This window comes from Aethalodelphis obliquidens, unplaced genomic scaffold (genome assembly GCF_003676395.1).
Source record: "Aethalodelphis obliquidens isolate GAN/ISIS:26980383/991018 unplaced genomic scaffold, ASM367639v1 scaffold150, whole genome shotgun sequence".
NCBI classification, from domain to species: Eukaryota; Metazoa; Chordata; class Mammalia; order Artiodactyla; family Delphinidae; genus Aethalodelphis; species Aethalodelphis obliquidens.
Genome location: NW_020838094.1, coordinates 138,394 through 191,871, shown reverse-complemented (window position 1 = coordinate 191,871; position 53,478 = coordinate 138,394). Strand labels below are relative to the sequence as shown.

Sequence of the window (53,478 nt, the reverse complement as noted above, 5' to 3'; positions counted from 1 at the left end):
CTCGTATTATAAGGCTCAGAATTGATACTCAGTATTTTTAGTGATCACATGGTTTAGGGTTCTCAGATTTGGACTCAGACTTGCATTTCAAGCATTGCAATGTGGGCCTGTTAAATGATTTCCTTGCAACCAGGAAAAATTGTTTATCTGAATCTAAAGTCCAATTAAAGAAATGTGATAGTGGTGATAGTGGTTGATGAAGCCGACTAGCATAGCAGCTAGGGCAATTATAGACAAGTTACATTTAACCTCTCTGTGCCTCAGTGTCTTCCTCTGAAACTGAGTTTCTTCATCAATGGGGATAGATACTGGTACCAATCTGACAGAGTTATTGTAAGAAATGAAGGAGTTCACAAATTTCCTAAAGACTTAATGTTTGGCTTGTCGTTACTAAATGCTGGTAATTATTAGTAAAACAATATCCCTCTATTATTTATTATATCAAAATAATAATGATAAGAGCCTGTTATTTTAGTAGTTCGATTTTTTGGTCATATAGTTTAGACTAACTCATATTGTTTAAATGTGAAACCAAGAAGAAGAACAGTTTTGTTTTGTTTTTCTTAACCTGGTCAAGGAACCCAAATCACCTAATTCAGAAATGTTTCTAACTTGGCATCTGCTTTTAATCTGTCACAGCCAGAGAAAGTTTAATGTCTCAGAAAGTGACAGCCTTGTATTTGTGTAGCATAAAAAAGAAGATACATGCTAGATAACATATATACCCCTTATCATAGTCATGCCACATGTAATGCAACACTATTCCTGCTGGGTTCAAGCATTGTGATCCAGAGCCTGCCATTGCCTATTATCAGGAGCAGGAAAGCGTAAGAACCGTATGTGTTTGCCCTTAAGTTGGTCTACAACACAGATACTGTCAATCAGCCTCTGATAGTACCCTCCTCGTGGACAACCTTCTGTGCCCTTTTGAGCAGGCTCAGATGGAGTCTACCATCAGTGTGGTAGGACTTCACTTCGCTTCAAGTGTGTCCAAGTTGAAGGGTGGAATTAACAAATACTAACCAAATTTGTGGCTGTCCAAACTAGGAAAATAGTTAAAGAATCAGGACATGAAGAATCAGGCAAATACTCATTTGGTGTCAACCCAATAAAAAAGCTTCATGGTGAGAAAAAAGTTGCCAAAGATGAAAGCCCAGAATAGTGCTACCTTAGCCTAACCACAGTGTCAAAGCAGATGACACACATACACACAAACACAAAAGGAAGCCCTCTTCACACTAATGCCCCCAAATCCTTTATGGGGCTTCAGATTGAGCAGATTAGGTAGATTGATGGTTGTCATTTACGGACTGGGTCCACCTAACAAGACTGGTTACTAACAGAATATCTCTGTTTTGTCATTTAATAGACATCCCAAACTTAATATACCTTGCAATCAAATACACACATAGTCGCTCATGCTTTTCCTGTAGACTTTACAAAACAGAAAAGCGCAGCTCCATTCTTCCTGGTGCTCAGTTACAAAATGTGATTCATCTTTGACGTTTTTCTTTCTCTCTCCTTTCACATCCAATACACAAGCAAAATGTGTCAGCCCTATCTTTGAGATAGAACCAGAATTTGACAGTTTCTCGATTTTTCCACTGTTACCACTCAGGATTAAGATTTCGTTGTCTGTCATCTTAATTATTATCCCTCTGAACTGTGTCCTTAACATAGTGGCCGGAGAACACTTTGAGAATCTAAGTCAGAAGAATTATGTGACTTCAGTGTCTTCCCCTTCATCATAGTTGAAGCTGAAGTTCTTAAAATGCTGGAAAGTTGCCACATGATTACCCTCCACATTATATATTTGATCTCATGTCCTCCACCTCTACTCCTTGCTCACTCTTTTGCAAATACCTTATACTCTTTAGTCCTTGATGTTCAACAAGTATAGTAGGAAGACATTTTCACTTGCTGTTCCCTTTACCTGAATTGCTGTTGTCTTTACTATCTACAGTACTCATCCACTCACTTTTTTAGGTCTTTTCTCAAATATCACCGTCTCCATTATGAGGCCTTGCTTGCATTCCCTGTAATAACCTACAGCCCCGCTAATACACCCTACCTCCTTAGAAGCCTCCCTTCTGCTGTAGAATCTGTTGAATGAATGAATGGAGTGAGCTATATCTAATTTCCATAAAATTAAACATCAACCGTGAACACTTGTTGAGAGACAGATTCAGGGTATAAAGAATAAAAGAAGTGTAAATTCAGGCCTTAGCATTCACCATCCATCCCCTCAGGGTTCTGCTATGGTGTATCTTTGAATAAAGAGCACAATTTGATAAGACTAATTAATAGCTTAAATTCGTTAGAATCCCAAACCTTTTATAGTAGAAATGTGATAAAAATGGTGTCAGAGATTCTCAACAAAATGTTAGTGAATTGAAGCCACAAAAGTATAAAAACAATTATATACCATGACCAAATGGGATTTGTGTCAGGTACGTAAGGCTGGTTCAACATTTGAAAATTAATAAATATAATCCAACCAAGACAAAGGAAAAAAACATATAAATACATGCAGAAGAAGCATTTGACAAAATCCAGCATGCACTCATGAGAAAAACTCTCAGTAAACTAGGAATAGAGAGGACTTCCTTAACTTGATAAATACGATCTACAAAAAAACCAATAGCTAACATCATACTTCCTGGAGAGAAACTCAATGCTTTCCCACTAAGATTAAGCACAAGGCAAGGATATCCTCCTTTATTATAACTTTTCAATATTGTGCTGCAAGTCCTTGCTAATGCAATAAGGCAAGAAAAGGAAATAAAAGGTGTACATATTGCGAACGAAGACATAAACCTGTCTTTGTTCACAGGTGACATGGTCATCTATGTAGAAAATCTTAAAGAGTTGACCCAAAACTCCTGTAACTAATAAGTGATTATAGCAAGGTTGCAGGATCCAAGGTTAATATACAAAAGGCAATTGCTTTCCTATATACCAATAATGAACAAGTGGAATAGGTTTAAAACAAACCGACACTATTTACATTAGCATTGCCAAAAATGTAATACTTCTGTATAAATCTAATAAAATATGTACAACCTCTATAGGAGGAAAACTACAAAACCATGATGAATGAGGTCAAAGAATAAATAAATGGAGAGTTATTGCATGTTCATGAATAGGAAGACTCAGTATTATCAAAATGTCAGTTCTTTCTGACTTAATCTATAGAAATTCAGTGCAATCCCAATAAAAATCCCAGCAAGTTATTTTATGGATATTGGCAAACTGATTCTAAAGTCCATATGAAGAGGCAAGAGACCCAGAATAGCTATCACCTCATTGAAGGACACAGTTGAAGGAATGACACTACTCAACTTGAAGACTTACTATGAAGGTGCAGTAATCAAGACAGGGTGGTATTGGTGAAACAACAAATAGATCAGTGGAACAGAATAAAGAGCCCCAAAATAGACCCACATAAATACAATCAACTGATCTTTGGCAAAAGAACAAAGACAATACAATGGAGCAAAGATAGTCTTTTCATCAAATAGTGCTGAAACAACTGGATGTCCATAGTTAAAAAAAAAAAAATCGAGACACAGACTTTATATCCTTCATAAAAATTAACTCAAAATGAACCACAGACCTAAATGTAAAACACAAAACTGTAAAACTCCCAGAAGATAGCATAGGAGAAAACCTAGATGACCTTGGGTATGGCAATGACTTTTAAAATATAACACCAAAGGCACATTCCATGAAAGAATTGATAAGCTAGACTTCATTAAAATAGAAAATTTCTGCTCTCTGAAAATCACTATCAAGATAATGAAAAGACAAGCCACAGAGTGGGAGAAAGCATTTGTGAAAGACGCATCTTGTTAGGGTAAAGTGGCAACTTGCAAGCTTCTTACATGTGCAACTGGTGTAATTTATTTTGGTATGTAGTGTGAGGTACAGACTTTAGTTTTAAATGGGTGTGTAGTTTTCTAGGCATCAATTTTAAAGATTATAACTTGACTTTATCACAATCAAACTTCCCAGACATACTAAGAACTATTTGTGGATATTCTTTTCTGTTTAATTTGTATATGTGTTCATTCATGTAGTAGTGCTACAATGTTTGAATTGTAGTGGCTTTATAGTTAAGTTATATAGCTACCTGCTAATTAACAGATACTCAACTTCTAATAAAATTTAGGACTTGTACCTGAATGCCTCCAGACTATGTTCTTCATTCAGACTCTTTACTATTCACTCAATATAAATTCAGAGCTGATACACATTAAAACTGAACTAAAGAGGCTAACATTTTTTAGTTTTCATCTATATTCCTAGATTCAAAATATGAGAAAGTAATACAATGCAACATTTTTTAAAACCTCTAATGACTCACATTTTCTATCTCTAATTAAAACAGAATACCCTGTGGAATATCTTTGCATCATTTACCCGGTTTCATTAATTCTGGCTGCTGAAGTTAATTTAAATTCACTCTGGTAAAATGAGAGCTCAGTATAAGGTTTTAGCATCTCAGTGAGACTTACAAATAATCATCTGCTAGGTGGTAAACAGTAAACAGTCTTGTTTATTGCAAATAATCTTAGCCAATAAATGTTATTTATGCTCCATTTAAGAATAAAGATGTTAATCAGAGATCACAGAACGATCTTTTTGTTAAAGCTAAAAGCAATTCTGCTTTGATTAGTTGCAAATGCAAATATTACCCAACTTCTTTCTCCTTCTTTGATAGTTGTATAGAAATAAAACTAAATATAAGAATGTAAGCCAAACCCACTACAAATGAAACTGCACTACAGGCCCAGTATCTTCAGTGATTTCCAGAATGATTTCTATGCTCAAACCTTCATTCTATCCTCTCTTCCTAAACAGAATTGTTTTGTTTTGTTTTGTTTTTGAGTAACTTTTATTACACGAGAGATTCATATTCTTTATAGAGAAATCATGTAATCGAATAATCCAAAAATAGATTAAAAAAATAAAAATTAGCCATAATTCCACCTCTCAGATATATTATCACTGTATCTATTTTATAGTATAGCTTTCTTATATACATTTTTTAACATCTTTATTGCTGTATAATTGCTTTACAATGTTGTGTTAGTCTCTGCTGTATAACAGTGCATCGGCTATACGTATGTATATATCCCCATATCCCCTCCTTTTTGCGTCTCCCTCCCACCCTCCCTATCCCACGCCTCTAGGTGATCACAAAGCCCACAGCTGATCTCCCTGTGCTATTTGGCTGCTTCCCACTAGCTATCTATTTTACATTTGGTAGTGTCTATGTGTCCATGCCACTCTCTCACTTCGTCCCAGATTACCCTTCCCCCTCCCCATGTCCCTAAACAGAATTTTAAGAAGATAGCCAAGATAAAATGAGAAACTGATTTAGACTTTGGTACCAGGTTTACAGCTTCAATGATTTAGGAAAATCCCTTGACAGCTATACTGAGCCTCAGTTTTCACATTTGTAAAAGGGTGAGGATTAAAAAAAACTGATACTTCTGGAAATGCCTGTCATTCTGATTGGATATTTTTAAAATGTTGACTGAAATTTAAATGTATAAATTATAAAAAGATGACAAAAAGAACTATTATCATTTTATTACCCAGATAAACCCTGGTGGCCCACTGATAGGAGACAGGGCTTCTCTAAGTAGTTTTCTTCATCCTGATTTCTGGACACTCCCTTCTTTAATCTGCTTTTGGAGGCACTGGGTGACATTTTGGCAAGTTTTATTCAATTTCTTTATGCCTTGATTTTAGGAAAGAAGAATAGTAGCTGTGCTGAGCTCTGCCAGGTTAGATAGAATTTTGGAGTATTCTCGTTCTCTCTCTTGTAGACAGCCACTGTCATTTGGTAAGCCATAAGCCTTCCTTTGCTTTGACTGTGGTTAGTGTGTTTGCTGGATTTCTAAAATACATTTTTAGTGTTTACTTGTTTAGATTGAAAAGATTGGGCTATATTTTTAAAAGTTTATCCCTCCATTTTGGAAGGCCTTTTAAGTTGTGATATTACATGCAAGAGAGCTAACGGAATTCTGGACTCCATATTTTCGTTTTTACCTTTTTTTTTTTTTCTCAGACTTTGAACCAACAATGGCTAAGAATGAGAGGAACTCAGACCCGAATATTTTTTCCCTTGTCAAGCACAGAGAATATGGGAAAAAATGAAATTGGGAAATTGTTTTGCTCTTCTTCCTTTCCTCCTTTTTGGTCAGTTACCTTAGTCGTCCACCTCACTTTGTATTTCTAGCCTGGCTTCAGAAAGACCTGAATTTGATGAACTACACATTGTTGGAGTAGTAGATTGCTAGAAGGAACCAATATCCAGACGACCTTAGATGGTGGCTTCATGGATTATATTCAAGGATGGTCCAGCCTATTTCCTCACTTCCATTGTGAAAGGAGTTCCCTATTCCTAAGATAATGGACCTATGTGCCACTGACACAGAAGATGGAGATTTATCCCAGTGCCTTTATATATGTATAGATATTAAAATTATGTATATATATGTGTTTATATATAGATAATGCCTAATGGAAATATCTCAGATGTTCTATTTTGTTTTTTCTTTAATTTTACTTATAAAAATTGTGACGATTTTTTAACTCAAAAGAGGAGAACCTTAAAAATTAATTAAAAACACATTCTCAGTAGTCTAAGGTTCAGAGTGACTTGGCAGAGAAAATTGCTGAATGGTTAGATAACAGTGCTGGTAGGCTTGGCTGTTGTAACACTTTACATTTGAGTTTCTCTTCCTTGAAATTACAAGAACTATATGGCTCAAGAGAAAGATTGATAATTAGGAATATTCTGCTTGCTTTTAATATAGCCTATTGAAGAACATTTTGATTATTTGGAGATCATAGGAAGGAACCTTTATGATCTAACTTTTGAACAAGTAGTGTTGCAACACAAAGCTATGACTTAAAATTAAAAAGGAAATTTGAAATGACCTATTACTTTTGGCATCTCAAGCCAGATATCTGTCAGAAAAATGAGTCACTTTTCAGTCAAATGGGTGGTCAGCAATATAATTTTTCATTGGGAAGCTGAAAGACACCATCGCCAAACAGAGCATCTGCAGTGTTCACATCTATATTTGAGCATCTTTTGTTTTCCCAAGGGGTGCAGATGAGAAGAAGGCAGGCAGAGAAATGCACTTGCATAAAGCTTTCCAAGATGGATAGAACAGAGAGCATTCCCAGAGGCAGGTCAAGTTCAACACGAGAACAGTTCTCTCAGTGCTTTCACAACTAGTTAAAATACAAGACCAGTAGTAACCCAGCTCTCAAATCAGTGCTGAAATCAAGCAGAAGGTTGTTAATATTGATACGGTTAACATACATCAAGTAGGATTACAGAATTTTCTGAATCCAAAAGTTCTTCATAGTGTTGACATTTCCTTACTGAATTCCTAGGATTGTTTGGTTTCAAAGGCTGTTGTGCTCAAGACGCATTTGTTTTTAAATAATCCTTCATAAAAAGTTCAGCTTTCAGTCTAATATGATTGAAACCCAGCTTGAGTGTGTTTTATAATGCACTGAAATGGAAAGACTATGGGCATTGAATTATTCAAAACATGGTAGGCGAAGGAGTGATATGTGGGGAAGAGGTGATCAAAGAAATCAGTGAGACTTGATATGTCTTGTTATCGCATTTTATTTACCTTTTAGAACTCTTCCCAATATTAGAGGAAAGAAATCAGTATCAATTTTCACCTGTTACGTTCCACACTTCAATTATTAATGAATGTCAAATTCGACCACAGTTTTCTGTACCACCTGCTCTGCAATAATATTTCTGAGCCTTTATGAAAAATGTAAAATTGTCATTGAATTTCCAAACATGATTTCTCCAGTGGCTAATTCAGTTTGTTTTATTAATAAGCAAGTTCTGAGGAGTAATACTAATTTAATATGCCTGCATGTAAGGTTAAACTATAAATTATTCCTGCCGAAGGTGATGAGATCTGACTGCGATGTGGTGGTAGGGCACTCACCTTCCTGAACAAACCCTGCGAGCGTACAGTTCTTGGGAGAAACCAGTACTTCATATAGTAGCAAATCTGATATTATTTTGCATGTCTCCTGTAGCAGTGGAATGCACACACACACAAACATGATCATGGGTGAAAAAACACACATGCGCACCTTAGGTGCTTACATTAATTTCTGAATATAGTTCTCCAGAAAGAAAAAGCTTTACTGATGATTTGTATTTTTATAGTTTTTTATTTTATGCATACTAAAACACTTCATGAAATCACTTACTGTTTTGTTGTCCATGGAATCCTTTCAATTTTGAGATGCTAAATACAATAATGATTATAGTCCTTGGCCATGAAAGACTAAGTTACAGAGAACCTGGTGACTGGAGGTCAGAGCTGCCACGGAATTATTCTCTGCTCCAGAGACCATTAGAATATCACTGTGTACCCACTTAAGGATAGAATGCTGCTATTGAGAAACTAGCTCTCTTTTATTTCTACTAAAAGGAGAGAACAGTAGGGGAACTTGCCTGAGTGTATAAGACTTTCTCTGTTTTGTACAATAAGCCAAAAACAATACATGACATAGCCTCAGGTCTTTTGTCTTTTGTACCCAGCTCCTTCCTGTATTACTCCTGATCAATTACACTTAAATCCACAAGAGTTGCTTGAACATTTTGACAGTTATGTTCCCCATACCCTGAAGCATTTTTAAAGGGTTACTGAGATAAAGCTATTTCAAAAAATACTCCCTCCAAATTTTTTCCGGGTGGCATCAGTGAAAAAGTGACTTAGAGGAAAAAAACTCCACCTTGAGTTCCTGGCCAACCACTCCAAGGCCAGGCAAGCATAAACCTTCATAGCAAAACCTAAGTTTGTTCCCAGTTGAGAATTTGGTTTCTATGGTCTTATTTAGAAAGTATATGGAGACTTTAATTCCCTATAAGCCCTTCCCAAAGAGTGAATACAGTTCATCATTAGTAAGAGATGATGAAAATTACAATTTTGTTGAATAGGTGGAATATATATTATATATAATATATATATTTATTTTTAATATATATATAAAGTTACTATTCAGAGTCCTAAAACATGGATTTTTCTTACTTACCAAGAATGAACAGTAACTTGATCTCTAAACACAATAAAGCACCTGGCCATAGCAGAATCATAACAAATATTTGCTATCAGAATGAATTCACTGTTCAGGTGTAAAGAGGGAATAGCTTCAGTTTGCCTCTTTCTTGCACCCCATTATTGAATCCTGGACAGAGGAGATTTTCTTGATTTTAATCTAAAGGAGAAATGTTCACTTTTGTTAAGATGGAAATTGACAACCTCAGTAGGTAGAGGCACTGTTTTTATTTGGCTGAATTCATGTTTCCAGTGATAATTCAAGGTATAATAGGGTTTTCTCTGCCACTCCAAAATCTGAAAATGATAAGCATCTCACCAGAGTTTCAGGATGGCCCATTACCTATGCTGTGGAAAGGATATTCAAAATACCATGTTTCATCAATGTCTTCTCAGATTTATTAATCAATGGACAACTACTGAGTTAAGACAGTGTTTTATCCTTGCTTCAAAAAAATAAAAACAAAAAACCCCCACAAACACAAAAAAACTGTTAACGATGAAAACTTATTATGCCAGGACTTAGTATGGCCTGACTTGGAAATTTAGTTTCAGAGGCTTTTGTGAATATACCAAGGAAAGAGGACCTAGGTGTATCTTATTCTCACAGGCTGCCAGTAAATATTTGCTTCACAGAGAAAAAATTAATATATAGTATAGGAGAGAGCCTGACAGATGCTTAACATTATTGAGTGACAGCAATGCCCAAACTCATCTGTGATCAAACACTATGAAAGTATCCTCCTAAGGATAAATTTATTACAAATAAGTGAAAATTCAATTATGGAGATACTTTGTTTCAGCTCTGATATGCAAAACGCTTGGAAGTTGTCACTGTATCTTGTCCTTAAAGATAATGCGGTACAAAATGAAAATCAATGACTTTTCTCAGACGTGATTAATAAAACATGTAACTATGAAAGAATTTTAAAACTGTAATTATGTATGTGTATATATGTGTCTCTGAAAAATCTGGGTCAAAGAAAACTGAGGCTATCAGTATAAACTCATTTAACTTCTATCTCTTCTTATGTTTATTTCCTCCCAAACTTACCAGTATCCATCCAACTCGAAGGATACAAGTGATTTTTATATACTGTGCAAGGTTTTTTTCTTATTCATATGTCCATGTTTCCCCAATTCTCTAAATTATTATCTACATCTTCAGGATCTCCTTTATCGGTTCCTTCATTTCAACATATAAAATATAAGTCCTTCTCATTCTAAAAAATTCTTTTTTGCTAATTATGTTCTCTTTTCATCCAAACTCCTTGAGAGTAGCCTATTCCCACTGTCTTCACTAGCCCCGCCTGGCCCCCACAGGCAGCCCTACACCCTCAATTTATTGCCATCTGGCTTTTTGTCCACCACTTCACTGAACTGCTCTAAGGTCACTGGGGACCTAACTGCCCAAATCCAATGGACACTCACATTCTCTGAAGGATGGCACTGTCATCTACTTCCTCCTTCTTGAAACTTTATCACCTCACTCCTTCCCAGAATTCTTTCTCTGCTTATTACTTAAACGTTGTCAGTACTCACAATTCTCTGAAATCTCATCCATGTTCATGATTTTAATGACTGCTGATATGTGCTGATGACATTCAAATTTTTATCTTTCCATGTCTTCACGTGCATGTCCAGTTATCTACCAGTCTGTCTCCTGAATTCTACAGGTGCTTTACAATTCAACATGTCCAGAACTAAAGTCTTTTTCCCAATTCAGTTCTTTATCCCCTATTTCCAAACTCAATGATACCACCACCCAACCTTAGTCACACAGATGGGGGTTCAGCCTCCGCCTCCTACTTCTTCCTTACTTCCCAAGATCAAGTCTTGCTTGTAATTTCCTAAATACAATTAGAACTTATTTCCTCCCTTCGTCTATACCTTATTTCAGACCCCTTTCTTCTTGCTATTACCTGGTCTAGAAGTTACCAAATTGCTGTTTGGTGGAACCAGTTGTTAGACACTTCTGTTAAAAAAGGACACTAGAGTCAAATAGCTTTGAGGATGGCTGTGTACCATGCGCCTGCTGTGACAATCCAGAATGAACACTAGCTTGCAGCAGCCCCGAGGAGATGTACAGTAAAGAAACCTGATTAACTTTACTTAAGCCAGGTTCTCCCTTCTGCCGGCCTATAAACTTTTCAGTAGGGACAGGAGAGGAGGTGGCAGCGTGAAAGTCCCACTTGAAAATAAAAAACACTGCTCCTCAGAAGAGTGGGGCGTAATTGTCTCCAGGCTTCTTCAAATTCCTCATCCATACTGACGTCAGTGGTCTAAAATACCACCTGAACTTGTCCTTTCCATTCTTAGCTGTTTTCTGAGGAAACCAGCTCCACACACATGGGTGGTTAAGACCCGCTCTCCTCCTCCTCGCGGTCTCCTTTAGGGGCACTTGCCACTGCCTGGTGACACTGCACTGATCCTGCAGAGCCTGTGCCTGTGGCTCCGTAACACAGCCCTCGCACACTCATGGCTCTGGACTTCCGCTATCCTCTCTGCCTTGAGTGTCCTTTCCCTTCACCGGCTGACTCACCAGTTTTTCACGAGTCCTTTAAGACTTAGCTTAGCGACTGCCTCTTTCGATAACTTTTCTTTGCCTCACAGCTCCCCCTCTTCTTCCACAAACACTGACCAAACGCCCTGAATATGCCCATCACAGCATGTCATGTGCAGGATGAGACATCTGCTGTGTGTCTTCCCCTCTCACTCCACTGCTAAAGGGCCAACGCTACATCTTGCTCATTGTTTCACTCCTCTAACACCTAATCCATGACGAATGAACTAACTAGTACTGTAGTAGCCCTCTTAGTAACAATCAGGCAGGAACTTCTAGAAGAAATCTGACACTCCAGCTGTTCTCTGCTCTCACCTTTCAGTCTGAATGAACTAAAGACTCATCCGTACATGTTTTACCAGGGAGACATAATTTAATCCAGAGATGTGTCATCACATACTCTTACATACTCTGCCGTTTAAAAATTCTGTTCACAATGGGGGAAGGAGACAGGTGTGCTTTCTGACAGCCCCACTGTTTTGCACTTCTAGTGCTCACTGCCTTCTCTCTCAGTCCCTTCCTTAAACCCTTCTTCTCTTCTTAACAAGGAAACAGGATAACAAAGTAATTAAGAGCTTGGGTTCTGCCTATCTGTGAAACAGAAACATAACCAAGGACAGAGAGAATAGACTGGTGGTTACCAAGAGGGAGGGAGTGGGAGAGGATTGGATTGGGAGTTTGGGATTAGCAGATGCAAACTGGTGTATATACAGGATGGATAAACAAAAAGGTCCTACATGGGACTTCTCTGGTGGCGCAGTGGTTAAGAATACGCCTGCCAATGCAGGGACACGGGTTCGAGCCCTGGTCCGGGAAGATCCCACATGCCAGAGAGCAACTAAACCCGATGCCACAACTACTTAAGTCCATGCACCTAGAGCCCGTGCTCTGCAACAAGAAAAGCCACCACAGTGAGAAGCCTGCGCACCGCAACTAGAGAAAGCCTGCGTGCAGCAACGAAGGCCCAACGCAGCCAAAAATTAATAATTTATTTTTAAAAAAGTGGATGTATTTTAAAAAAACCAAAAAGGTCCTACTGTAGAGCACAGGGAACTATGTATCCTGTGATAAACCGTAATGGAAAAGAATATGAAAAAGAGTGTATATAAATGTGTAACTGAGTCACTTTCCTATACAGCAGTAATGAACACAACACTGTAATTCAACTATACGTCAATAAAAAAATAAAATTTTAAAAATTGCCATAAAAATAGTCACATAAGGGGGACTTCCCTGGTGGTCCAGTGGTTAAGACTTCACCTTCCAATGGAGGGGGTGAGGGTTCGATCCCTGGTGGGGGAGCTAAGATCCCACATGCCTTGCGGCCAAAAAACCAAAATATAAAACAGAAGCAATACTGTAACAAATGCAATAAACACTTTAAAAATGGTCGACATCAAAAAACATCTTTAAAGAAAAAATTCACATAAATCAGAAACAAATGAAACATAATAAAGTCCATACATTAAAAAAAAAAAAGAGCATGTGTTCGGGTCACATCGCAGCTTCCCACTTACTTACAGCTGTGTAATTCTGGGCAACTCACATAATATCTCTTCAGACTCCTCATCTATAAACGGGGATGGTAACAGTTCCTTACCTCAGAGCGTTGCTGTAATCCATAAACACGGTTAAGTGCCTTGGTAAATGTTTGAGGCTCTCTGGTTATTGTGAATTAAAATACCTCAATGGCTTCTGGCCATGTGATTTATAATAGTTTGACATTTAACCAAATGGTAAAACTATTCCATTTATTATTCCCATCTCTTTTTAACCCTTACCCTGCTTTGTTGTTTATGTTTTCTCCCAACACAGAGTGCTAGTTCCAGGAGAGTAAAGGCTTTATTTTGTTCACTGCTGAAAGCAATAGCACCCAGAAAAGTACTGTACATATGAAGCCCTCAGTAAACACTAGCTGAATGAATGGTGCAAAGTGTCACAAGGAAAGTACACCAAAACTTCCATTATAATTAAAAAGTATAGATAAATCTTTCTCTAATGGCTTCCAGTCAAGTAACTGAAACCACCATATGCTATAATAAAAACATAAGTAATTTATTAAAATTTGAAGGCAAAAACATAATTTTAAAAGATTTAGACCTATGTTAGGCGTGATAGAGTATGGATGCTTTCTTGAAATTCACAGTCACATCCAGGAGTATCACTTTCAGAATGTTCTAGTAGATTGAGTTTACTTTTAGTTGTCTTTGATGAAAGTCACTATTCTACTCTCTTTCTTAACAGAAATGTTTTTTCGAAGACTCACTTTTAATTGGTTTATTAACCAAAGAATTATTTTGCCCAATTCCTTTGCTTTTCCGCTTTACAGGTGAGTCAGAGCAGGAATGCAGGTCCTTCCCAGGTTGTTTCCTAGCAGAGTATTTTTTGGTATATTCACCTGCTTTGCTCATTTTCTCTGAAGAAGACCTGCTATTTCTAGATAATTCCTCTTCTTTTCTTTGACTTCCAGTTCCAGAAATGATGTCTGCTGAAGGGAGAACATGTTCTAGCAATGAAATCTTCAAAAGACTCCTGCCGCTGCTCTGTGACTGGGACCCCCAGGTTGTCTTTGGAAGTTTCTAAGGCCTCCTGAGTAGACACTGGGACATGGAAGGAGTCGAGAGGCAAAGGAATCCTAGCATCACCTGTAATTTTCTGAAACTGGATGGAAAAACAAAAGACAAGACAAAAATTCAGTGATGAACAAAGCCAACCATTAAAAAGTAGAGTTCAAAACTTCAGTGTTACTCTGTGATCTTATTATTAACACAGTCAATATTCAGATTTCAGAGCCAGTTTTTTTCTAATTATATCTTGCCAAGTGATCTCAGCTTAACCTAGCTATATCCAAGGGTATGTCCGCTACATTTTCAGACTTTGGTGACTGGGGTAGTTATTACCCATTTCCTTTCCCTCACTAAAAATAAAACCCTATTCTGTAAGATAATTAATTTCTCTTCTATCCTCCAGGCACATGCAAACAGTATATAGTTTGTGACCAGACTGTGTTCTCAAGCTGTCAGTTCCCAAGACCAGTCTGAGATTGGTTGATGGGGGCTCCAAGTAAGGCTAGAGGAAAAGCTGACAGGTTTTCCCCTCCCATTCCCATAACCAGGTGAGTCACTGTAATATGTTACCTATTAGCTATGTCTGGATTACTTATTTTAAAAATTATATCAGTATGTGTACCTTCATTAGTGTTCCTTCATTGTAAGCTGACTGCATACAAATAGAAACCTAAATAAAATATGAATAGAATAGACATTTATATAATTTAAAATCTGGAATATTTTCTCTAATGTTTTCTTTCTTCATTAAGGATAGTTTGCTTTAACTCATAAATTTTCGAAAGAACTTCCAGTCTCCTTATTTACAACAATACAGTATCATGAAATGGGCAAACATTTACTAATCTCAGATTTGGAAAGGATTCCAGAGTCTTCTAGCTCCTGAGCATGTGAACTATTAGAGATTGATCATTATTGTTTTCTCCCTGACTTGGTCATTTCCTTTTTGCTAATCACTCTTAGAATCATTAAGTGCTGTTCTGTCCACTTACTTGGATATTTTTCATTTGTCCTGGGGCACCCTGTTTTGATTCTGATTTTTCTTCTTCAAGTCCCTTTTCTTCTTTACATGGACTACTAACAGTAGAATTCATCTGGGGACGACCTAGTAAATGAAAATCTGACTGATCTGTACCAGCCATTGTGGCCAGCTGCCCAAGCCTGGACCAGAGGAGAAAAGGAGAAAAGACAAAGGTTATTATAATCACATAAGAGCAGTTTAGATTTCCCCAGACCTACAATCATGAAATACTTCTAAAACTCTTAAAAGCCAACATCCTACTCCAGACAAGCCTCTCTCTCCCCCAAAATCTCAGCCCTTTCCAGATTCATCCTCTAAGACACATCCCACTGTCTCACTAGGAGCTTCAACATGTACCATGCATTTCGTCCACTGCCTGTCACACCTCTATTCCCACACTTCTTTACCACCTTTCCTCCAGTTTCCAAGAATGTGTTTGTTCCTTCCTTCCCAACACCAACACCAATTCATTCACTGACAAAACACCACTCCATCAACTATCCATCTCCACTTCCCTCTTCCAGCAAAATTGCTCCCAGTTGAGAACCACTGACCTATATCTCCCCTGCAGATTAATAATAATTTTTACGTCTAAGGCAAAAATAACTTTAATTCAGACTTATCAAACAAGCAAAATAAGTGAAAGATAGGAAAATTCTTATGCATTCCCGAATATTTTCAATGAAAACTGCCTTCAATTTAGTCTTTACAAAAACCTACACCTACTAATTATCTACAGGTTACTCTTTTATAATGAGCTCCCCACTCTACCAAAGCAGGCTTCCCTATTTGCATTTCTTAACAAATTTAATTCCTCATTTTAAAAAGTCAACTATATTACCTATTATTACACTAAATATGGCCACGGAAGTGATGAAAATTGCTCCAGTTCCTCAGCAAACTACCATTATAGTCGCAAAGAGAAGAACGGCCATGAAGAGAAATGAACTAACCCAGCATCTTTAAGGACATCCAAGAAAGCCTGGAACTTCTGCAAAGAATTCTCAATGCTGCCCAAAACACCTGCATCACCCAGGATCAAGCTTGTCAATGAGTGGGCATGAAGGGTTTCAGACAAAGAGAAATTCATATTTCTTAATTGGGCATTTTCATGTTCCAGCTATAAAAGGCGGCTAAAAATGTCTGACATGATTTTTTCTCATTGTCCTCAGAAGTAGTCTTGCCTATTTCCAAGGAACAAAACTAAAACACTCAAAATGTAATTAATTTGTAATTAACCTAACTTTCCACCAGTAAAGACAGAGACCATATCACACAGTAACCAAAACCCACAGGCACCCAACAAAGTTTCCTATATAAACACTTAGGTGGTATATAAATAAACCAAAGTTATTGTTTTATTAATGATTTTTCACAAAAGATCACATTTCTAACTAGTTCAATTCATAATGGAGCCTCATTCCACATTAGAAAATTACCTGCTTTAAGTTTCTCTTAAATTAGAAAATGAAATATAGAATCTGATTTGAATAAAACATATTACAACTCTGCTGAATGTTAAGAATTAACTTTAGTGAGCAAAATATCTAATGCTTACGTTTAAAAGTCCTAAATCATACCCAACCCAATTTATTAAATGTACAATCACCAATATTTTCTTTGGCTTCTTGAAAATATTCCCCCTGTGCACTCTTCCCCTTCCGCTCATCATCTATGCACTTAAAACCCCCTGTAAGCTCAACTCTAGTATTTCTCAGAAAGGCCATTAATGTTCATGATGCCCCTTGTGCCTTACATGAGCAGGTGCTAAACATTTATTGAATGAGTGTCCGCCAATCCAATGGATGCACTTTCAAAAATTCCTCCCTACACTCACCCTGTGATAAATTATATTTAGATAGAACTTTTTAGATTATGCCCTGCTTTCATGCACATTCCCTAATGTAATTCTCATAGTATATATTTTTATCTTTCATTGCATTCTCAGAAGTTTTCCAATATCTTAAATTTATTTAAATGATTCACTTTCCTAATTCATTGCCAGGAGAGTCTCATCGTGTATTTTATGTTACTGTATATACAGTATATGCACAAAAAGTGCCTTTTTGAATCAAAGAATCATGAACAGGAAATAAGCTAATGTCATATAAAAGCACGCACGCACACACACACACACACACACACATAACAAAACCAGATTTTCACATTTTTAAAAACATGCTTTCCAGAATATAGATCATATGATCACTAAATACCAGTAAATGCAAAAGTCCATATTACACAACCAATTTGCAACATATTACAGTTTTAAAGCTTACAAATTATGTGTATATGGCTTAAAATCAAATCAAAATAAAACCAAAACACTCTCTAAAGCAGAAGAAGAAACTTGTTTACCTCACTGACTCGTTTATCAGCCTTCAGTCTTATTACTCTTTCCTCCTTTAACTGCTTTAGTCACTCCTCCAGGTTTTCCTAAACAAACAGAGTCAATATTATAACTAATTCATAGTATAATATCCCAAAGCCTTTCCAGCTATTGGTCTCATCAGGATTTAGGGGCAGAGCCAGAAGTGAACTCAGATTTTAGTCTGCTACTGGTAATATCATATCATGCTAGTGAAATGAATTATCAAAATCTATCAAATTAGCATAGGTAAGATTTATTTAAATTCCACTCTTCCCAACATAAATTTGTGGCAGCCCACCATAAAAGGCATATGCATATAACATAGTAAGTCAGAAATAAGAAGTTAAGACCAAGAAAGAAAAATTCTATTTGTGGCTCTCTTTACAGCAGGAAGTCCTATTAATGAACATGCTTAACACACCTGAATTGCCTAATTGCAGATTCAAAAGCATGTTTTTAAAAAGTAATCACTTTTAAAGCAATTCACAGTCAAGCACTGTTCCTGGAGTTCCCTGGGTATGAAATAATCTAATCATCAAAACCCTAAAAGGGGGCTTTCCTGCTGGCACAGTGGTTAAGAATCCACCTGCCAGTGCAGGGGACACGGGTTCGAGCCCTAGTCCGGGAAGAACCCACATGCCACGGAGCAGCTAAGCCCGTGCACCACGACTACTGAGCCTACGCTCTAGAACCCACGTGCCACAACTACTGAAGCCTGCACGCCTAGAGCCTGTGCTCTGCAATAAGAGATGCCACCACACTGCAACGAAGAGTAGCCCCCCGCTCGACGCAACTGGAGAAAGCCCGTGAGCAGCAACGAAGAACTAACGCAGCCAAAAATAAATAAAATAAATGTGTAAAACAAAAAACCCTACGAGGAAAGAACGATCACTAACTCCATGTTTTTGTTTTTGTTTTTTTGCGTTACGCGGGCCTCTCACTGTTGTGGCCTCTCCCATTGCGGAGCACAGGCTCTGGACAAGCAGGCTCAGCGGCCAAGGCTCTTGGGCCTAGCCGCTCCGCGGCATGTGGGATCCTCCCGGACCGGGGCGCGAACCCGTGTCCCCTGCATCGACAGGCGGACTCTCAACCACTGCACCACCAGGGAAGCCCTATTTTCCAGATGAGGGAAACAAGAGGCAGAGAAGTAGAATAAGTAGAGCAGCACAGCCAAGGTCACACCACTAAGTAGCAGAGCCACACTGTGGACTCAGGAAGCTGGGTGCCATTCCTGTTCACAGAGGTGGTAGTCTTCCCATTCACCAAGGACACTGAAATAAAGTGAACACTGATAAACTCCCTTAGGAGTTTCAGGAACTAAGACACTTCGCTCCTTGAAGTGGGGACACTGCTTGCAATAGGCAGAATTCTAACAGAGCCCCCAAGATTCCTACTTACTGAAGTACACAAACCTTCCACTTATCCAATCAAACTCTAAATCTATGTGCTGTAATGAAGGGATTTTGCAGATGGAATTAAGGTTCAAAATCAGTTGATTTTTTAAGATAGGGAGATTATTCTAGGTGGATGTGACCTACTCAGGCACCCTATGAAAAGGACCTGAACTCTTCCTGAATTGAAGTTCAAAAGGGACAAGAGGGAGACTCTCCATTGCTGGCTCTGAATAAGTCCAATGCTGCGGCAGGGAAGGCAAGCGAGAGGCCTCTAGGACCTGAGACTGTCCCCCGACTGACAGCCAGCAAGGAAATGGGGACCTCTGTCCTGCAACTGCAGAATCTGAATTATGCCAACAAGCCGAAGAAGACTGGAGGCATTCTTTCCCAGAGCCTCTGGATGCTAACACAGCCTGACTGACATCTTGATTTCAGCTCTGTGACCCACACAAACTATGGTGAACATCCAACATTTGGGGCTCAGTGTCTTACACTTAAATTTCACATGCTTTAACACTCTTGGGAGGGAACCCACATGTTCCAGTGTGTATCTGAGCAGGAAACGCAGTCACGCTGTGCCTGGACTTCTGACCTACAGAACTGTGAGCTAGTCAAATAGGTATTGTTTTCAGTCAGTAAGAGTGCAGTAAAAGAATTAATATTCTACTCAACTTCCAGGTTCGTGAACAAAATAAACGATTTTCATTGTTTTACGCCACTGTTTCAGGGTGGTCTCCTATGCAGCGATAAACAATCAGAATACCTACACTTATGAAAACAGTAAGGTATATTTATACATTTTAGCTGCTTTGAACAATCACTTAAAGAATGAGGAACTCTATTATATGCCATCATTGGGAGAGGAGCTGGTATGACTTTCTGGAGAGTAGCTTTTGGTACCTAACAACAATCCTACATCAGGGGTTTTACCCTAAGGAAATCAAAGATGTGGGCAAAGATTTATCTACCAACATGATGTCATAAGATTGTTTATACCCAAACCCTAGAAGAAAGCTAAGAGCCTCCAAATTAGGATTGGTTTAAACAAAAACAGCTCACCATATGAAGGAATGTGCTATGAAGCCACTAAGAAAATAATGACAACAGGTCTCAACTAGAGTTAATGAATGGGCTTCAGGAGTTCTACATTCAAAATATATCTCTGCGTTTTTCCTGGGAGATGGTGCATAAGCTTAATCAAATTCTCTGATGCAGAAGAGTATTTAGTGATAAGACAAAATATTTTTCATACATTTTTCAGACAAAAGAGCAGATTAGGTGTGTGTACATGCAGAGGTGGCTTTTATTTCCTTCAATGAGTTGTCCATTGTTTTCAAAAATTTACTCAATGAACATATATTTTTATATTCAGATCATGTTTAAAAAACTGACAGTCTAAGAACTTCAAATTCTTTAATGTTTCATGACTAAAGCCAGCCAAGTTTTCAATGGGGAAAAAGGGGGAAAAATTGCAAAATTCCTCTACTTTCAATATAATGGTTTAATAAATCTTCTAAAACCGATTTCAAAGAATTTCTAAACAAATAAGCAAACAAACAAAAAAACCCTCACCACAGGAAAGTAGAGTAAAACTTTCTGACTGGTTCTAAATAGCACATCAAAGTGCAATTACATGAAATAGTTTCTCCCTCTAGTGGAGGGAATTAGAACACAGTGTTAAATTTTTGTGAAAAAGTGTACCCTCCTCCCACAAAGTATTAGTAATTCATGCCCCTTACATGGAAATATGGAAGCAAAAAAGTTAGAAAGTAAAATTGCTTGATATTCTATTACTTAGGTAAGACTAATGATAAGGCTTTGGAATAATTTTCCTTCCTGTCATCTGCTCTCCCTCCCTTCTGTACACTGGCTAGGGTGATTTTTCTGGGACAAAGCTCCCATCATATTGGATATCAAATTTTAGGTTCACCTTTTCTCCATTTAACATTGAAATCAATCATTTCTCATATAATCAGGGGATTCATAACCTAGATTTTTTTATGTGGGCTACAGAATATTCCACTGAGTGGGTTTACTGGTTAACCACTTTACACATTTAAATTCTTTCCAACTTTTCAATATTATAAGACAAAATAACCGTTTTTACGCATGAAAGCTTTTTTCTGTATTGAGAATAACGTTCTTGCAAGAAATCCATAAAAATGAGTTTGAGGTCAAAGCAATGAACATTTTTAAGGCTCTGAGGTACCTATCTCCAAACTTCTTTCCAAAAGATTTCTGAGATTTTGGGGCTGCCCTGGTGGCGCAGTGGTTGAAAATCTGCCTGCCAATGCAGGGGACGCGGGTTCAAGCCCTGGTCTGGGAAGATCCCACATGCCGCGGAGCAGCTAAGCCCGTGAGCCACAACTACTGAGCCTGTGCGTCTGGAGCCTTTGCTCCGCAACAAGAGAGGCCGCGGTAGTGAAGAGCCCTACGCACTGCGATGAAGAGTGGCCCCTGCTCGCCGCAACTAGAGAAAGCCCTCAACTAGAGAAAGCCCTCGCACAGAAACGAAGACCCAACACAGCCAAAAATAAATATAAAAATAAATAAATAAAAGATTACTATTAAGAAAAAAAGATTTCTGAGATTTTATACTGCCATCAGCGATGTATCACTTGGTATATAACCTCTACTACAACTGTTGGCTTATTTCCTCATGTAGAGTGCAAGTTATTTGAAGATGGGGGTGTATTTTATTAAGTGTTTATCCCCAGCACCTGTGCCTAGCACAACGTAGGCGGTCAATAAATAATTGCTTAATAAGGAAAATCCCTGCCAATACAAGATGTATGTGTGTGAAAGACAGACTGTGTGTTTTTCTCTAACTGGATAGATGAAAACTTGTCATCTTCTTTAATGGCAATGTTTTTTCTTATAATTAGCAATTAAATTTCTCTTTTAGATTATATTGTAAAAATTCAGATTCTCTGAGGCAAATGGGCCTGGCACTACCCATTAGCTATATAACCTTGGACAAGTTCTATAACTCTAGGCCTCAACTTCCTCATCTATAAAATGGAGATAAGCTCCCGTATCACAGAGCTCTTGTGAGGATTACATGAGTTAAAACACATATAAAATTAGAAGAGTGCATGGTACGCAGCATATGTTCAATTAATGCTGAATGAATAACATGTGAATGCAAACAGTAGTGAAGGGCTTAAAATGAAATAGTCTCATCCCACTCCCACATCCAGCACTCAAGAAGCGACCGATTCTTTACTCAGGTTTTTAATTGTAAAATACGATATGCGTACTGAGAAGTGCACAGAACAAAACGGTCAGTGTGACAAAGAGAATACTTACATAACCAGTACTCGAATCTGAAAGTATTGATACTTGTCAGCATCTCAAAACCCCCCCATATCCTTTTCCCATCACAATCTCCTTCCTTCTTCCCAGTTAAACACCATCCTCATTTCTTGACAATCCTTTCCTTTAACCTGCATGCATCCCTAACAAGAGTTTAGTTTTGTCATCTAACTTTATGTAGACGATCATAGTATATGAAGTCTTTTCTATCTTATTTCTTTCACTCAACATAGGTTTAAAAAATTCATCCACATTGCAGCCTGTAGCTCTAGTTCATTCAATTTTATTGCTTGATAGTTTTCCCACTGTACGAATACACATAATTTATTTAATTTTTGACTCTTAATGGACATTTAGTTTGTTTTCAGTTTGTGCTAATGCAAATCATGGACAGGAATCCTGCTGTGCCGGCTATTCTGGTGCATTTACACAGGGCAGGGGTGAGGGCTGCTGGGTCCCAGGCTATTTATATACATTCAGTTGATGGAGAGTGCTAAATGCTTTCCAAAGTAGTTGTGTCGATTTATACTCCAGTATAAGCAGGGTAGAGGATTCCCATAGTACTCCAGGTCTACAATACCTGATACTACCACACTTTATGTATTTGTCAAACTGATTGGCATGTAGTTTCATTGGTTTTGACTCACTTTTCTCTTATTACTTAATGAAGTCGTACACTTTTCTGTGTTTACTGGCTGTTTGGATTTCCTTTTTTATGAGGTTTACGTCAACTACTGTTATTTTTAAATTATTATTATTTATTTATTTTTGGCTGAGTAGGGTCTTCATTGCTGCGTGCAGCCTTTCTCTAGTTGCGGTGAGCGGGGGCTACTCTTCATTGCAGTGGCTTCTCTTGTCATGGAGCACAGGATCTAGGCAGGCGGGCTTCAGTAGTTGTGGCACGTGGGCTCAGTAGTTGTGGCTCGCAGGCTCTAGAGCACAGGCTCTGTAGTTGTGGCGCACAGGCTTCGTTGCTCCGCGGCATTTGGGATCTTCCCGGACTAGGGCTCGAACCCATGTCCCCTGCCTTGGCAGGCAGATTATTAACCACTGAGACACCAGGGAGGTCCAACTATTGTTATTTTGAATTCTTCTCCATTTCCACGTAATACTCTTACATGATCATTTTCTGACTAAGCTGGAGGCATTATCTGTTCACTTTCTATTTTACTAAGTAAGGGTTTAGTTCCTTTACACTCTTCCTATGTCCACACTGCTCAGTAAAGTTATGTCATCATTAGTTATTCCACTGCTCATGATCTCTTTGACTTCTAGTGATATACTTAAAAACCTACATTGTTGATCAACTATAAACTCTCTCAACGTCACGCTTTGTAAAATGAGGACATTCATACCATCTTCCCTTTTTTCTACCTCCTGTCTACCTTCCAGACCTAGCTTTTACATTGTCAGAGTTGAAATTTATATTCTGTTCTATGTGCAGTTAAGTCTTCTGTTATTTGAGAGTCAGTAGGGAGTAAGGTTTAAGACAACAGGTAGAGAGCCTAAACTCAAAACCTCGATCCAACCCTAAATTAGGTACAGCCTGGGCAAGTTCCTACCCTGTCTTAGCTTCCTTTTCACAAAAGTGGGAATGATATTAGCACCAACCTCATAAGGCTATTCAGAGGATTAAATGAGTTAATATATGCAAAAACACTTAGAGCCTAATATATACTAAGTACATACTAGTACATTTCAGTACATACCAAGTTAATGCAAATACATACTAAGTATAGTTTAGGTTAGTTATTTGTTATTACATGCAAGTTGACAATAAAAGCTGCAAACCAAGACAGTATTGCCATTATTACAATGAAATTAATATTGCCCACTGCAGATGTACTGTCTCTGTGTATAGACTACACCTCGTTCCATACTGTGTCAGTGTCACTGCCCTTGTGCAGGGTGACCACATACCCCAAGCCGCCTTGGGCTGTTCCAGTTTATACCTGTTGTCCTGATGTTACAGCATTAGAGCGCCTCCTTACACTATTGAAGTGTAAGGAGTTTGGACAAGTTCTGGTTTGGACAACAAATTAGATAGGTGGTCATTACCCCCGTGTGTTGCTGAAAAGGGGGACATCTATAGTGTCAAGTTTAAGTGGATTCTTCTCTTCCTCACCAATAGTAGGTTAAAAATCAACCATAGCTTAGTTTGCTTCAGGTTTATGTCAGTATAGCCTTTTGTCCTCTGGAGTTCAAGTTCCTTCTCCTCTTCCTCTCCCTCCTCCCTTCCAACAGTGCCTAATACCTAGTAAGTATGATATGCCTCAAGGTGTTTCTAAGCTCTCAATCACACAATCAATAGAAGCCTCTCCAATCTAGACTAGCTGCTCTCTGCACTGAATCCCCTATTACCTTCCTTCTTGGTTTATTGCCTCATTTTGCTGGGTTATTTCTATAAATAGCTTAAGGTGTAGCACAGGAGGTCAAATTTTCAAATTTCTTTGTGTACAAAATATCTTCTTCAGCCTCCACTTATGACTGATAGTTTGGCTGGATACAAACACCTAGGGTGAAAATTATGTGCCTGAAAAACTTTGGAGGTATCTTTCTAATGCCTTCCAGGATCCATGGTGCTGATGACAAGTATGATAAAATCAGATTTTAACTTTTTCTTTTTAGGTGACCAGTATTTTTCTCTCTGGAATGGATGTATCCTGTCAGTATTTTATTCTATGTTAAATTATTTTTTCAGTATTTTAAAGTTTCATAATGAAGGGTGCCTAGGTGTGAGTCTATTCTTGTTCATCATGTTCAAAACTTGAGTAACTATTTTCAATCAGAGGCCTGATGTCTACTTTAAGCTGTGGGGAATTTTGTTGCCCTTTGACAGCTTCCCTCCATTTTTTTTCTGGGTCTGGAGTTTCTAATAGTTACATGTTGCATCTCCCAGATGCAACCTCTTTAACATATTGCTATCACATTTTCCACTGTGTCTTTCTTTTTTATATAATGAGAAATTTTTTAGATTCCTACTGAAGTTATTTCAGCAACCATATTTTCATTTCCAAGAGAACTCTCTTGCTTTCTGACCATTCTCTTTTTAATTAACACCCTAGCCTTATTTTATAGTTGCTAGCTCTTTTTAAATTTCCCTCAGAATACTAATTAGGGTTTTTTCTTAAATTATTTTGTTCCCTAAATTGTCCCCGGTCCTACCAGGATACGTTTTCACACTTTTTCCTCTCTCTCATGTTGTAAGCTTTACTCAACTATCAGGCAAATGACAGTTATTTTCTATTTAAGAATGAGCGCAGAAAGCTCCCTGAAGTCAACGATTGACTGGTTTTCTTATGCAGGAAGAAGCGGGGAGTAACTGTAATAGGATCTCCCCCAAACACAATTTTCTAGGGTGTTAAAAACTCACACTAGCTGCCCTAGTTCTCGCCAGTTTCACTGTTTTCAAAATGAAATCATCTCATTTCAGGAGAGTGAGGGCGGGGCTGGGAGTCCACTCCTCCAAACACAACCCTTCAATGAGCTCCCCTATTTCAGTCACACTTTTAACTAACTCCACCCTCTCTCCTACATGCGCATCTGAGCATGGGGCTACTTCTGCAGGTGGGGTCAGAATCCTCCTCAGTTGCAGGTGGTCCCTGTGCATATTCTAGGTGATGCTTTTCCTCTGTCCTACTGCCTCAGTTTCACACTCTTACACTTGTCTTCCGTCTTTCAAAACTATGTTGAAATCCCTTGATTGTTGTGGGCTTATATACTTAAACACTTTGATACCATCCTTGTAGTGTCTTGTCAAAATGGAGAAGAGCTGAAAGGGTTCTCAGTGCATTCTGAATCTGCTATTCTGTGGTCCCAGTGTGTAAACTTCTTGGTCCTCCCCAGTGTCTATCATTACTATTAGAAATACAATCTCTTGGTCTACTCATGAAGGAAATGAATACAACACATCTAAAATGACAAGGAATGCGGGTTAGATGCTCTAGGGTCTTGTCGTACTCTGCCATTTACTAATAAACCACTTACGTGCTACAAATTGTAGGTGCTCATTTATAAAATGAAAGAGGGTAACACTACATGAACTATAGATTTCTCCTACTCTAACATTTCATAATTTTCTAAGTTTTTTTCTTAAAATTTCTCTATATTATCATTAATTTTAATTAAAAAATAAAAATCTAACTTTCTCTTTTGAAAATCAAAGAGTTAATTCCCATAGTCCTACAATAATGGGATAATTAGTTCTGAAACCGGTCAAGTTTCATACGAAAAGAAAATCATATTAAATAATTTTTAAAAATTAAACATGGGACTTTGTAGCACAAAGACAAGGTCCCCCCCAAATGGTGTTCCTTTATTTACTAGAAATGTTCAGCTCTTCATTAAAGTTGAAATAAAATAAATATATTATATTTTAGGTGCAAAAATTTCTTACGAAAATCAATTTTTCTTTTCTGTCCATACAAACAAAAGTATGGAATGACAATAGAGGTCAGGTTTATTTGGTAATAGAATGTAGCTTCTTGATATTTTTTATTTTAGGAAAGGAGAATATCGACATCAAAACTTTTTTCAACTTTACTTTTATTTAAAATGAGGCCATATTTTCCTCTTGTAAAAAGAGAGTTCAACTAGAACTGTCAATTTTCTCATCTGTAAAACAAGAGCACTGAATCAGCTGACTATATTCATTCAGAACTCAATTTCTTTATCTTATGATCACTAAGGTTCTCCCTAAATCTAATATACTAAGGTTCTAAGGAAAGGAAAATATATTACTAACGACATGTTTTGATTTTTATTTCTTAGAGTTCAAATGTCCACCATTCACCTTGGTCTAAGGTTAACCATTCAAGGGGATACAATGCAGATGGGAGTAGAAAACAGAACCCTCACACAAGCTGTGCAGTGTTGCAATCAGGCTTCCGTTTGAAAAATAATCTTCTCTATAGCTTTAAAGTGATACCTTTGTACCGGCAATGCTTCTTGTTTCAAATGGATTTTCTCTGGCTCTTCCTGAACACTTTCTGAGGAATCATCGACCTCTTCAATTTCTGAGGAGGAAGGACTCTCTACTGTCACAGTCACAGGAAATTCTCATGGACCTGAGTGTCACAAGAAGAAGATAGGAAACCACAGAGTTGTTAAACTATAGTGCAAAGAAAGAAGACAAGATTGTATAAAAGACAACACAAGCCAGATACCAAATATGCAAATATTAGAGGACATTTAACAAAAGTGATCTGAGGTATCATTATTTATAAACGTCTCTCACTGCTCCTTAGTCTAAAACAGGCAATGACTAATTAAAAGTACAGTAACTTATTTTTGCTATGTTACTGTACAGACCTCTGTTGTACATGGTTAGGATTAGTAATGGGAATTGCCCATATTATTTTATTAAGTTTCTTTCACAGAAGCCAAGGGAAGATCCAAGGTAACCATTTTTTCTCAGATCAACTTTTGACTGCAAATGAAAAATTTATTTTTCGCTATCAGACAAAAACAGTCTGGAAGAAAATGTAGTTTTTCAGAGGAAAATACATCAGTAAAGGGACTGATAAAGAATCAGAAGAATAATCAGAAAGTCAACATATCTAAGCTGTGTATAAAACAGATGTTAGAATTTAAAAAAGTAAATAACATACACATACATAACTAAAACTGACCCATCAAAAATTTCATCTTCTCATCACCCTTAAGCCAAAACTAGGGTAACAGTAATACAATTCTCCTGTCAAGCTTCACTGTCACTGCAATGTTATTCAGTTGGACATTTCCAAACATTTAAAACCTGACCTGGCCACAACCCCATAAAAGTCTACAGATCATAAAGAAGTGTGCTGGGATTATGTAACTATGCAGAAGACAAGTCACTAGGACATCATTTTGACAACAAGCTGCAAACCTGCAGCATAGGAAAATCCCAACAGGAGAACAAGGCGCACATCCTTCTCTCTGGGCATGCAAGGGCAGGACTGACACCCAAGATGCTCTTCTCTCAACCTCAGCAGAGGTGCCTCTCACAGAGCAACTATGCAGTCTCCCAGAACCACTGGGAAGGAGAATCTGATACTGACAGTATTAGCTTGCCATGCGGCCAGAAGCGAGGGAATGTGTGTGGCCTGGTGAGACAGCAGAGGTTTGGGAGATGTTGCTTTATATTGGCTTTCAGATCAGGAATTTGTACATATAGCCCATAAACAACATTTCTTGAAAACATATGAACATTCTTGAGTATGACAGCTCCATGTGAGGGGTCAGAAATGGCAGTAAAGTTCATTTTACTGGCTAACAGCTGATTTGCAGACTGGAGAACAGGCTTTCTTGTTTACATACAACCACAAGGCTGCCAGTCGTGTGCCAAATCCACACAACTACACAGTTGCATTGGGAGAGCGAACAAACATGTTTTACATGGATTTATTTCAGAGAGGGAAGTGCTTCTTGTAAGGCTCTGTCAGTTTAAAAAGCAAGAAGAATGACCATCCACCTTTCCCAATTCAAGCCCTATATATCATAAATATAGCTACACACCAGCAACTGATTACATACATCACGAGCTTTGATGAATGGAAAGCCCCTAAAAAAGATATCAACAAAACGAAGCTAGATATTGATGTAAATACATCACCAGTTAAACCCAGTTAATACTATTTAGTATTATGTACAGTATCCACACAGAATTGTGTATAAAAATAAATAAGCTCAAAAGAAGGACCTGGAAGGCTCTGCTATGGAGAAAACTGAACAGAATTCAGCTGACTGGCTTGGTAATAACTCTCTGAACTGCTGAGAGGCCCCTTCAGTTCCTATGTTCAGTATGGTTGAGATTTCAGTCTCACTTCTGTAAATGGTGATATTAATCGTTCTCTAATTTACCACTCTGTGTGACGAGGATGGACCTGAGATTAAGTGTCTCAGGAAGAAGATAGAAAACCACAGAGTTGTTAAACTCAAGTGCAAAGACTGGGGATTCAACACTATACTTTATGCAACAGCAATTCACATTACCATTTGGTCAGATTCTTTCAACAAAAGAAAAGATGCACTCACATGTATTAAAAGACAAATTTAACTGCCATCTGTATCAATATGTTAATGTGCTCCAATCACATGTTTTCATGAAAGTTTAAACATAAAATCACCTTTAAGATCTAGGCCATGTGATCTGTTCCCTGCCATGTCAGATTATACCCCGTGAAGTTTACTGTCTTAAGAGTGATAGAGTTCTTTATACCTTGACAAATAACTAAAAGGAAAATAAAAACCCACACACACAATAAGATGAAGAGCCTATACATTTGTCAATCTTGATTTATTTGCTTTTCTTGAGTCAATTGGAGGTTTATAGCCACATTCTTAAAATCATTAACTGCAATCTTCCCAAACAGGTAATTGATGAACTGATGCATTCTAAAACTTGTCAGTAACGAAGTGTTATTCCAGTTTACAGCAACAGTTTAATTCTATTTCGGTACTAAAACTGAATACACTGAATACTGCAAACTTTATTCCCAACCACTCAGTAAAGTACTACATACATTTGAGACAAAGGGGAAAAAAAGAAAAACCTAAAAAGCCTAAGACTCTTCTGATTTTCATTTCCAATGATACATGCCAATCTTGATGATCAATCAGCGACTTAAATGTCAACTATAAACCCAGTATTTTATTAGCTGCTATGCAGTATACTAGAGCAATAGAAGAGAGAGGACCTCAAACCCTCTGTTCCCTCAAATTGAAAGGCAGGCTTCCTGACCCCTCCAGACCACTACTGGACACAGGGAACACACACTAATGTTTCAGGACCCCAATCAAGAGTCACCTGCTTTGTGATTACTTCCATGACACACCCTCACCAACACCATTGAATTTGCTGCTCCTACGGGACGTTACATATATTTCCTATTTTAACACATACCACAGTGCAGTATAATTATGATTGCAGATACATGTTCTAACAATTTAAAGATCATGATGACTTTTTTGCTCTTTATATCTTGCTATTTCCCTTCCCATATTTCTTGAAGAGAAACCATAAAAATATAAACAAACACAAAAAACAGAAAATATACAAAACATGTGGTTTATGGCTTAACACAGACTTAAGTAAGATTAATTCTGACAGTATCCAGCATGACAAACTTCCATGGTACAAATGAGAATGGACCAAGGTTTGAGCAGGTATAGGAGACAATCCAGGCATGAACAACACCAAGAAAAGGTAGACAGGAAGTAACGTGGTGTGTAGGAAATCACGAGACCAGTCTGATGGGAAGAGACTTAAACAAGACTGAAACTCACTTTCTAAACCTCCATCTCCAATTGGACAATTCGCAAGACACAGGTGCCCCAAAGTGGCCGATTTATTCAATCCCTTTAATGGGGAGGAACAGTTTAAAATTTTACCCCTTTAGTTTGCCCCAAAAGCAACTATCAAATGTTGGCAGGACACAATGAAGGCTTACCTTTGTTAACATAGTTACGTCTCTTTCTCTCACAACTAGCCCACTTAGTTCCAGGTTCCTTAGCGCACCTGACGCACTTACACAGCGTCTAAGAGCTTTACACAACTGGAAGGTCACATCTTTATTTCTTATTGCAGGAACACAACTTCTGGAAACTTTATTTCTGTCAGAACCTAAAGCAAAATTATTGTAAAATGAGTGATATAAACCATACATTTTATCACCGTTAAACAACTAAAAAGAAAAAAAGCGTCTGCTCTGTGCTAAGGATTAGAAACCACTCCTGCCCTTAAAGCCTCATTAAGGAGGGACATGTGTAAACTCAAAATTTCAATCACATGAGATAAAGAACCATAACCTTTATGCACAGAGGTTCCTATGGAAGCTAAAAGTTATGTCTGACGGCTTCATGATAACCCTGAAGTACAATCGAGAAAGATGAGGCTATGCAGAGTTGGAGGAGGAGGTGCATTAACTGCAGAGGGAGCACCTTTGCAAAGACACTCAAGCCTGACTCCTGCTGGGCACTGCAGGTGGGGATGACTAAAGGCCAGGGGTCCAAGTGTGAGAAGGGACAGAAAATAGAGATGTTGGTCGAATCAAGCCTGGGAGAGAGCATGGCTTGTATCCCACAGGTGATGAGGTCCGGGGCTACCACTGGCTGAGTAAGGGTGCCTCCACTGATTAGCAAAAGGCACCCCGCTGCTGAAGGACCAGTTAGATAAAGGGAGTGATCACAAAAAGCTCCCCTTCCTCAGGGCCAAAGAGCCCCAGGAGGCTTGGTAGAGCACAGTTCAGACTACACGCCTCTGGGCAGAGCACACGCTGGGCGGCTAATATGCACTAACTCTGTGTGGGCAAGCCATTAGCAGCATTATTTTAGGCGTTATCTTTTCATGTTAGAAGATCACTCAACCCCAGTAGGCAGATGAACTTAGAGGAACTGAGTCCAGGGGCCGCGAAACCACCCAGGAGCTTCTGCCATAGTCCGGGCAAAATGCAATGTGGATGAAGAAGCAAATTTAGGAGGAGGCCAAAATCTACAAGCTGGACCCACTGGATGCAAGACATGAGGAAAGTTCAGTGAAGGAACTCTGAAGAGAATGGGCTCTGCAATAAATTTTTCTTACAATCAATGTAAAATATTAGGCAAAATTAAGTACAGTGGCCTTCCAGCTCTAATTTCTTTTGATTTCTAACTTATTACTCTGGTTAAGTAAAGTCCCTTCAGAGGTGCGGAACAGTTCCTACACCTGAATGGGATGCAAAGAAAAATCTAATTTCTCTTCACCAGGGGATGAGTTGAACTGTTCTTACAGAAGAGATGACACATGGTGTGAACCCCAGATCCTAGAAAAGGGCCAGGCTCACGATAAGTATTCAACTTTTTGAAAACAAATGAACAATCATTTCCTCTCCTAGATCTTAATACCCTTTCTCTGCTGGCTACTTTCTTTCAGCTTATAAACATCCTCAATATACTCACTTTAAAAGCCCTCAGACCTATGATTCTTTGGATCTTCTTGTGGGTAACCTAAGTATCTCCCATGCCTTCAAATACCTGTCCTCCCAAAAAGCTCAGATCTGTACCTTGGGCCCAGACCTGTCTACCAGGCCCCTCTAAAGCACTGAAGATGAAGTAAGATCCTCTCCCCACCCCCAATCCCTTTCCTACTGTGCTCTGTATCTCACAAAAAGATGCAGCTGTAAACCGTCACCCACACTTGGCTGCCCTTCCTTTTCTAACTGGTCACCAGGCCCCACCCATTCTCTCTCAGATCTGCAAAATCCATTTCAACCTTTTATAACTTAAGTGGGACCCTTAGATTACAATTCACCCTGCACCCAATCAAGTGCCTTCCACATGGAGGTCTGAGTGAGTCTCTAAACCAGAAGTCCATCTCACTGTTCTTTAGGGTTTCCCACAGCCTTTAGGATAAACATCTAAACTTCTGACAGGACAAACAAGGCCCCTTTCTGTTGGGCCCCACTAGGTTTCCAGTATCAACTCTCATTTCTTTCCCAAACACTGAGTTCCAGTCCTGTATCTTAGTTTTGCCATATTTTCTTATATTTCTCCAACTTTGACACACACTGCTCCCTCCTGCCACCCCAGGAGCTTCTACATATCCTTAGAAAGGATGGCACCTCCTCCAAGAAGCCTACCCTGAACTTTCCCTTCCAAGATTCTGTGCTCTGCAAAGGGGAAACATGGTGGGGAGGGATAAGTTAGGAATTTGGGATTAACATATACACACGACTGTATATAAAATAGGTAATCAACAAGGACGTACTGCATAGCACAAGGAACTCTACTCCATATCCTGTAACAACCTGTATGGGAAAAGAATCTGAAAAAGAATGGATATATGTATAATGGAATCACTTTGCTGTACACCTGAAACTAACACAATATTGTAAATCAACTATGCTCCAATATAAAATAAAAATTAAATTAAAAAAAACAAGATTCTGTTCTCTGTAACACCAGAACTCACTTCTTCCCTAGCACTGACTACTGTGCTTGTGTTTACTTGCCGCCCAGTAGAAGGGGACATTACCTAGGGCAGAAGCATCCTCTCCAGCAGCGCTTGGTTCTGACAACTCATTCAAGTGCCAGGATACTCTACACACATAACCTGCTTAATTAATTCTAAGAACCCACAGAAAGGGTGGTTTTTAATGTCATTTTACAAGTGTGGGGATTGTAGTGCAAAAGAAACCTGCCCAGGCCACAGAGAGCATAAACTCTGGAATTCAAACCCTAAGCTGCCTTCACACCAGTGCTCTTTCCACTGTATGATAGGACTATTGAAAAAAAATTTTTTTTTCCTGAGCCCTGTTTTAATGAAAAGGAAATGAAGCTGGGATATATCAATTTCCTAATTGCTTTGGCGTGTACCAGGCAAAGTCATTCAACAGACCAGGTAATATCTGTGGAACAATGAACAATGCTCCAAACTGTGCTAAGTGTTCTACATTGTAGAGTCTATAAGCATTAACAGAGTGCGACCTTGTAACTGCCACAGAGAGTGACCTTGTAACCGCCACAGAGAGTGAGTCCTGTTAAGCCCATGCTACAGATGAGAACACTGAGACCTAGAAGCCTTAAGGCACTCAGCCAGGATCACCGAGCCGGCAGGAGTCCTAGGCCACATGCCCCGTCTAGTGCACGCACACCTGGGCACTGGGCACCGGTTCTAGTGCCCACCCTCCACTTTGTACCATCTAAAACTCTGCTTTGCAGCGCCGACACGAGAGCCCCTGGAAGTGGAAAGTACAAACCCGTATCGCCAAGCCATGGCTGGAAGAAGCTCTGGATACAGATCGGGGGCAGAGGGTGCTCAGGGGCGGCGCCCAGTCCACCCTGCGCAGGTGGTGGGTGTTGAAGTCCGGCAGGCCCTCCCACAGGGAGGCGCCCACGGCGGGCAGAGGCACCGAATCCTGCAATGCACACAGGTCCTCACAGCGCCAGAAAAATGTCGGCTGTGCTGTCGCGGCACAGCTTCACTCAGTGATGATGGGCCGAGCGTGGCCTCGGGGACGCTGGCTGCACACAGGATGCCCACACACGCCTGGAAGACCCGGCTAGCCTCCTGGCCCCTCAGGCGGCCATCTCAGTCCAGGGAGTGGTAATAAGGATCAAAGTGGTAAAGGTCTTGCATTCTTCTTCTTGCATTATTTCAAAACCGGCATCGCTGGCGTCAGGCAGTCCGGTAACTGGGTCCGGCGGACCGGTAATTGGGTTCATTTGCCTCTGCCTTATCTGGCTGCCATCTGCTTCCTGAAATGCAAACAGCTACACAGGGTGATTTGCTACAAGACAGTGCAGGGAGCTTAAGCACCAGATGCAGGATGTAATTTACACTGACAGCTAGGGAGTGATAGGAACAGGATGTAATTTAGCTTTGTGAAACTTAGGTCTAGTTACAGACAGTACAAATCAGTAACAGTTTAAATAAAACTAGGATCGATTAACCCTTTCAGGCCAGTTTATGTGTCTTCTCTAGCCTGTTCACTGTCCCCTTTACTTTCCTTATTTTCTGGAGAGGAAAAACTTCATTTCTATTTTTGCTGCAACACTATTATGCTTAGTGAAATAAGTCAAACAGAGAAAGACAAATACGGGATGTTATCACTCGCATGTGGAATCTAAAAAATAAACAATAAATGTAACAGAAAGGAAATGAACGCACAGATGTAGACATCAAAGCAGTGATTACCAGTGGGTAGAGGGAAGGGGGGAGGGGCAAGATAGGGGTAGGGGAGGGGATGAAGAGGCACAAACTACTATGCATAAAATAAATAAGCTATAAGGATAGCCAATGTTTTATAATAACTTTAAATGGAGTATAATCTATAAAAATATTGAATCACTGGGTTCTAATATATTGTTATTACAATATAATACTGTAAATCAACTATACTTCAATTTAAAAAATGATCACCACAGTACGTCTAGTTAACATCCATTACCATACATGGTAGAAATCTTTTTTTCTTGTGATGAGGACTTTTAAGATCTACTCTCTTAGCAAATTTTAAATATGCAATACGGTATTATTAACTATAGTCACATCCCCAGGACTTATTTATCACTGGCAGTTTGTACATATTGACCACCTTTACCCATTTCACCCACCCTCCACCCCCTGCCTCTATGAGCTTTTTTAAAAATTCCATATAAAGTGAGATCATACAGGATTTTTCTTTCTCTGTCTGACAGATGGGGAAGTGCCTTAAGTCCCCCACTTCGGATGACATCTCCCTGCCTCACAAGTCTCAGTCCGGCTGGGCTAGCTTTGGCAAAGGGACGGAGCTGGATCAGGAGCCGCTGCTGCCATATCTGGATCAAGTTCCAGTTTTGGTCTATCATCCAACACCTAGCCAGACTCGCCTAGCAACACAGCTGAGAGGAACAAAATAGGATAGCTCAAAAGAATAGGCCTCATACAGCATCAGCCTAAAGGAGTTTATGACCCTGGAAGAAACGGATCAGAAAAAAGAATCCGGGGGGCTTCCCTGGTGGTGCACTGGCTAAAGTCTCCGCACTCCCAATGCAGGGGGCCCGGGTTCGTTCCCTGGTCATGGAACTAGATCGCACACGCATGCTGCAACTAAGAGTTTGCATGCCATAACTAAGGAGCCCACCGCCTGCAACTAAGACCCAGCGCAACCAAAAAAAAAAAAATCAATCAATAAAATAAAACAAATATTATAAAAAAAGATCCAGGAGTGTGTGATCTGTATGGTGGACTTTGTTTATGAGAACCCAATTTGATTTCTGCTGTGTATGCAGGTCACCTGGGCTGTACAGATGACTGGCTGATGAGATCCTTCACATGCCCCTCCTGCATGGAGACAGTTGATGCAGCACTGCTTTTGTCCCAGGAGACTAACTGAGCCAGTGTCTCTCACCTGACTTCAATAGAACCATCATTTTTGGTGGTTTTGATCTTTTGTCGTTGAGCCCAAAGAGCGGGGGATTAGGAATTAAGATCATGCATGAAAGTTTCCTAAAAATTCCTGAATGGCTTCAGATGTTGGGGAAAAGTATGTGATATTTTAGAAATTCAGGGGGAAAAGTAGGATGCTATTTTTATGTAAAGCCTTCGCCCAGTGTTTAAAAATATAATTGTATTTAGATCTTGTTATTGCTCCAGTACATAGGATTTGTGTAAAGTGTTACATTAGCTATAAATGTTTCAATTGTGTGTAGAAGATTAGGAGAAAGATACTGGTTGTTTTTCCTAAGTGAGATATCTTTCTTCTTCCCCATACCCAAATTCTTTACTGAAGTTGCTGGCATTTGGGTCAAGGTTTTATTTAAAGCTACATTTTATAACACTGGCACAAAAAAGGTAGTTTTAAGCTTTTTTGCATGGTTCTTTTTTTTTTTTTTAGAATAAACATAGAGCATTTATTTTTTACTTTATAGGAACTCCACAAGTTAAGGTCCCATTGTTTTTTTGCTGTGATTGTTGTTACTACTGATGTTGCTGTTTTCTGTCTTTGCTGGTTCTTTCTAATCTACCATTTGTCGTTATTGGCATACAGTCATCTCAGGGTCACAAGATAGCTGCTGTAAAACCAAGTATCATATTCTAACAAAACAAGGAGGAAGCAGAAAAAGAGTCCCAATGGTCATTTTCCTAATGCATATTTATCTTTTTTCAGAGAAAAATATCATTCTCATAAGCACAATAACAGCCTTCCCCTAATTACTCATTTGCCAAAACAGACTGATATGACCATTCATAAGACAATTCATGGCAAAGAGGGATATGATAATGATTGCCTCAGCCTAACAAGGATTTATCCACGAAAGCTGAATGCTTCACTCCTCAAAGAAATCAACACTTTTCTACATACAAAACACAAGTCTCTTGAAGGGTTCTTCATAAGTGCATTATAGAAGAATTTAGTATGTCATAAGCACTTAAGGATTTGACATTCAACTGTAGTAGTATCCATGTTGGTTAATTTTCTTACAAGCCCCATGATGAGTTTGAGAAAAACTGAAAGAATTACAGTATCAGGTTCTATTAAATCCTTACATGTATCTTGCTTAAGTTTTGGTTCATTAATTTATATCCAACTACATAAAGCAAATTTGGAGGAAAAATAAATAAATAAATAAATAAATTAGATTTAGGTCTCCAAATATTTTCATAGGAAGATGTCCACCATATATTAAATTATAAACCAGAATGTCTAAATACTATACCATTAAATCACATGTACAGTCAGTGCTGTATATCCAACGGTTCCATATCCTGCAGACATGGAAGGCCGACAATACTACACCATTTTACATACGGGAGTTGAGCATCCGAGGATTTTGGTATCTATGGGGAGTCCTAAAACCAATCCCCTGCAGATACCAAGGGACCATTGTATATGCTTATATCTGCATTTTTTACGTCTCAAAAAATATGTGCTAAATTATTACTGGTGGTCACCTCTGAGTAGGGGGCAAAATTGCCTTCCCTTCCACTTCCTACATTTCTCTGACTGCATTTGTTGCATTCAGCTTACATTACTACTGTAAACAGAACAATTTAAACATGGTCTGCCTCTTGGGGTTGGCAACTCACCTGCAGATGTGGTAGCCAGTCCTGTTTAAACCATGGGTACAGTGGACACCAGTAAGTCTGTCTATAAAACAGGGAATATGGAATTAAGTAAGCGAAGTAGATACACTAAAAACAAGTTATACAATTTTCTGAAGAGTAGCGTTTATTAGTTACCAAAACACGACCACTAACCTGAAAAGGAAAAACTCTGAAGAAAGAGTGTTTTTGCAGGAACGTACTATCAAGAATTAACTACTATAAAGTCAAAATTCATTGTCTCTGGGAAATTTTGCATAGCCTCCAATCAGATGCAATAGCGTGGACTGGAGAATGCCCATCAGGAACTGACCTGACTATAGAAAAAGGGAGTGGAAACACAAAAACAAAAACAGGCTACCAGAAGAATAGAATTTGTTTTTGAGTGAAACAAATGGAATGCCTTCAATTTTAATGCTCAATATTAAAAAGAACAAACGGTTTCTGAAGTGCTCTTGGGGTCCCAAAGCACTTCCATTCCTTCTCTCATTCACTGCTCCTCACATACTATGGGTCTATGTGCTTGTGGACTTCCCGGGTTAACTAGTATCGTTTTTATTTCACAATGAAAAAGTAAGGCTTGAGACGTAAGCCCAAGCTGCACAGCAGGCAAACAGAAAAAAGACTAGAATCGAGTCTCAGATTTTTCCAACTATGCCACAGTAATTCGTGGTCCAGCACTTAAAAAAAATTATATGAGAAAGTAAATATAAAACATCAACATGTAGCTGATCTCTGCAAAAGGTATGTCTGTGACTAGGTGGTGTCTGGCATTCGTCATCTGCCTGGATTACTACCGCCCTATAATTCTAACAGTCTCTTCTATTTCAACTGATCCTCCACATGGAAGATGTTATCTTTCTAAAATATAAACTAGGCTGGATTGCTCTGTTGCTTGAACATCTTCACTAAGCACAGAATAGAGCCCAGGTTGTTAGCACAGCATTGAGAACTCTTTATAAACAAATATCAGTCTGTCTCTCCAACTGAATTATAAGTTCAAACTATGACTTACAAGGACCTACATCATCCACCTCCCTCCTTTGCCCTGCCAGCCTCCCCTGATCTCATTCTCTACTGCCCTGCCCTCACTCACTTTCCCCTGTCCAGCCACACTGGCTTCCTTACTATTCCTCAAACATGCCAAGCACAGTCGTGCCTCAGGGACTTTGCACCTACTATTCCTTCTGCTTCAGAACACACCCTCCCACCCCATCTCCACTCTCCCAGAACACACCCTCCCACCCCATCTCCACTCTCCCAGAACACACCCTCCCACCCCATCTCCACTCTCCCAGATAGCCAATGGCTTGTTTCTCACTTCAAGGCTCTGCTCAATCGACATCTTAATAGAGGGGACTTCCCTCATCACCTACCACATTCCCTCACCTCTTCATCTTCTTTTGTTATTCTCCAAAGCATTTACCACCACTTGACACTCCATATATTGACTTATTTATTCATCTCTCTCCCCCACTAGAATGGAAAATACGTAAGGGCAAGAACTTTGTTCTCTTCCTACTTCCTAGAACAGTGCCTTCAACTTAGAAGGTATTATACAAATATTTGCTGAAAATGAATGTATGAATTCTTTGCCCTTTCACACTACCCTCTAGTCACACCAGAGGCTGCCCCTCCAGAGCACAAGTTCAAGCCCTGTGCCTTCTGTACCTGTCCCCAATACCTGGGCTGTCCTTTCCTCATTCTGGCAAAATCCTCTTCCCCCAAGCCCAGCTCCAACGCTGTCTCCTCAGTCAGGCCTTCCTCAATTTCTCCTCTATATTCCTGCTGCACTTGATTCTTTTATCATAATTAACCCACTTATACTCACTACATGTTTCTCTTCCTAGATAACTGTAAGTTGCTACTGAACAAAGACTTCTACTCACCTCTGTATCCCCGTGCCCTAACAAGAAACCTATAAGGCTCTCGGTGTTTACTGAAACAATTTATTTTCTGAGTCTCTACCAATCCTAGGGAGTGTGTAGTATAGTCTCCTCCTCATTATCAGTGAGCCTGGCACATGTGGGAGGGCCTTACAGCAGAGGAGAGTCACCAATGGATCATAACTAAGGTCCTGAGACAGCAATGGCAGACAGCATGGTGAAGTTAGCCCACTCCATGCAGAAGACCCACAGAGGAGTCAGCATATGCAACGGACTACACTTGGTATAACATGTGAACAATCAAGGTTTACAAACGTGTTCTCATGCACTTGTAAGGATCTTCTAGCCCACGCGGAACAGACACAACACACACAAAGGAGCCTGGAGGAAGTGAGTAGGCCGGCAGCTGCGCCCTAACATCTTAAGAGGGAACATTTCTGTGACTACAGTTTAAACAAATCAGATAATTTGCCTCCTTTCTAGACACCCTGGTTATCACAGGACAGGCCAAGCCTCTCAAGTTTTAAAGCTAAAGTACACAGAAGGTCTGTGAATAGGGCTTAAGATATTTAAGAGCTAGTACCTGCATTAAGCAACCAGGTTATAGAATGAAAATTTATCTTGAAATTCCAGTCTCTCCCTCTCTCTCTCGCCTCCTATCCCCTATCTTCCCACCTCCATCTCTATTACTTCTCCCCTATTTCCTGTTTTATGTATATACGTGCATCATTTTATATATACACGGAATATTTACTGTCTGTTACGTTTATTTAATAAAGTGCACACTCCTCAGGCTAAATTTAGAAAGAGGACAAAATGAACACTTTCACATGGGCGTCAGTGGTGTTCCAAAGACAAAAGATTCCTCAGTCTTAAAACATGGCAAACACCATGTTCCTTCTGATAGTTAGATGCTAGAAAAAGGCAAGTGGATCCTTAAAATTCACACGCTATTAAGACCTACTATCAACAGAGTAGATCTTAAAGCGGAAACAAGAAAACACCAGCCTTTTAAGTTCTTCCTGTCTGAAGATAAGAATAAGAGGTGGTAGTGTTCTTCCTCACTTGCACCGAAGTGTAAAAGCAGCAAAAATATCTTCAACACATATATGATGAGGAAGCCGCTCTTCTGGTCCACTCTGTTTTGTTTTGCTTCTAGGGATCTGTCTCACTCGGAACCTTTGCTTTTTGTTTTCTCTTTTATATATGCTAAGAACCCGAGAGTCTTAACCTTTTCTTCCACCTCTCAACCAATAAATAGGACAAAAGAACATTTTGATGTTTTTATGTATTTTCCATTCAAATTTTAAAAAAAGAGATAAGTAAGCTAGCTCAGTTCATATTTCTCACAAAAATCACTTTCCAAACTAAATTGTTTGTGACCATAAACAGGAAAAACACCGTACTCTATTAGCACCATCTGACTTTTCCACCTTAATGTTACCAAACACAACTTGACACTAATGCCAGAACTATTAAAAATGTTAAAAATCCCCAAGCCCACTCAAAATGCATACCAAAGTTCAGGTAAAGGAAAAACAGAAACAAAAGCAACTCACCGTTATTTTTATGTTCTTTCAGAAACCCATTAACAGCACACTGGAATTTAAAACTAGCGTCGTCATCTGACACCTGATGCCCAATTGTACAAATTTTTAAATAAGGAATAGTTTCTGGTAAGTCCTATAAGGCAAAACCATGAAAATATGTATTATTTCCTTTGTAGCGAAAGAATAAAAAATTAATTAGAGAAGGCAGGATATAAACCAGGAGAGTACATTAAACTTAGTATGTCAGTCATTCTGATGAGAGCCATTTTTTCCAAAGCTGCTTTAACCAGTAATTATCACTTGATTTTCATTAAAACTGCAGAACGGACAGTTACCAGGCATGCAAAAGGAAAAGCAAATGTATATGAATGAATGCACATGTAACTCAAAATGATATAAACAGTTCTACCTACATTTATGTTCTATCTAACATTTCAAGGGCCATAAAGCGGCTGTGATTTAAGGAGAGTAGTAGAATAGAGTCAGAAGAACTTGGATTCGAATTAGGAAATAGAGGCAATTTCAGGCATTGTTGAGAACTGGTATTCTTGGGGTGGGAGAAAGTAGACTATCAATAGAAGACAGAAAAGGATAAGTGAAAATTCTCTAGTTCTGAATTTAAATGGAAAGTAGCAGTAGGAACATATGACATATTTTAAAAATATAAACAAACATACATATTTCCTAGCTCTGACCACTGAAAAAGTCTAGAAACAACTGATGTCATGTTAAAAGGACTCAGGAGTCACTGAGAAGCTCCAACTGGCCAAAGATAGGGCCTCAGTTAGAATAATAACTGTAACGGAGTCCACGGTGATAGGAGTAAATAAAATTTTACAAAACTGGTCACCACTGGAGGATATTTGTGAATCAACTCATTATTCTGAAAACTGTTAAATAAAAGAAGAGAATCATGCCTCTACAACTGGGCAACCAAACAGTTGATGAGGGGAATCTTCTCCTCGTACAAATATACCCAGCTAATAAGTGAAAAAAAGAACAACAGAATTCACCATTCTTTGAAGCCTCAACTGAATTAATGGATGTAGGTATGAATCATCAGTGACTGCTAATACCACAGAAAGAGACAATTATACATGTCTCCATGGAAGAACACATCATCACCTATGAAACTGTCTTGCCAAAACAAAACATGCAAGCTTCATTCTGATCAACTACCAATTTACAGGAAAAAAAAGGATTGAAGAATATGTTACCAACACATGGAATGTAATCATCGACATCTAGATGGGACAAATTACCTGGTTTCTTTAAAATCAAAATTCAAGGAGGAAAAAAAACGTGAGAGAGACATGGAGGGAGAACTTATAGATTAAACAAGACTTCAGAGACCTAACAATCCACGGCAAAGTGTGGACCTTATTTGGATCTAATTCAAAATTCTTATAAACAATTTTTTATGACGTTTAGGAGACAACTGCAAATTTGAGCACTCCCTGGGTATTTAATATTAAAAAATGATATTAAGGAATAAAAGTCCAATATTTTACATGCACGTACCAAAAACGTACAGGTGTAATTACATGTTGTCTTGGAGCTGCTTCAAGATAATATGGAATGGGGTGAAACAGGTGGGCGTATAGATAAAACATGACAGCCATCAGTTGGTAAATAAGAAAGCTGGATGAGTTCATGGGTATACAAGGAACATTCACAGTATTTTTATACTTTTGTATATGGTTAAAATTTGTGATAATTGTTTAAAAACAAGACAACACTGTAGAAAACAGTTTGGCACTTTCTCAAAGGTTAAACGTAGAGCTACCGTATGATCCAACAACTCTGCTACTACCTACGCTGCACATCTAACAGAACTGAAAGCAGGGATTTGAACAAATATCTGTACACCAATGATCATAGCAGCATGATTCACAATACCTACAAGGTGGAAAACAACCAAGTGTCAATCAACCGTTGAATAACAAACTATGGTCTATATACACACAATGCCATTTTCTAAGCCAAAAAAGAAACGGCATTTCGTTACGTGCTATAACATGGATGAACCTTGAAAACACGATGTTTAGTGCAATAAGCCAGACACAGAAGGACAAATACTGCAGATTCCACTTACACAAGGTACCTAGAATAGGCCAATTCACAGAGACAGAAAATAGAATAGAGGTTACCAAGGGTTGGTGGGAGGGAAAATGGGGTTGTTACTGTTTGATGGTTACAGAGTTTTTGTTGAGGATGATGAAAAAGTTTTGGTTATAGACAGTGGTGATGGTTACACAACACTGTGACTGTACTTAATGCCACTGAACTGCATATTTATAAATGGTTAAAATAAATATGATTTATCTATATTTTACCACAATAAAAAAAAAGGAATAACAGAGCTGAAATTTCAATTCTTCCGAGAGTCAGTTTCATCATCTGTAAAATTAGTAATTGTAGTTGTCTATCCTCTGAGCTTAGTGCAGAGTAAGCACTCAGCAGGAGATATCAGTACTACTTCCACTTCAAGAGCAAAGGACTGCTGTGAAGATTAACTAAGTCAATGGATATGAAAGAACTTTCTAAATGACAAACTGCTCTACAAATATTAAAAGACATTAGGTGTTACTGTCTCCCAAGGCCATGGAACAGGTCAGAAGAAGGATAATTCTTTTGCACTGGAATGTCCTACGTGGGCCAAGAGAATCTATGGGTTTCTGTACTATATCAGAAGGCATTAGGAAAAGGAAGCATAAAACTTAGAGAACAATTGTCTTTTACAGTGATGCTTAAACATGCTCAGGCAACTGCTTAAAATAAGTGCTAAAGACATAATGGACATACCTTTCTTTCTTTTTAGGATACTACTGTAACTACTAAAAGTTTACTTCATTTTCAAAATATAGAACATGGAAGCTTACAGAATTTCTTAAGCATATCTAGAGCCAACTGCCAAATACTATAGTTCAATTCATATCTTTAATCTCATTTTGAAACAGCAATTACAGGAAACCACTAGCTTCCCTTTTTGAACCCATGAGAGAAGGCCAGGATTCACCTTAGCATAAGATGATAACTACTGAACTACTATGAATTATTACAGTATCAGAAAGGTCATTTTCAATTACGGCTTCCATTTACCTCTGGCTTATAACAGCGGCGAGTATATGTTAAGTCAATAATCAGCCCAAGTTCTTCATTCTGTCCTTGGATTTTGTTAAGAAATCCAAGGGGGAGAAACGTTCTTCTGGAGCAAGATTCTTTTCAAAACTCTGTCAGAAAGAATAAAATAAGGAAGAACATATTTTTAAAATCCTTTACTACATTATCCATTTATTCAAAACCTGTGATGCTAACATATGAGATTCAAAGTAAAGTTTCCTCCTCTGGAGTTTACAAGCGATATTACAATCCTTTCTTCCAGAGAGATTAGACGGAAGAAAATAAGCTCACTTCTATATAGTTATTTCTATGTTTGTTTATTTCATGTTGGTCTCCTAACCTGACTGTAAACTCCGAGAAGGCAGGGACCACATCAATTTTGCCCACCACTGTATTGCCAGCTCCAAGCAGAGTGCCTGTAAATATACACATAAATAAATACTTCTTGAATATCTACCTATATAAAGGATGGCTAAATATTCTTTTATGTATTGGTTTATTTATGTACTCTGTTTGATTGATCTGTTTGGTTATTCAAGTGCCAGCAACACAATTTTCTTTTTAAATTAGTAGACTAGTTTTAGAGCAGTTTGAGTTTCACAGCAAAACTGAGCAATATGTACACAGTTCCCAGTTATACTCTCTCTCCTTCATCCCACACAGCCTTCCCCATTATCAACATGCCATACCAGTGTGCTTCATTTGTTAGAATTCATGAACCAACACTGGCACATCATTATCAATCAAAGTCCATAGTTTACTGTATTCATGGTACAAGTAACTGACTATTTATTTCTAGTATAGTCATCCCCAAACATTTACATACTGAGATACATATTACTTTCTTATAAATTACTTTATTCTTTATTTATAGTTAGCGCATTCCATTGTTGTATTTTTAAAATTTTATTAAGTACAAAAGTAGGTTGTATTTATCTATGAATTCCATTTCTGGATAGTAAAAGAGGTATTAAAAAGTATTTGCTATAAAAAGGGAAAATGGAGTACGATGGGGTTGAGAGCCAGGGCTCTATATGGAGAATTCAGATTTCTGAAAGAATACGGTATTAACTTTTGCTTACCTTTTTTTAAGGAACTTTGAAAGCAATCAAACGAGTCCCAGGCATCCGCTGTTCAACTGGGAGATAGTCTTTCCACCTGTTAATATATTTTTTGTTAGGCAAATTTTATGTTAGGCTGTCTCCCTGCGTAGGATGAATGCGCCTTGAAAATGGAAATCATATCCCTCTAGGGTAGGTCCCTCTTCTTTCTGCTTTACATTTTGCTGCTCCACTTATTCAACCCCACCTAGTAATAACCTATACTTCCCTTGTTCCTGTTTTCCCATCTTGAAAACAGATAAAAGGCAACAAAACAATGCAAAGGTCTCAACAAATAAGGGATATCTAAAACCAGAGATGGCCAGAACTTCTGTATCCCTGATAAAACCTAGCCCGCTGTTGACTACTAAGGTATCATTAATACATGCGTGTTGACTGAAATGGTTTAAACTCAATTCTTCCACTTCACAATTTACTTTTAGTCCTTATACAAAACCTGATAATAAAATTCCTTAATGCTAGGAAACACAGTGAAGAATAATATCTGAACTGACTTTTGTAAGATTAGTTCGAAAATTCGGCGGTACCGGTGCGTTTTTTCACTCAAACTTAGTTCCAGTGACTATTACTCACATTTTCTGTGCCTAAACAACACAGCTTGAGGAACTGAAGGGGATTCCATCCTGGTAATTAAGGAGGGTCCCCAACACTGACAGTTCCATCTTAAAAAGCAGTCCCTCTGCATTTTACCCGAGGAGCAATGGCCAGAGCCTCCGTTTTAAAACGATGGGGAGAAATCAGAACATCACACACTGACGACCAATACCCCCTAGCACAGCGCGGACGGGCCAGTGCGCGGAGGCAACAGTCACAGGAGACAGCACAAGATACGAAGCCCAGGCCCAGGGGCCAAGCCGTATTACCTTTCCGAGATGTGCTTTCCGCCCTTCCTCCTGGCCGACGAACGTCCGTCCGGAAAAGCCGCGACGCTGACCCCAGCGCCCACGGGCATGATGCCACTGGCTCATGCGACCCCCAAGATGCCGCCCACCCAATGCCAAGAGTGCAAAAGTCGCCAACCCGGCGCCCCCGGTGCCAGTACAGGGCCCCGAACCACAAGCGCCCATGCACAAACCCACGCAGCTCGCGGGCCTCCTTCTACTGCGCATGCGCCACCGCGCGTCGAGATGACGTCATTACGCCGGCCGACTGAGACGCTTCCTTAGTAAAGAGGAGTCTGACGCCTGCAATTCCCTCCCTTGCCGTAAGATGGTAGCAGAGGTCCATTAGTTCGTGTGTTTACCCTTCAGAATTCCAATCATGGGACATGGAAAGTTGTCCCACTCTCCCAGTATCTTGTGTGGTTCTTTCAGATATTTCCCAAGTGTTTACATTCACACTTGTTGTATCTTGTATGTAAGTATTTCTACGTAGTGGAGCTCCTGTATTTTATACAAGAGCAGCATAATATACATAGTCTACAATCTGTCTTGGATAGTGATCTTCCCAGTCAATTTTTGCGTACATACATTCCATTCTCTTTAATAGCTGCGTCACATTACATAATTTACATGGCCAGTCCAATATTGATGGACTTTTAGTTGTTTTCAGTTTGGGGGTATTTTGTTTCTGTCCTCTGTTACAGATAGGCTGCAATGTGAACCTATACACATTGTATACATGTGTATAGCTATATATAAATTTCTAGAACTAGAATTTCTGGAAAGAAAGAGATGCAAACTTAAAATATTGATTTTCAATCAATCTAATCTTCCTAATCAACCTTCAAAAATATTCTATCAACTTATACTCCACTCACAGTGAAACATTTATTGGGTTTCTATTATGTGCCTGGTATCATGCTGGAGGTTGACAGTATGTATTTACATTTTAGACAATACCAAAAAATGCCTGAGAGAGATAAAAGTGGAGCTCAAGTATAACACTTCCTCACAGTATCAGGCATAGGGATCTGTACCTGTTAGAAAAACTATGAATCCTGCCACAAGTGGAACAGCAAAGAACAGCATGTCCTACAGTAGGTCTGAAGGTATAATAGCATACTAAATTCCATTGTTATTTATAATAACAAATATTTTTTGTTAGTTTTACTTTTCAGTTTCTAATTTCTGAAAGTATCTTACATACACTGGTAGTAATCTTCACAACCAGGTTTAAAGGGAGGGTGCTAGGAAGAAATTCAATTATTGTTTCTAGTTTTAGATTTTATCTATAAGGAAGAGCTATTATTCACCAATTTGATCTCTGTAGTTACTCTCTAATACAGTTATTAATTAATAGGTATAAAAGCTTAATAATTCCCTTAACATTTCTTGGGAATAATTTTAGATTCATAGAAAAGTTGCATAGATAGTACAGAGTATTCCCTTTACCCAGTTACCCCTAGTGTTAACATCTTTCATAACTATGGTACATTTTTCAAAACTATGAAATTAACATTGTTGCAATATTGTTAAGTAAAGTATAGATTTTATTCAGATTTCACACTTTTCCCACTAATGTCCTTTTTCTGTTCCAGGATCCTATCCAGTACACCACGTTGTATTTAGTCATCATATTTCTTTAATCTCCTCTGATCTGTAACAGTTTTCCAGTCTTTCCTTTTTTTCTCATGATCTTTAGACTCCACTTTAAAGAGTACTAATGAAGTATTTTGTAGAATGTCCCTAAATTTGGATTTGTATGGTACTTTATTATAATTATACTTAAGTTATGGGCTTTGGGGAAGAATTCCACAGAATTATAGTCCCCTTTTAATCACATATGAGAAATACATGATAACAACATGACATTGCTGGTGATGTTAACCTTGATCATTTTGTTAAGCTTTCTCCAACCAAGTTTCTCCACTGTAAAGTTGCTATTTTCCTCTTTCCATACTCTCTGGAAGTGAGTTACTAAGTCTAGCCTACACATAAGGGGAAGGGAATTAAATTCCGTCTCCTAGAGGAAGGAATATCCACCCATTATTTGGAATTCTTTTTTAAGGAAAATGTGTCCCTTCTCACACATTGAGCTCTAACCATCTTATTGTGACATATGTACAATTAGGCTTAGGGCTAGCCTTAGGCTTAGAGTTAGGTTTGTGGTTGAAGTTAAAGCTATGATTATGGTTAAGATTAGATCTGAGGCTAAAGCTAAGGCTAGGATTAATGCCAATGTTAGAGTTAAGGTTAATATTAGGGTTATTGCTAGGGCTAGGACAAGGGATAGAGCTAGGGTTAGCTGAACCTCAAGTTTTGAGGTTCAAGATCTGGATCTAAGAGTAGGTCCCTTTTCAAATTCTAGTTCCAATGTCCAGGTCAGGTCTAAATCCATATCCAAGATCCTGAGTCCAAAGAAAAGTTCTAAGTTAAGTTTAGAATCCTGGTGTAGGTCCAAAATGATATGATCATAGAATTTTTCTTCTATAGCCAGCTGATGTGACGGTTTCATGAATTTATTTTTGCATGTTGAAACAACCTTACGTGTATGGTATAAATCCCATTTGGTCACGTGTATATTTTTAAAATACATTGTTGTATTTGATATGCTATTATTTTTTTGATATGCTATTATTTTGTTGAGAAATATTGCATCTATGTTCATAAAAGATATTAGTGTTTAGTTTTCCTTTCTTGTAATGTCTTAGTCTGGTTTTGGTATTGGGGTAATGCTGGCCTCATAGAATGAGTTAGGAAGTATTCCCTTTGCTTCTATCTTCTGAAAAGGATTGTAGAGAATTGGTACAATTTCTTCTTTAAATGTTTGTTAGAATACACCAGTTAAGTCTGGTGGTTTTTTTGGAATGTTATTATTTATTCAATTTTTTTAATAGATATAGGCCTAATCAGATTGTTTATTTCTTCTTGTGTGAGATTTGGAAGACTGTGTCTTTCAAGGAATTGGTACATAGTTGTTCATAATGTTCTTTTAATGTCCTTGGGATCTGTAGTAATGTCCCCTTTTTCATTCCTGATATTAGTAATTCGTATCTTCTCTCTCTCTTTTTTTCCCTTAGCCTGGCTAGAGGTTTATTGATTTTATTGATCTTTCCAAAGAACCAGCTTTTGGTTTCATTGATTTTCTCTACTGGGACTTGTTTTTTTAATTTCATTGACTTCTGTTCTGTTCATTATTTCTTTTCTTCTCTTTACTTTAGATTTCATTTGCTCTTCTTTTTCTATTTCCTAAACTGATAAGTTATTGATTTTAGAGCTTTCTTTTTTTCAAGTTCTTTAATTTTGTACTTATATGATAGATGTTCACTAAACTTGGAATAATCACTTCATGATGTATAAAAATCAAATCATTATGCTGTATACCTTAAATTTATACATTGTTGTATGTCAATATATCTCAATAAAAGAAGAAAAAAATGAATAAAATAAAAATTGCTTTCTACATATTTTTTCTTTTCTGTTCTATGCATTCAATGCTATAAATTTCCTTTTAAGCACGACTTTCACTGCATTCCACACATTTTGATGAGCTCTGTTTTCATTTTTATTTAGTTCCAATTATTTAAATTTTTTTCTTTAGATTTCTTCCTTGACTCGTGTATTTAGAACTGTGTTGTTTAATCTCCATGTATTTGGTGATTTTCCAGTTATATTTCTATTATTTACTTCTAGTTTAATCCATTGTGCTCTGAGAGCAGACACTGTATGATTTCTATTCTTTTAAATTTTTTAAGGTGTACTTTATGGCCCAGAATGTGGTTATATTGGTGAATGTTCCACATGAATTTGAGAAGAGTGTGAATTCTGCTGTTGAAGTAGTTTACAAGTGTCAACTAGTTGATTCATGGTACTGTTGAGTTCAGCAATGTCCTTACTGATTTTCTGCCTGCTGGATCAGTCCATTTTTGTAAGAGGAATGTTGAAGTCTCCAACTATGATAGTAGATTCATCTATTTCTCCTTGCAGTTCTATCAATTTCTGCCTCATGTACTTTAAGGCTCTGTTGTTAGGTACATACACATTAAAAGTTGCATGTCTTCTTGGAGAATGGATCCCTTTATCATTATGAAATGATTTTTTAAAATTCCTGTTAACTTTCCTTGCTCTGAGATTCATATAGCTATTCCTGCTTTCTTTTGATTACTCTTTCTTTTGTTATCATTTTCTCCATCTATTTACTTTTAGTCTACATGTGTCTTTACATTTAAAGTAGGTTTCTTTAAATAGACACCATATAGTTAGGTCTTATTTTTTGATTCACTCTGACAATCTCTGTATTTTAATTGGTGCATTTAGACCATTGACATTTAAAGTGATTATTGATATAGTCAGATTAATATATACCATATTTGTTACTGTTTTTTGTCACCCTCATTCTTTGTATTTTTGTCTTACACTATTCTTCTTCCATTCACAGTTTATTTCATGTGATTCTATTTTCTCTCTTTAGTACGTGAGTTACACTTTTTAAAGAATTACTTTTTTTGCTTGTTTGTTTACTGGTTGCCCTGGAATTTGCAGTATACATTTACAATTAATCAAGGTCCACTTTCAAATAACACTACACCACTTCACATGTACCTTGTAATAAAAGCAATAATCCTAATTCTTCCTTCATGTCCCTTTTGTCATTGCTGCCATTCGTTTCATTTATATATAAGCATATATACATGAGCATTATGTATGTTTATACATTACATAAGATATATAATCATACATAATCAAATACATTGTGTTGATATTATTATTTTGAACAAACTTTTGTCTATCAGATCAATTAAGAATAAGAAAAATGAAAAACTTAATTTTACCTTCACATTTCTTCTTCAACACTTTCTGTTTTGTGTAGATCTGAGCTTCTGACTTAATTTCATTATCTCTAGAGAACTTCTTTTAATATTTCTTGCAAGGTAGGTCTACTGGCAACAAATTTTCTCAATTTTTGTTTGTCTGAGAAAGTATTTATTTCTCCTTCACTTTTGAAGGATAACTTCAGAGTACAGAATTCTGGGTTGGTTCAACACTGTAAATATTTCACTCCACTCCCTTCTTTCATGATATGTAATTCTTATCTTTGCTCTTCTATAGGGGTGTGTTTTATTTCCTCTGGCTTCTTCAGGATTTTTTCTTTATCTCTGATTTTCTAGTTTGAAGTTATGTCTGGGTGTAATGATTTCAGAATTTATCCTGGTGTTCTCTGAACTTCCTGGATCTGTAATTTTGTGCCTGACATTAATTTGGGGAAATACTTAGTCATTATTTTTTCAAATATTTCTTCTTCTTCCTTCCTTCCTCCCTACCTCCCTCCTTCTTTCTTTCTTTCCTTCCTTCTTTCTTTCTTTCCTTCCTTCCTTCCTTCTTTCTTTCTTTCTTTCTTTCTTTCTTTCTTTCTTTCTTTCTTTCTTTCTTTCTTTCTTTCTTTCTTTCTTTCTTTCTTTCTCTCTCTTCCTTCCTTCCTTTCTTTCTTTCTTTCTTTCTTTCTTCTTTCTTCTCCTTCTAGTATTTCCACCACATGTATGTTGCAACTTCTTTTTTGGTCCCATTTTCCTTGGATATTTTTTCTCCCCCCTTCAGTCTTTATTCTCTTCGATTTTTGTTTTATATGTTTCTGATTGAGATATTCTCAAGCTCAGAGATTCTTTTCCAGCCATGTCCAGTCTACTAATAAGCCTATCAAAGGCATTCTTTGTTGCTGTTACAGTGTTTTTGGTCTTTTATCATTTCTTTCTAGTTCTTCCATCTCTTTGCTTACATTACCCATCTGTTCTTGCATGTTGTCTACTTTATGCACTACAGTCCTTGCCATATTAATCATATTGATTTTATATTCTTGGTTTGATAGTTCCAACATCTTGCCATGTCTGGTTTAATGCTTGCTCTTTCTCTTCAAATTTTAATTTTTGCCTTTTAATATGCCCTTTAATATTTTTTCTTGATAGCTGGATGTGAAATGGTGGGTAAAAGGAACTGCTGTAAATAGGCCTTTAGTAATGTAGTTGTAAGGTGTAGGGGGAAGTTCTATAGTCTTATGATGAGGTCTCAGTCTTTTTCTGAGCCTATGCTTCTGCTATGAAGTTCACAAGTGTTTCTCAGGTCTTTTTCTCCTCCTTAGCTAGGACAGGATAAATAGAGTGAGTTGGAATAGGGTTATTTCCCTTCCCCCTGGATCAGTCAGGCTGTTAATACCCCAGAAGGTTAGGCTATGGTTAACTAGTTTATTCTAAGGGCAGGTCTTGTTAAGAAGAGAATGTTCTGGTGTATTTTGAAATGGTTCCTCCTCCACCCCTCCCCCCACTCTCTGGGCTAGAAACATAAGATTTCCCCCCAGTATTTACCATGAGAACCTGGTCAAGCTCCTGGTGGTAAATCTCATGAAACTGTGGGGACCCTCCTAAGACTGGGTCTTCCTGCAGTTTTTAACTCTCAAAGTTGTTCACACTGAGCCTCCAGCAATTCATCAATTATGATTCAGTGTTTCCTACCCCAGCACTGGTTCCTAAGGTAGTTTCTGTTCATGAGTCTCTGCTCCCATAAGCTGTGACTTCATATATTCATCTGTCTGTGTCTCCAATCTTGAGGGCAGCAATTTGTTCTCCCATCTCTTATGGACACAAGAATAGCTTTTGAGTTTTCAGTCTCCAGCTTTTTACTTGTTATTAGGATGGAGCTCCTTATATGCAGAACTAGAAACTGGAATTTTTGTTTGTTCCCTTTACTTATGACTAGTGCTTCTGATATAGAGTTTAACAATTCACTAATTGAAGAACATTTAGATTGATTCCAGGTTTGGCTCTTACAAATAAAACTGCTATGAACATTCATGTACAGGGGTTTGTGTGAACATAAGTTCTCATTTCTCTGGGATAAATGTCCCAGAGTGCAGTTGCTGCGTCATATGGTAATTGCATGTTCAATTTTATAAGAAAGTGTCAACTGTTTTCCAGAGTGACTGTAATCTTTAATATGTGTGTGTGTGTGTGTGTGTTTACTGTGAAATGA

General features: G+C 38.2%; 1 protein-coding gene, 1 long non-coding RNA gene and 1 pseudogene across 2 annotated transcripts; 1 reads left to right on the top strand and 2 right to left on the bottom strand.

Moving 5' to 3' along the window:
- Window positions 1–13,716: 13,716 nt before the first annotated feature.
- Window positions 13,717–34,536, bottom strand: LOC113616542 (centrosomal protein of 78 kDa-like). The gene is given in 11 exon segments (XM_027099926.1): window positions 13,717–14,180; window positions 14,182–14,346; window positions 14,875–14,922; window positions 15,245–15,413; window positions 27,281–27,411; window positions 29,463–29,566; window positions 30,622–30,694; window positions 30,786–30,958; window positions 34,071–34,124; window positions 34,127–34,290; window positions 34,463–34,536. Coding segments are annotated over 11 exon segments (1,413 nt in total). The 3' UTR covers window positions 13,717–13,922.
- On the top strand, window positions 27,411–36,335 carry LOC113616544 (RING finger protein 11-like; annotated as a pseudogene).
- Window positions 36,336–41,565: 5,230 nt separating this feature from the next.
- Window positions 41,566–46,665, bottom strand: LOC113616545 (uncharacterized). Its single transcript, XR_003431336.1, has 4 exons — window positions 46,441–46,665; window positions 45,539–45,614; window positions 44,436–44,566; window positions 41,566–41,649 (listed from the first exon to the last, which is right to left on the bottom strand). It is a non-coding gene; the product is annotated as an uncharacterized LOC113616545 (long non-coding RNA).
- Window positions 46,666–53,478: the final 6,813 nt, after the last annotated feature.